This window comes from Macrotis lagotis, chromosome 6, assembly GCF_037893015.1.
Source record: "Macrotis lagotis isolate mMagLag1 chromosome 6, bilby.v1.9.chrom.fasta, whole genome shotgun sequence".
Classification (NCBI taxonomy): Eukaryota; Metazoa; Chordata; class Mammalia; order Peramelemorphia; family Peramelidae; genus Macrotis; species Macrotis lagotis.
In genome coordinates, this window is record NC_133663.1 from 207379699 (window position 1) to 207451787 (window position 72089).

Consider the following 72089-nt stretch of genomic DNA (forward strand, 5'->3'; position numbering starts at 1 on the left):
TTATAGAGCATATGAAGTTGTCAAAAATTGTCCCTCATGCAGGATTGTGGTTCAAGAGAGAGGTTAAGCCTGAATATACATACATATACATATACATATACATATACATATACATATACATATACATATACATATACATATACATATACATATACATATACATATACACATACACATACACATATACATATACATATACATATATATATATATATATATATATATATATGTAGGATCATCTGCATTGAGATAATGATCAAACCCATGAGAATTGATGGCATTATCAAATGGGATAGTGTAGGGAAAGGAGAGAATGGGGCACAACTAGATTATTGTATTTAGTTCTGAGGGCTGTATTAATAAACTGGGGAGTATCTAGAAGAGAACCCCCAAAATAGTGAAGGAACTTGAATCCATGCCATTGGCAACTTTGTTTTTGAAGGTACTGAGGATTTTTAACCAGGAGAAAAGAGGATTTGGAAAGGTTATGATAACTGTCAAGTATATGAAAGGAATGACATGTGGAAGAGAGATTACTTGGACTTATTTAGTGTCTAAGGGCAGTGCCTGGAACAAATTGGCTGAATTTGCAAAGAAGGAACCTTAGTCTTAGTGGAAAGAAAAAAACAATTAAATTACAGTCATCCAAAAATGCCATAGACTACTTTTGGAGGTAAAACCATTAGAAGACCTTAAGAAGTTACTGAACAAGCACTTACTAGATATGCAGAGGAGATTCTTTTCTGAGTATGGATTGGACCAGATAGCTTCTGAGGTTCCTTCTGTCTCTAAAATTCTGAGATTCTATTACCTACCATAACCAAGAGAAAGGGATTTTGACCCATATAAGTGTTTAAATTTCAGTTTTTGTCTAGCAGGATGAATATGATTGCAGTTTCTGCTTTAGGATTTTTGGGGGGTTTCTCATGATATTTAAAAGTTGCCCTATGTTCACAAATTTATATTTTTATTAATGCCATAGCTATTTTTATGTTTTCATTAAAAATCTAGCAATTTCACAGAAGGCATGCAATGTCAATATAAATCTTTCCTTATTAAAATGTACTGTATCTGGAAATTACAAGGGACAGAATGGACATGTGAAAATATGATTAAATTATACATAACTATATTTAATTATATTCAAGCATATAAAAGGATTCACCTTCTGTTTCACTAATGTGACTAACCATATTTAACTGACATATTGTGAGAATCTGTTTCTCTCACTTTTGAAAGTTCATAAGAGAGGAAGGTCAGTATTGAATTTTGTGTTCTATATATATTGCTTAGCACACGTTTTTGAGTAATGATAATTATTATAAGTAATATCTCAGTGACCTATAGTATTCTATAACAGTCATATGAGATAGCTAGTGTAACCATTATTATCCCTATTTTACCTGTGAGGAAACCTTGGCTCAGAGAATTTAAATAACTTATACATGTGTTCTTGATGATCTTTTAATTGACTCGTGCTTCTTATGACTACATTTGGTTAAGTTGTTGAAATGTGAATTCTTTTGTCTTTCAGTAGATGCTATGACCTTGAGATTATTTTCTAGCATTTTCTCTTTCTTGTATTCTGAAAAATGAGAGATAGGGAAATTCCCTTTTCCCCCCATCCTACTATCAGCAATATCATCTCACAGTGGAAGTATGTGACATCTGGAGGCATATTTCAGCCTTGAGACTGAACCTGGATTCTTTTGTTCATTTTTTTTTTATTATTTTTTCTGAACATTGGTCAGCAAATAGCAGTCATGGAAAAAAAAGACTGTTTTCAGTCTTATCAGTGACCTAATGGGTCAATAGTTACTGAGTTCAAGATTTAGTCACCAGCTCACTGAAGGGAAATTTCCAAAAGAGTACATTGAAGAAATAAGACATTGAAAAGGTAATCCTATGTCTAATGGAGCAAAAGAAAACATATGTTAGTGGACCAAGAGATCTTGTTTCCTAAAGAGTGAGCCTCAAGGTGATATGAAATATCTGTTCATAACCTTTTTTACATATAGACTCAGAAAAGGTCTATTGCATAAACATAATAGACTTCTAGAATCTTTTATGCTTCCTCTACTTATTCTGACATATCTATAAGTCCTTTGCATATCAGGCAGTTTCTATGGGAAGAATATAAACCATTGTCCTATTTTTTCTATGCATATGGTATTTATGCATTCATTGATCTTCTTTTGAGATGACTCTAGACAGAACCAATTACAAATGTATATGCTCATGTCAGATCCCAAGTCATTTATAGCAGATTAGAAAGCTTGGTAGGAGAGCTGTTCCTCTGTGTATGAAAATTGGTTGCTCATTCATTTCTTCTCATCCTTCTTTTGTAAAATTATTAGACTTTGTTACATTTTCTTTATCATTCATACCAATCAGGACCTAGTTGTATGTTACTTCTTATCTGTAAGGTCCTTGAAAGTAGGAATAGATTCATTTTTATCCCTATGATCAAATGTATGATAGAAAGAAGAAAATAAATACTGAGTTGAAATCCCATTAGGAAATTCTATAATGTCTATGTTTAGAACCTTCCACAATACTATACTTCATGTTAGAATGCTAAAGGCTAATTTATTGGAAACTCCAACTTTTGCTTATTTGTGCTACTAAAAATTACATTGAAATCCTAAGTATTTAGTCAATGCTTTATTTCACCTTTGACAGCAGATTCCTGAGCTGGAACAGAGCCAAAAAAAGGCAACAGATCCCAAATTGAACTATGACATTGTAGCCATTAATCCAGTATCAGTCCAGTCAAGTCTTTTTTTTTTGTTTGTACACAGATGTATCTATTTTTAGCATTCATTGTCACTTCACTATTTTTCTTTTATATTTGTTCTCTTTGTGTGGCTTTACCTTGATATGAAGATGACATCAGCCTCCCAGTCTAATTTCTAGGAGAACCTGCTAATGAGTGAGCAAGCTCAAATAAGTCTGAAATAGGGTTTATAACAGTCTTGAAACAGGAAGATTTTGCTAGTTTTTAGTTTTATTTTGGGTTCTCAATGGATTTGTCTGCCAAGAGGATTCATTGGAGAATATACTTTGGCATGGTTGCATTATACTCTCCTAGTCAATCTGCTGGGTTTGGCAGATACTTTTCATGTGTGGCAGCTATGTAAAGTATAATGAGAGAAGTGAAGAAACTTAAGCAGATATTTTCATGTGACGCTGGCATATTACCAATGTCAATTTCTAAATGTCTATTATTTATTTAGAGCATTCTGATGTTGTTAATTTTTTTAAAGTTGTGCTTTCATGTGTAGACCATTATATTATTTTTATTCCTGGAAATTTGAAGAGGAAACTACTGAAAAAATAGGACAAATAGCTTTACATTTTTAAAATTATTATTGGTTTTGTGTATGTGTTTGAAAAGCTAGTCAATATAGCTTTGTTTATTTAAAAAGTGTCTTGCGGGGGGGGGGGGGGGGGGGGCTAGGTGGTGTAGTAGATAAAGCACCAGCCTTGGATTCAGGAGTACCTGGGTTCAAATCCGGTCTCAGACACTTAATAATTACCTAGCTGCATGGCCTTGGGCAAGCCACTTAACCCCATTTGCCTTGCAAAACAACCTACAAAAATGTCCTGAGGCAGCTAGGTGGCCCATTGGATAGAGCACCAGCCCTGGAGTCAGCCTCAGACACTTAATAATTACCTAGTTGTATGACATTGGGCAAGTCACTTAACCCCATTGCCTTGCAAAATGGAAAAGGTATCTCTACTTGTGAATAGGCACAGTTGGAGAATGCATAGAACAAAAGCAGCTTAATCCAGCCCCTTTCAAACTTAAGTTCTTAAGCAGATGGGGATAATTACTGAATTAAGAACAGCAGGAATGAAAACTTATGATTTCATTTGGGAAATTACTGTTTAACATGAACTGTGTTAGCCTATATATGTAGATCAAACTTGACAGATAAATAAAATTCATACCTTCTAGAATCCTGGAGCTCATCCCCTAGATCAGTATCTTGTATACAGTATGTGCTTAATAAATGTTGGTTGATTTCAGCATTTAAAAATTAGTTCCAGTAGAAGGTAGAAAATTGTATTAGGGCAAAGATAAAACCTAGTTGGTTTCCATATGAAGCTTCAAAAAAGAAACTCATTGATGTTGCTGGTGAAGCATCTATATTCTCTAGCTAGAGAACCACTTCCATTAAGTATATCTTAACTTTATAGCAAAAGAATAACTCTCCATAAGTCTCTTCTTTTCTAGACTCTTTATACACATTGTTTGATTCTAAATTTGGAAATTAATTATACTGGGAGTATGGAGTCTGAAATGATTTCAGTGTTTTATGTAGGGTAGCGTTTATGTGCTTAATGAGAAACTAGAGTTGCTATTAGGGGTAGATTAAGGATACCAATAAGCATACTAATTAAAGAAACAGATGCACAAAATTTAAGTCCAGATTTTGAAGAATTCCCCCCCCCCCAGCTATGTGGCCCTACAGATTGGAATGCAGCTGGTTGACCCCATCTTTATTATGCTCAATTGTGTTCGCCATGGAATGTGAGTGCAATAAAATTGTATTTCAGCTGTCAGTGATTTTATAGCTCCTGCAGTTTCAACCTGCATGTCTGCCACTGACCTGAAACAGCTGAAATAACAGGTGTAACTTGCTGAAAATTGAGCTCAGAACTTCTATTGGCCCTTTGATAAATGCCAACTTTTCTTGTCTGAAAATTATATAGCTGCAGACCATGTAAGGATTGCTTTTATTTTCTATTCTTCCTGGAATAAATAAGGAAACTCTTCATGCATAATCAAACAGAAAACTGTCTGATTGTTTTTAGTTTTAGAAAAGTGACAGAGATCCAAATGTAAAATCTGGCATTGAGACATCCATCATATTAATAGTTTATATCTAACAGATTTAGTGATTACATTATGAGGCAATGTGAAATCAATGGACCTAGGTTCAAATCCCAACTCTTCACCTTACAACTTACAACCTGTGTGATCTCTGGTAAGTCACAACTTTCCTGGGTCTCATTTTCTCCATCTGTAATATGGTGTATATGTATGTGTATGGATATGGTTTTCTAGCTCTATCTCTTTTAATGTAAAATATGCGTTTACTTTTTTACCTATCAAAATTACTTTTTTAAACTTTATGATTTTGAAAATCTATTAAATGATCCAAATTTGACTTATATATTTTTACAGGAATAAAATACAGAGTACCAGAATCTCAGAGGTGAAAGGGATCTCAAAGCTGACCTAATCCAACCAATAAATGAAAGGATTCCTTACAATAACATACCCAACAAATGGTCATCTAAACTTTGTTTGAACACTCCCAAGAGTACTTAGAGAATACATCAATTTTTTACATCCACTTCACTCATTGTACTTTGGGACAGCTGTTAGGATTGTTTTTTCCTGATAGTATGTTAGATACATGCTTTTTCAACTTCAACCTATCACCTCTGGTTCTCTCTCTGGGGCCAAACAAAACAAATCTAAAACAAATCTAGGGATCATCATTCAGTTCTAAGGCTGTTAGACATGCAGAGTATAGAGTGTTGTGCCTAGAATCAAAAATGACTTCAAATCTAGAACCATACTCTAACTGTATGACCCTGGGTAAGTTATGTAACCTCTTTCTGCTTCAATTATTTCCTATGTAAAATGAGTGTAGCACCTTCCTCCAAGGATTGTTGTGAGAAGCAAATGACATGTTTGTAAAGTATTCATCCTAGTGCCTAGTACATAAATTTTAATTATTAAATTTTAAATTAAATAAATTTAGTTATCATCAATAATTCCATTTTTGAAACGCAAATTTTCAATGATACTTAAGAGTTCTAATTTGCCTACTTAATTCTTCTCTATGGTTCAGAAAAATAATAATAAAAAACAAAAGTCTTCAATAAAATAATTAAACTTCTTGGAGGTGCCTGAGGCACTAGATGGAATGGGCATGGAAATAGTTTTTTTGTGCTCTAAAACACAAGACAGCTTAAAGAAGACAGCTTAACCAATAAGGGTCAGAGGAAAAATAAGATGAACCATTTTGGTTAGTGACTCCCTGACCAAAAGAGATTTTTTATCTTAAACTTAATATAGAGTCAATATAGCATAGTCGAAATGAGTACTGTATTGGGAATTAAAGAATACTGCAGTGTAACTGGAATCAGTGACTATGATATAGTTTTCAAGTAACTCAATCTTCCAGGGCCTCAATTTCTTTATATGTAGAATGAGAAAGTAAAACTAGAAAGTCAGCTCTACATGTATGATACTATGATTACTCAATTGCCTCTAAGGTTCTTTCCAACAATAAATCCATTATATGACAGCAAGATCAATGATTTTAGACAGAAGACTTTGGTTCAAATCATATTACTGACATATACTTGGTTACATAAATTACCCTTTTTAGGTCTTATCTCCAAAATAATGAAGTTAGGTAAGATAGTTCTTTGGTCCCTTCTAGCTCTAGATTTATGATCCTATGTAGTGGAGAGCTTCTTTAGACTTTTTTAATGTTATTCAATACAGCTTACTCTTTGTGATTCTTATTGAAATAAATGATATTCTTAGAATGAACACAGAAAATATTACCAGGAAATTTGAGAAATGAATGGAGGTCTTTAGGACTGATTAATGGTATAAAGTTTTTAAGGAAGGGTAGATTTTCACAATGAACAATTCATTAGAGACATTCTCTGAGAACATTAATTTGTATTTCTAGTCCAGGGTTTGAAATACAGGCTGTTATAAATTTATAGACAAGAATAGAATAGATAAATAAAGTCTAGTGGAAAAAAGCCATTTGGAATTTTGTAAATGTGATTAAGAAGATTTTAAGTTTAAAAAGGTGGGAGAGTAAGAAAAATGACCCATAAGAATTTGCAAAATCAGATATGAATAGTTTAAATAGTCATGAATAGTAGCATGATGAATTGAATGTCAGAAGAAAGATTAAAAGATATCTTCAAAGAGATAAGTGACAAGAAAAAGCTCTAGGAAAAATGTTAAGGGACAGAATCTTTAAATCTCAGAGAATAGAGTGGGACCCTCAAAGAATATCTAGTCATATCTGAACATTAACAAAAATCCTTTCTACAATATAGCTGATCAGAGGACATTCAAGCCTTTCTAAAAACCCTCCAGTGAGGGGAAACCCATTATCTTTTGAAGACAGGTCAGAGAATTTTGCTCCTACCAATAATTCTAACTAGTCATTTAGTAAAAGAAACATATTTACTAAATCTTTACAGGGGTTGCTAGGTAGCACAGTGTGGAACCTGGCATCTTCCTAAGTTCAAAATCTATCATCAGACTCTATTTTTTTAAGTTTTTTTTTTGCAAGGCAAATGGGGTTAAGTGGTTTGCCTAAGGCCACACAGCTAGGTAATTATTAAGTGTCTGAGGCCGGATTTGAACCCAGGTACTCCTGACTCCAGGGCTGGTGCTTTATCCACTTCTCCACCTAAGCCACCCCTATCATCAGACTCTTAATAGCTGTGTGACTCTGGGCAAGTTACTTTTTGCTATTTGCCTCAGATTCCTCATCTGTAAAATGAACTGGAGAAGGAAATGGCAAATCACTGCAATATGTTTGCCAAGAAAATCTCAAATAGGATCATGAAAAATCAAAAACAACTAAAATGACTCAACAGCAACAACAACAAACCCTTACAAAGGCTAGACATCATGAGTTCAAATACAAATTGAAATACAGTCCAAACCTCAAGGAGTTTATATTCCAATGGAAAAAGATCATGCAGGAATGTTGTGGGAAATATAAAAAACATTATACTTAGTGCAGAAGCACCGTAGAGAATGTGTAGGAGAGAGTTAAAAGTGCAGACTGGAGAGAAATGTAAACATGACTTGCTTGAATTAGAGGTTCTGAAAAGCACCATCCAATGAGCTCACTGGAATGAACTTCCAGGCTAAAGAAGTTTCTGGGCCATGGTGGGGAAAGTCTCGGAGAGAATCAGGAGAGAACTGAGTCCTAAAGGTTAACATCAAAACAGCCCCTGTTATTAGTCAATTCTAGGTATATATTTCCCAGTCAATAAAATTTTCATAAGTTCTTCTAATTCTTAACAAATTGCACCATTTGTTCAAATGGTCAATGCAAAGCAGAGTCAGATTTAACCTCAGGATTTCCTTTTTATAACCAACTCATCTAATCCTTTCTCTTTTGCAGCTGAGAGTTCAATAAGCAAGCATTTCACTCTAGAGCTAAAAATAAAAATGAAAGAAACCTCAATTTAAAAAGAAATGCATTATCTTCTAGTTTTTACCCTAACATATCAAATTAATTGGTTCTATTATGTAGTTCATGAGAGCTTGGGCTCTGTAGTGGGATCATCTAGATTAATGTTTTAGCTCTGTCATTGATTTTGACCCTATGACTTTGAGTGAAGTTCTTAAACTCATTTTCCTCACTTATAAAATAAGAATACTGAACTAGATAATTATTAAGGATTTTTTTTTAACCCTAAACATATAATCTGAGGTTTTAAGACTAAGACTTTACATCATCATAGAATATCAAAATGTCTCATCAATTTAGCCAATCTAGATATCAATTTCAGAGAATCAAAGCATTTTAAAGGTTGAAGAAAACTTGGAACTTGTATACTTTAATCCCCTCCTTTTGCAATTGAGAAACTGAATCCAAGAGAAAGAAAATGATTAGCCAAGAATCACTTTCATAGTTACAAAAACTTAGTCATTTGGGCCCTGTATATAGACATAGAGCAAACAAATACATTATTGAATTTCAGGAAAATTTATGTGGAGAATAAAATATTTACAATTTTTTTACAAATGTCTTGGAAAAATAAAAAAGAAGTTTCAGTGATTGTAGTTTCAATGTACCTCAATTAATGAACATCATAGACAAAATTAAATTACCAATTTTAAGAGAATATCATTTCAATTATTTTTAAATAGTAACCTTCAAAACTCAAATCTGAAGCAAAAGAGGTACTTAAATTTCATATTCAGTGTTTTTCAAAATTTTGGTTTAGGAACCTTTTACAAAGTATTCTTAAAAATTACTGAGAAAACCTCTACCAAGAGCTTTTTTTATCTGGATCATATCTATTAACATTTACCATATTAGAAATTAATATATCTTTTTATTATTAATAAAATAGTTTTGACTTTTTAGAACACCTGAAAGAATCTGGACGACCCACAGAGCTCCCTGGATCATAATCTGAAAACTAAAGTGATTTAATAATATTTATTGAAGTCAACACAGGTATTTGTTGTAAGATTCCTATTTTTTTGACTACTCTAAAGCAAACCAACAGCAAAATATCAAATATCAACTTTAATTACAAGTTTCTACTAGAGTATTTTGCTGAGGTCATTTGAATAATTCCCTACACAATAAATTGCCTACAAAATCTAAATTGCATAAAAGCCAAGCTAATTCATCACTCGGATGGCAGATTGATTGATTATGACCTTTAGAAGTTAGGTTAGCACATAATGACTTTCTGAAAGGGTGGCAACTAGTGGTATTTACAAATAAAGAGTACAATTTAGTCTGGTCCAGCCTATCATATTCAAATGCACAAAATATTTAAAAACATAAATTAAAAGGTAGATTTGTTTTCCCCTTTACTTTTATGTAATTTCTTGAATTGAAAAGCCAAGTGGACTTGTGGTTAGAATATTGAAATTGGAGTTTAAAAATGTTATTTTATTGCGACTTCATTATTTCAAGTAGCTGTAGGTCCTTGGGGTATACTTATCACTACGACTTAGCTTTTAAAGCCTTCATTTCCATATCTTCCTATATATCTTTTTGAGATGTTTTCACTTTAATACTTAGGAAGGAATTTTGAAAAAAGGAAAATATATTCAATAGTTACTATATATTAAATTTTAAAAAATCTACCTCTTCTAAGATAAACATTGTTACATGGTTATTTTCCTCAAAAGTCTATCTCGATTTCTTTAACTGCATTTTACCTGGAGAAGACAAGTATTCTGAGGGTAAGTGAAAGACTTGAATAATAGGGAAAACTGGGTTTGAATCCTCTCTTTTCTACCTTTGCAACCTTGGGCAACTCATTATTTTTTAAATATCAGTTTCCTTCATTAGGGAAATGCGAGGTTTGGAATATGTACTTCATAATGTCCCTTCCATCTAGTTCTAAATTTATGACTTCAATATGGTGGTAGCTCAAATCCCCAATTTTAAAAAAAAAGTGTGAAAAAGTAAGTTATGGTTGATAGTTGTCAAGCTAAATTATTTTAAATACTCCCCCTGAAAAACACTGTCATTCTTGAGGTCAGCTCTTGAAAAACTGACACCATGTAATGACTCTCAGACACACATGAGTGAGCCCATCAACTCTTTAATGAGACCTCATCTTAACTTAACTAACTTGTTTCTGCCTTTCATTACCCTTGGAGTGATGACAGGGTAGAAATAAATTATTTACTTTAGTTTAAAATCCAAATATCTTATAGTTACTTGGCAATAATTAATGTGAAATTATTTCATCTTTTTTTATATTCAGCACTATCTTTGAATTTTTTATAATGATATCAAGATTTATTTACTTAATTTTGAGATTCTTTACATTTAAATAATTGTCCACTAATCCAATCTGTACCTATTTGATCTATTGCTGAGACTGCAACTTATCCACATTTGTTCATCCTGTGTAATTTGTGTTTATGTCTCTTATTAATCCTTGAGAAAGAATTTTCTTCTCATTCCATTTTTTTAGGTTTTTTTTTTCAAGGAAATGGGGTTACATGGCTTGCCCAAGGCCACACAGCTAGGTAATTATTAAATGTCTGAGGCCAGATTTGAACTCAGGTACTTCTGACTCCAAGGCCAGTGCTCTATCCACTGCACCACCTAACCACCCTCCTCATTTCTTTTTTAAAAAATATAAATATTTTATTTGTTTTCTAATCATATACATTAGAAGTTTCTATCAATTGTTTTGCAAGCTTTTGAATTTCACATTTCCCCCCCTTTCCTCCTCCTCCCCCAAACAGAAGACAATCTGATATAGATTTTACATTTGTTTCCATGATATTCATAGATCGAAATTAAATGTGTTGGGAGGGAAAAAAAAACATGTCCTTAAGGAAGAAAGAAAATATTAGAGACAGCAAAATTATGTAATACATATGACAAATTTTTTAAAAATTGAAGATAATAATCTTTGTTCTTCATTTAAATTCCATAATTCCTTCTCTGTATACAGATGGTATTCTCTATCACAGATCCCCTAAAAATGTACCTGATTTTTGCATTGATGGAGTTAGCAAATCCATTAAGGTACAATGTTCTTCTGCTTCTGCTCATTTCACTCAGCATCAATTCATGGAAGTCTTTCCAGGCTTTTCTGAAATCCCATCCCTCCTGATTTCTAATAGAACAATAGTCTTCCATGACATACATATACCACACTTAGTTCTGCTATTCCCCATTGATAAACATCCCCACGATTTCCAATTCTTTGCCACTACAAAGAGCTTCTATGAATATTTGTGTACATATGGTGTTTTTACCCTTTTTCATGATCTCTTTAGGGTATAGACCCAGTAGTTATCACTATTGGATCAAAGGGCTTGAATATTTTTATTGTCTTTGGGCATAATTCCATTGCTCTCCAGGAAAGTTGGATCAATTCACAGCTCTACCAATAATGCATTAGTGTACCAGATTTCCCACATCTCCTCCAACGTTGATCATTGTCCTTTCTGGTCATATTGGTCAACCTGAGAGGTGTGAAATGATACCTCAGAGATGTTTTAATCAGCATTTCTCTAATCAGAGCAATTTTTCATATGACTACAGATAAATTTGTTTTCCATGTGTGAAAATTGCCATTGCATATCCTTTGACCATTTGTCAATTGGGTAATGGCTTTTTTTTTTATTAATTTGACTCAGTTCTCTATATATTTTAGAAATGAGTCCTTTGTCAGAAACACTAGTGGAAAAATTTTCATTTCTTTTGATCTTGGTTAGAGTGGTTTTGTTTGTGTAAAAGCTTTTTAATTTAATGTAATTAAAATTATCTAGTTTGTTTTTAAAATGTTCTCTATCTCTTCCTTGGTCATAAACTGCTCCCCTTTCCATAGATCTGATAGGTATACTATTCCTTGTTCTCCTAATTTGCTTATAATATTGTCTTTTATCTCTAAATCCTGCACCCATTTTGATCTTATCTTGGTGTAGGGTCTGAGATGTTGGTCTAATCCCAGTTTCTGCCACATTATCTTCCAGTTTTCCTAGCAGCTTTTATCAAAGAGTGAGTTCTTTTCCTAGAAGCTGAACTCTCTAGGTTTATCAAACAGCAGGTTACTATAATCATTTCCTGCTGTCTCTTTTGCACCTAGTTTATTCCCCTGATCCTCCATTCTATTTCTTAAACAGTACCAGAGAATTCCGATGACTGATACTTTTAATACAATTTTAGATTTGGTAGGTTATGTTGCCTTCTTTTGCATTTTTCCCATTAAATCCCTTGATATTTTTTACTTTTTTCTCCATATGAATTTAGTAACACTTTTTTTCTAGTTTACTAGAGTAATTTTTTGAAAATTTGAATGGTTGTGGCACTAAATAAGTAGTTTAATTTAGGATGAATTGTTATTTTCATTATATTAGCTTGTCCTATCCATGAGCAGTTGATATTTGCCCAGTTATTTAGATCTAATTGTTTTTGTGAGAAAAGTGTTTTATAATTGTTTTCATAGAGTTTCTGAGTCTGTAGACTCCCCATATTTTATGTTTTATTAATATTTTATTAATTATTATTTTATTATTATTTTATTTATAGTATTTTATTTTATTTGTTTTCCAGTTATTTACAATAGTTGTTTCACTTATCATTTTCTGTAAGGTTGTGAATTTTACAAAATTTCCCTCACCCTTCCTTCCCCCAACCCCCACAGAAGGCTGTCTGATAATCTTACATTGTTTCCATGTTATACATTGATAGAAATTAAATGTGTTACGAGAGATATCATATCCTTGAGGAGAAAATAAAATATTAGAGATAGCAAAATTATACATAAGACACTTTTTATTAAATTGAAGATAATAGACTTTGGTCTTTGTTTAAACTCCACAGTTCTTTCTATGGATACAGATGGTATTCTTCATCACAGGTACTCTGAAATTGTCCTTGAATATTGCATTGATGGAATGAACAAGTCCATTAAGGTTGATCATCACTCCCATGTTGCTTTTAGGATGTACAACATTCTTCTGGTTCTGCTCATCTTGTTCAGCATTAGTTCATGCAAGTCTTTCCAGGCTTCTTTGAAATCCCATCCTTCTTGGTTTCTGTGAAAAGCGGAGGACAACAGCACCACCTTTCTCTCACAGGATATAGAAGGTCTACTGGGCTGGAAGCACTTATAAGATGCCTACTGTGTGTCTGGCATCAGCTGTGAGTCAAACACAGAAAGAGGGAGCCTGCCCTCTGGAAAGGGATGCTCTAAATAAGCCCTACCCAGAAATGGAAATAGAAAGGGGCAGGCCTACCACACAATGATGTCACATCTGTCCTCCATCTTCAGACTCCCAGTGACAGGATCAGTTATTGCCTCTTTCCCCAAGAGGATCATGATGTCAAGGAGGTGATGCCATGACACATGAGGGAATGGGTTCTAATAGAGGCAACTAGACAATCCCTAGCCTCAGTTTCATCTCTAGAGCCATCAGGGTAAAAGGCCTGGATGTAGGGGAGACCTAGGAGTCTTAAAAAACTTATTTCATGGATATGAGCACAAAATTTTTACTGTATACCTTTTATCTATCAATCTTTTTATATAACTTGCCCAATACCTTTTCCAATCATACAATTTCTCTTATTCTTTATAACACTTCTCACCTGCAAGTATGCAAAATATACTTCCATATTAAATATGTTGAAAAAAACAAAAGCAAGAAAAATAAAATTTAAAAAGTATGTTTTAATCTGTACTTAAGTGTTCACCTCTTCTCTCTTGAATTGGATAGCACTTTTTATCATGGGTCTTTGGGAATTGATTTAGATCATTGCCTTGATTAGAGTAAGCTAAAACTTTTTCAGTTGATCATCCTTACAGTATTGTTGTTACCATATATGATGTTCTCCTGATTCCTCTACCTATACTTTGCAGTAGATCTTACATGTCTTTTTTGACATATAGGTTTCCTTTGTCAGTTCTTATAGCTCAATTGCATTCTAATACAAACATGTACCACAGGAGATTCATCATTTCCCAAATGATAGGCATCTTTTCAGTTTCTAATAGTTTGTCACCTTAAAAAGAACTTCTAAACATATTTTTGAGCCAATACATTCTTTTCCTTTTTCTTTGATCTCTTTGTGATACAGATCCAGGAGTGGTATTATTGGGTCAATGGGTATGCACAGCTTTATAGCTCTTCCACATTCTTTTCCAGAATGATTGGAATAGTTTACAACTCCACCAATAATGCATTAATATACCTATTTTTCCCACATCTCCTACATTTTATTTCCTCACTATTCCTTATTTAGTCATGTTTTATCATTTTCATTTCCTGTAATATTAGTTAATATTATAGGTATGAGATGATACCTCAGAGTTATTTTAATTTACAATTTTCTATAAACATTTTAGAGCATTTTCATGTGCCTATTGATATTTTTACTTTTTCTTCTGAACATTTTATGTTCATGTTCTTTGAATAATTTATAAATAGAGGAATGACTTATATTTTTAAATTTTAGCTCAGTTCTCTAAATATTTGATAAATGAAGCCTTTACCAGAGAAATCCCCCCCAGTTTCCTGCTTTCCTTCTAAATTTGACTGTATTAGTTTTATTTGTAGAACTTTTTGATTTCATTTAATCAAAATCATTCATTTTATTTCATTTCTGTTCCTTATTTAGTCATAAACTCTTTATCCATAGATCTGAAAGATAACATTTCCATATTCCTCTAATTTACTTATAATATCATCCTTCTATCTAAATCCTACAGTTATTTTGACCTTATTTTGGTAGATGAGATTTTGGTCTTTGCCTAGTTTCTGCCAAATTGATGTCTAGTTTTCCCAATTATTTTTTATCAAATACTGAAGTCTTACCCACAATGCTTGGATCTTTGGATTTATCAAACAGTAGATTACTATGGTCTCAAGTGCATTTTTCATCCATTTTGTTTTGCCAGAGTCAATGCTTATGTTGAGAATACAAAGAAAGTTAGAAACAATCTTTGATTTCAAGAAGCTTACATTCATTTTTTTAACATTTGTATTAGTCATGTTGTGAAAGAAGAATGAGAACTAAAAGAAAAAAAAACATGAAATAAGTTTTAAAAAGTAAAAATAGTATGCTTTTGTAGTGATCCCCTGACCAGCAGAGGATCCATTTGGCTCAGGAGAGAAAAGAAAATACATTACACTCAGGTGAGGGTGTCATCAGGGCAATTGACAGAGCTAGTTTATTGAAAACATTAAACAGTCCTTATAGAAGAAAACCACAAATTTAGCATACAGAATAAAACAATGATGTAACTTTGCTATGGGCAGAAATTATCTCAGCAGGATGTGACCCAGGTCAAGAAGTTTGGAAACAGGGTTTTTTGGAAACAGGGCTTATTGAATAGTGAGGCCAAGAATGAAGCAGTTGTGTTATCAAATCAGAGTTCCGTGGAAGTTTTCAGCTCAAGGGTCAAAAGAGCTTGGGTTATTTTGGACCACAATTGGCCTCTTGACCCAAAACTTGCTTGAGCGGCATCTACATCCTTTGTTCTGCATTCAGACTCTATAGTTTTTTATCCCCCTCTGCGTGCGGATGACATTTTCCATCATAAATCTTTTAGAACACTTTTGGTCACTGAATTGCTGAGAGGAGCTCAATCCATCATACTTGATCATCATACATTGTTGCTATTAATGTGTTGAATGCTCTCCTGGTTCTTCTCACATCATTCAGTAACAATCCATATAAGTCTTTCCAGGCTTTTCTGAAGTTCACCCACTCATGATTTCTTACCAGACACTAGTATTCCATCATATTCATATAATAAAATTTGCTAGCATTCTCCTATTGTTGGGCATCCCTTATTGTCCAATTCTTTGTTGCTACAAAAAGAGTAATATAGAGCTAGTAGAGATATTGCTGTAGCAAAGAGTATGCACAGTTTTATTATCCTTTGGGCTTAGTTTCAAATTGCTCTCCAGAGGAATTGGACCAGTTCACAATTCCACCAAGAGTGCATTAGTGCCCCGGTTTTCCCATTTCTTCAACATTTATCATTTTCCTTTTCTACCATATTAGTTGATCTGATAGGTGTGAGGTGTTATACATCAGAGTTGTTATAATTTGCATTTCTCTAACCAATAATTATTTAGAGTATTTTTCTTTCTTTTAGTCTGAGAGTTGTTTATGGTGTGAAATATTGTATAAGAAATACATGACAATATACATTAGGATCTTTACAATATTAAATATATAATATGCCACTGTACAGATATCATACAGAGGAAAGTGAGTGGTGTGCCATCTGTTCAGATATGGAAGGATGGGGAAGCTATAATATTTTTCATATGACTACAGATAACTTTAATTTCTTCGTCTGAAAACTACCTGTTCATATCTTTTGACAATATTGTAGAATGCCTTTTAGTCTTCTAAATTTGACTCAGATAATCTAAGACACAGAAGGTAGGAAGGAGAAAATTACAGGCATGGATGACAGCCATTGCAAAAGCAGTGAAATGAAAAAAGGGAGTGTCCAGGTAGGTCAGCATGACTGGATTGTAGCCCACATATATGTAATGCTGACAATATAATATATATCTACAATAACTTAAAAAGCACTAAGGGTTTTGAGTGAATTTGTGTGAAGCTTTTCTGCAGGATTTATGAAAACACATGGAGAAGAATTTCATGGATGAAATAGGGTTGTTCTCTGTACCACTGGAGTAAGTATCTACCTGATGAGGACAATAGGTTAACTGAAGCATACCATAAATAACATTGCAAACTGAGTAGAGAGCAAGGAAGATAGTCAGTTATTTAAACCAGGAGCCTTGCTGTTTACTGAACATTGTTTCTCTTAAAATATCCAACTTCTCATGAGAGATAGTATTGTGTGTTTTTTTAACTTCCTCTACTACTTATATTTTGCTCTCTAATTGCCTCCTCTTTAGGTTTTATTTTAAACTATCATTATTTTATAATTTTTTAGGTAGTGGGGTGACTTGAGAACAATCAAATATGACCTGCATTTCATGAACTTATATTGATCTCAGTACTTTAAAGACATTAAGCTGAAAATTTTTATGTAATATACAATTGAAGGTTTTAACTCTGAATTAAGTGGGAAAATTTATATTCTATTACTCAAGTGTTTTTCAAGTTTACTTCATCTTAGTATATTCTTACTAAGCATAATCTTTCTGTTTTCTACATATTCTTTTCTTCATTAGATCACTAGTCCATTTGCATTGTTGATCACGTTTTAGGTAGAGAAATCTGAATAGGAGTCAAATAAAGTAGATGTAAAAATTCTAGCAAAATTTAAGCTCTATATAAATGTTTGTTATTTTATTATCACCACCACTGCCACCACCACTACTACCACTACAACTACTTGTGAAGACATAAAATTTTTTGGCATAACAAGAAACTTGCTTCTCAGATACTTAATGGATTGAGTTTTATCTTGAATTCTAAATTTCTAATAAGTCTTAGTTATGCCATCTTAACCAAGAAACTTTCAGACATTTCTAACTTCCCCAGCAGTTATTTCCATATTATTTTTTAACACTGATGTTGTCACATTGCAATTCATTTGGAGTTTCTTTCTTTTAGTTCTACTCTCCAGAGCAGCTAGGTGGTGCAGTGGATAGAACACTGACCTTGGAGTCAGAAGGATGGTAATTTGAATCCAGCCTTAGGCACTTACCATGTACAAATTGTGTGACCTTGGGCAAGTCACCTAACCTTGTTTACCTTGCATCCAAGTCCATCTCCAGTCATCCTGATTCATATCTGGCCACTGGACCCAGATGGCTCTGTAGAAGAAAGAAAGGCTGGTGACTTAGAACACCACTCCCTCACTCAAATCCAATACACCTACTTGTCATGGCATTACCTCCCTGATGTTGTAGTCTTCTTTGAAAAATGAGGTCAAACATTATTAGTTCTATTTCCCATCCCTGAACCATGCAATATAATATTTTTAGCACAACTGTCTAATAATATATTCCTAGCTGCCAAAGGGGAGAAACATTATTCCTAAACTTTCTATTCAAGCTAATAAACAACAACAGCAATAATAACAACAAGAAATCATAACTAGACTGGAAGCTACAAGGCCAAAGAAAACTTGATGGTAATAAAGTAGGCAGATAAAAGGATCCAAGAAAATTAGAGGTGGAAGAAAATACTTTTAGCTGGAAGATAATCATGTAAGTTTTCTCAGAAGAGGTGGGACTTGAGGTATATCTTTAATAAAGTAGAGGATACTAAAAGATGAAGATGAAAATAAAGAGGATAAGTATTCTAGGACAGCCTGTTAGAATGAATGGAGCTTAAGGTAGTATGTCAAATTAGAGGAATAGCTACTAGGATAGCTAGAATATTGAGGCTTTGAAGGGGAGAAATGTGAAATTAGGTTGGGAAGGTAGATTGGAGGAAAGTGATCAAACCCCAATAAAGCCTGAAGTTCACAATGAATTTTTGAGCTAAATTATAATGCTGAAATAGTCTTATAATTTTCATTTTCTTTGAAAATTTTAGCACTATATTTAATTCTTTAATCTTTTGTTTGGTTCTTACTTCTCAATTTCCTCCCAGCTCCCAAAGTTTCTTGGCCTTATTCCTAAACCCTAACCCCATTCCTTCTGACTAATAATCATGGATATTTTGTTATTTAGTTGTTTTTTCCATATACAATTCTTCATGACCCCATTTGGGATTTTCTTAGTGAAGATATTGAAGTGATTTGCCATTTCCTTCTATAGTTCATTTTATTGATGAGGAAATGGAGGTAAACAGGGTTAAATGACTTACCCAGGTTCACCTAGCTAGTAAGTGTATAAGATCAGATTGAAACTCAGACAAATCAGTCTTTCTAACTTTAGACCAGGCATTCTATCCACAACACCACCTATCTGCCTTATATAGTATATATGCATCTATTATATACAATACAGATAATATAATCAGTATTAAATTTTTTATGTCATTATTTATTTTATTTTAATTAATTTGTTTGTTTATTTGTTTATTTATTTATTTATGGAGGCAATCAGGGTTTAGTGATTTGACCAGAGTGACCCAGCTTTTAAGTGTCTGGGGTCACAGGTCCTTCTGGCTCCAGACTGGTGCTCTTTCCACTGGGTTATATAGCTGCCCCAGCAGTATTAAATCTTACTTCTCAAAAAAGATACTTTTTACTGCCCAACATTCTATGTAGAGGCACAACCATGAGTAATATAAATAAAACAGAACAACCGCTTTAGTAATGAGTCCTCTTGAAACATTTTTGTTGTTGCCATCATTTTTTCTGTTCCCTGACTAATTTTGTAATTTTTTTAGGAAAGTTAACAAAATGATCTAATATAATTTGCTTTTAATAAACCATCCTGCTTATTACAGATAAATTCCTTCTGCTGTTGTTACTTGCAGATGTTACTTCAATATTTACTCTATTTTTATTTTTACTAATTATATAAAACTTTCAGAAAAATAATTAATATAATCATCTACGTTCCAAGTTAAAAAAACTGAATATTTTACATTATTTTGCTATTATGTGCTTTCTGTTTGAAGAGAGCTAGAATTAAACTTCAAGTAATAAATAGAAGACATTTCTAGGGTATATAGAAAGTATTATTCTTTATAACTTTCTTATGACCTTGAAGTATTTTCATGTGGCTATTATCTACTTGACTAAAGCCCCATTTTAGACCTTTTATAAAATTTTTTAATTTTTATTTATTTTTTTTAGGTTTTTGCAAGGCAAATAGGGTTAAGTGGCTTGCCCAAGGCCATACAGCTAGGTAATTATTAAGTGTCTGAGACCGGATTTGAACCCAAGTACTCCTGACTCCAGGGCTGGTGCTTTATCCACTGCGCCACCTAGCCGCCCCATAGACCCTTTATATTTGCAAGTACATACATACATACATACATACATACATATATATGTGTGTATATATACATATCTAGGATTATATGGATATATACTGATATATAATACTCATAATCTGATCATTGTATCTAGCCAAGAGCAATAGAGTTTGCTTTAATTGAATGTGTCAGTTGTACTCTGACATTTCTAGAGTTTTAAATATTCTCTTTAATCACTTTCTGGGAGAGAGGGTTACCTTTTTCTAAAGTTGCATTTGCATTTCCATCCTTTTGGTCTTTAGTGAACTTCAATTTTAGGGGAAAACTAAAATTTGATTTAAAAGCCCTCTAGTTTATGCTATGTTTTATTTCTCTTATAAACCAGTTGGAGGATGGTGTATATTCAATTTAATTCTTCAAAGAAATTGCAGAAAGCATCATGAAAATTGCAGGATCAAAAAGCTTTTTTTTTAGAAAGATTTTTATTTATTTTGAGTTTTACAATATTTCCCCCATTCTTGCTTCCCTCCCCCCACCCCCACAGAAGGCATTCTGTTAGTCTTTACATTGTTTCCATGGTATACATTGATCTCAGTTAAATGTGATGAGATAGAACTCATATCCTGAAGGAAGAAAAATTAAGTATAAGAGATAGCAAAATTACACAATAAGAGGATTTTTTTTTCTAAATTGAAGGTAATAGTCTTTGGTCATTACCTTCGGTCTTTGTTCAAAGTCTACAATTGTTTCTCTGGATACAGATGGTATTCTCTATCACAAGTAGTCCAAAATTGTCTCTGGTTGTTGCACTGATGGAATGAGCAAGTCCATCAAGGGTGATCTTCGTCCCCATGTTGCTGTTAGAGTGTACAATGTTTTTCTGCTTCTGCTCATCTCACTCAGCATCAGTTCATGCAAATACTTCCAAGGTTCCCTGAAATCCCATCCCTCCTGGTTTCTGATGGAACAATAGTGTTCCATGACATGCATATACCACAGTCAAAAAAGCTTTTATCTCAATTAGTAATAATCTAGCTAAGTAGAAAGATGCTCATCATTAGCAATTTGGTCACTGGGCGATGACCTGGATAGTCATGTTCACTCATGAAGTAAAGGAAAAAAAAAAATGAAACAGTTTTACATTCTGCTTTCACAATGACAAAGGTGATGATAGAGAACAAGACAGAGCACACTAAGAATAATACATTATTTACCAAAGATATTAAACACAAGCAAAGTAATTGCTGGGAACAACCACCCAGAACTAGATTAAAATGTCCTTGTGAAATATGTAGCAAAATACAGAAAAATGTAATAGAACAGGAACCTTTATGTATGGTTTGGTGACTCTCTCTCTCTCTGGGTTTAACACCACAGGTTTAAACTACTAGAACGATGAAAGGAACTATTAATACTCAAAATGTGAGATCCTTATTTAAGAAATGGGTTATATTAATGACAATATTCTTATAATTAATGTAACCAGAAGGCAAACAGATGCACTTAAGTGGAAGAATGACTCACAGGGAATTTTACCTTCTTTCTCTTTCTTTCTATATTTTGTCTTTTAAATTGGACATGGAAAATTATTTTATTTGCATACAACTTTTGTTGTAAAACATATGTTGTATATTTCTATGTGCTTACTATACATTTTTATCAAGAGTTTATTATTTTTATTTTTATGTAGTAAATATTCTAAATATTACATTATCCCTTCACTCATTCTCATTGAAAATGTTATAAAACATGAAAAACAAATCTCTAAATACATTTTTATATAGTCTACAAAGCAAATTTGCATTCTAGATATATGCAAAAATGCATGCCATTTTTGGAATTTTAAGTTGATCATCTCTCTCCAAAGGTGAATAAAGTGTTTTATTTGAGTTCATGGTTTATTTTTCTCTTCAATGTCAGTTATTCTCCTGCTCATTTTGCTCTGCAATAGTTCCTGGAGTTCTTTCCTGTTTCTTTCGAAATTGTCCTATTCTTTTTTTTTTCTATCCCAGTTCTAATTCCTTCAACGTATTTTCTTCTCTTATTGCTGAAGCTAACATTTCTAATACAATATTGAATAGTTGTGGTGATAATGGGCATCCTTGCTTAACACCTAATCTTACTGGGAATACCTCTAGCTTATCCTCATTACATATAATGCTTGTTGATGGATCAGAGAAATACTGCTTATTATTCTAAGGAACCATCCATTTGTTCCTATGTTCTCTAGAGTTTTTAGTAGAAATGGGTGCTATATTTTGTCAAAGGCTTTTTCAGCCTCTATTGATATAATCATATGATTTTTGATACGTTTGTTATTGAAATAATTAATTATACTCTTTTCCTAATATTGAACCAACCCTACATTCCTGGGATTAATCCTATTTGGTCATTATCCTAGTGATAACTTGCTGTAATCATTTTGCTAAGATTTTATTCAAAACTTTTGCATCTATATTCATCAGGTAGATAGGTCTAGACCGTTCTTTCTCTGTTTTGACTCTTCCTGGTTTAGGTATTAGCATGATATTGATGTCATAGAAAGAATTAGGCAGCGTTCTATTTTCTGTTTTTCCAAAGAGTTTGTATGGAATTGGAAACAATTGTTCTTTAAATGTTTGATAGAATTCACTTGTGAACCCATCTGACCCTGGAGATTTTTTCTTAGGGATTTCAATAATTTCTTGTTGAATTTCTTTTTCTAAGATAGGGTTATTTAAGTATTTAATTTCTTCTTCATTTAACCTGTGTAACTTATATTTCTGCAATTATTCATCCATTTCCCATAGATTATCAGGTTTATTGACATACAGTTGGGCAAAATAATTCCAAAATATTACTTTAATTTTCTCCTCATTGGTTGTGAGTTCAACTTTTTTTCATTTATGATACTAGGAATTTGGTTTTTTATTTTTTTAAATCAAATGAACCAGAGTTTTATCAACTTTATTGTTTTTTTTCATAAAACCAACTCTTGCTTTTATTTATTAGTTCAATAGTTTTCATGTTTTCTATTTTATTAATTTCTCCTTTAATTTTTAGAATTTTTAATTTGGTATTTAATTGGGGGGTTCAATTTGTTCTTTCTATAATTTTTAGTTGCATATTTAGTTCATTAATTTCCTTTTTCTCTCATTTATTCATGAAAGCATTTAAAGCTATAATATATACCCTGATAACTGCCTTGGCTATATCCCATTGTCTCAATATTCCTTGGTGTTTTCATTTTAGGATCTCTTTCCAGAGGGGATTCTTTTAATAACTATTTTTCCCTCTGATTCCATGATGTCAGGGCAATGTTCCATCACTAAATCCTGTAATATTAAGTCCAAGATTTTTTTTTCTTCCATATTTTCAAGGAGCCCAGTGATTTTTAAGTTGTCTCTTCTGGAGACAACTTCAAGGTCAGTGGTTTTGCCTATGAGGTAATTTACATTTTTTTTCTATTTTTTTTTTTACTTTTTTGGTTTTGTTTAACAAATTCTTGTTGTCTCATTAAGTCATTACTTCCACAGACTCCATTCTTTTTTTTTAGAGAAAAATTTTCTTCATTTACCTTTTGCAGCTCCTTTTCCAAATGGTCAATTTTATTTTTGAAGGAGTTTTCCATTTGTCCAATTGAGGTTTTGAGAAAAGTTTTTTTTTTTTATTTGTCCAACTGTATTTTCTAAGAATTTATTTTCTCATTGCAAGGTGTTAATTTTTTCTTGGGTTTTTTTCCCAAATTTTCCCTTTGATTTTTAAATTATTTCCTGATTTCTTCAAGGAAGTCTTTCTGGGCTGGAGACCAAATCATATTCTCCTCAGAAGTTCTAGACCTCTTGGAGTTAGGTTCTTTGCCTTCTAGGTAGTTTTATATGGATCCCCTTTTCTGATGGCTTTCTTCATTTTCCTATGATCTTATGTTTGGAGAGGGGCTGGTTCACAGAGGTTTGGTGTTTAGATCTCTTGAGGCTTTGCTCACTTAGCTTAGTAAATCCAAGTGGGCTGGCCAGCAGGGGGTGTTCCTTTCTCTGGAGTGTCTGTGACCTTGATTTGAGGCCCTCTCTCTAGGCCTGGAGGGGGTGGGTGTCTCTGCTGGATACTTTTATCCTTGAACAATGTAGGCCAGCCCTGGGGCAATAATATGAATCTCCCTATTCATCTGAGGGAGCTTTGCTGCCCATGTCTGAGCCTGGAAGGGAGGGGGGACTATTACTGTGTTTGTTCTCGGAAGAGGACTCCACTGAAGTGAAAGTATGGAGTCCAGTGTGTTCCAGACCAGCTCAGTCCAGCAGATCAATGTCTAGCCACACTCTGCAGCTCTCTATGCCGGAACTTGCCCTCCAACCCTGCTGAGACTCCCCCCCCCATCTCTGATCCCCTGGCCACAGACTCTGCAACCTGGATCCTGGGTCCCACAGTCAAAGCCTCCATGGCTGATCTTAAGTTAGCCCAGGTCTCACCTCATCCCTGCTGGCTCTCTACTCTCTTCCCCCATCACCCACACTCCCCCAAGACAGAACTTGAGGTAGATATTCTTCTAGTTTCTTTTTCTAGGTATTTTTTGATCAAACTTCTGTTAAGAGGTTTGTTTCCTATTATATATGAGGGAAGACCAGGAGACCTTAGCACAGTTCCTATCTTCTCAATGCCGTCTTCCTATTCATCATTTCTTATGGCACAATAATAATTAATTCAAATAGCCTAATGTTTAGCCATATCCCAAAACAGCACAACATCTTAATTTCTAATTTGGGACTACTATTAAAAGAGTTGAAAAATATTTTTATTCATAAAATTTTCCTCTTTCTTTGATTTCCTTGAGATAAAGGCCTAATAGAGATATAAGTACATCAAAAGGTATGCACATTTTTAGTGACTTTGGGGGCATAATTCAAATTACTTTCCAGAATAGTTATATTCTTAGGACTCTACAACAATGCATTAATAGAATATTTTCCCCTAGACCCTCCAACAGTTATTGAACATTTTCCTTTCTTGTCATCTTTGCCATTCTGATGGGTATGAGTTGAAATCTCAATATTTCCTAAATATTTGTTTCTCTTACTATTAGTTACTTAGATCATGCCTCCCCATGTTATTGTTGAAAATTTGAATTTCTTCATTTAAAAAACAGCCTATAAAATCATTTGACTATTATCTTTTGGAGTAGAGATCTTCATAAATATTAGTTTTTAATATATCTCATAAATGAGAACTTTACCAGAGGAAATTTATTAAAGATATTTTTCTCCAATTACCAGTTTATTTTCTCACTTTTACTATATTAGGTCTGTGCAAAAATCTTTATTTTACATAATCAAAATTGTCTATTTTATTTATGAGATCTGCTCAAACACTTGTTTAATCCTACCTTATTCATAGGACCAAAAGGTAATTTTTTCTTTGCTCCTCTAATTTATTTGTAAATTCATCTTTTTTATTACATGATTATATGACCTTTTGGAGCTTATCTTGCTGCATGGTAAGGTGCTGGTCTAAACCCAATTTCTGCTAGATTGCTGTCCAGTTTTATCACTAGTTTTCTGTCATGTAGTATGTCTTTTCTTTAGTAGCTATCATCATTGGGTTTTATCACCTACTATAATAATGGGTATTTTTTTCACATTTTTACATTAAGTACCTAATGCCTTCCACTAATCATCCTCTTTTTTATTCATTACCAAAATGTTTTAATAATTGCTTGGTAGTACAGAGTAAAATCTGGTATTAATGTATCTCTTTCCAACCTGCTTGAAATTTCTAATCTTTTATTCTTCCACAAGAATTTCATTATTAGTTTTTTAATACTATAAAATATTCTTTTAAGAGTTTCCTTAAGGGGTGGCTAGGTGGTGGCTAGGTGGCATAGTGGATAAAGCACTGGCCTTGGAGTCAGGAGTACCTGGGTTCAAATCCGGTCTCAGACACTTAATAATTACCTAGCTGTGTGGCCTTGGGCAAGCCACTTAACCCCATTTGCCTTGCAAAAACATAAAAAAACAAAAACAAAACAAAAAAAGAGTATCTTTAATACAACAGTGTTCAAGTAATTAATTTAGGTAGTCTTGTAATTTTTATTGCACTAGCTCAACTAACCACAAATGAATGTTTCTCCAAATTTTTAGGTCTGCATTTCTTTAAGGATGTTTTTATAATTAAATTCATATAGCACCTCCATAGATCTTAGAAGATGCATTCAAGTATTTCCTAGCTTCAAAATTATTTTGCATTAAAGTTTTTTCTAACTCTTCTTGATAGATTTTGCTTTGTATTTCCAAGAATGCTGAAGACATATAAATTTATATTCTAAAACTCTGAAAAAATATTTTTAATTGATTCTAGAGGTATATTATTATATCATCTGGAAAAAATTGATAATTTTATTTTTTCTTGACCTATAACCTCAACTTTTTTCTTGTTTTTTTTCTATTTCCAGCATTATGTTAAGTATCACTTATGATAATGGGTATCCTAATTTTAATTTTGATTTTATTGGAAAAGAAACTTTATTTTAAATTTATTTTATTTATTATTAATTTATATAAAATATTTGCTTTTGTGGAATTAAATGACTATGTCCAAAGTTTAATGAAATTGTTTAAAAATTTTTGAAAAATATCTCTAGAGATTTTCATTTAATTTCATGATTATCAGTGATTTGGATAAAATCAGTAAATGAAATGCTTATAGACTGAGAATTGACACAAAGTCAGGGAGAGAAAGCTAGCATATTAGTTGCGTCAGGATCTAAAAAGACCTTGCCATGTTGGAAGACTGAGTTTGATCTACTATGAAAATTAACAAAAATATAGATACTTTTACTTGAATAAAAACAAATCAGTGCCCTAAGGTTAAGAAGGAAAACCATGAAGCAGTTAATCTAAAGGTTACTAACATTTTAGTGAGATTTTAATTCAAAATGAGCCAACAGGATGATAATAGCTGACAAGACTTTAAGCCATTAAGATGTGGTCCAGGACTAGAGAGATCAGTGATAATCCTAGTTTATTTTAGCATTACAATTGGACTACATACATATGATTACTCTCAGATCCTGCTTCCACTTTTTGGGAATGTAAACAATAAAAAAGTTAAGTTTCCACATCTGCACAACTAATCATGAACAGACAAGGACAAGGATGTATAACTTATCATAACTACTCATAGAGTTTAACTATGATCAGACAAGGTCAAATGAAGGAATTAATTTGAAATAAGGAAAGAACAAAGACAGCAAAAACACAGACAGCAAATAAGAGGGAAAATGAAGGGAGGTGGTGGGTCAACCTAGTATTACTTCACATACCCTTCATAAAATTAAGCTTCATTTATATAATATGGGATTTATAAGGAGGGAAAGGTATATCAGTTAGATTATAACCTGAAGAGTTGGACCACTCCTGAAGGGGGGTAGGGCTGAAAGAATTGTATCAAATTAATCCCACAAAAGCCTTTTTGCTTCTCTACTCAGGGCTCTCACCCCATTGAGGAGTGGAGCCTGCTTCTGGTCATTATCTTAAGATTTATTTAAGGTCTTGCTATAATAAATCGCTGATGCTTAACTGTGTCAAGCATATTTCTAAGAGGAATGATAAGCTGCATTGTATCTAGGGATAGGGAACAAATATGGAAAAATCTCAGGACAACTATTTTTATTACAGCTTTCTGACTTATCTTGCCAGCAGTTTCTCCCTTCTCTATCCATCCTTCATATGACAACGAAAAAAAAATTCACAAAGAGTGTTTCTGATCAAGCCAATTACTCACTAAAAATACAAGTTCTCTCATTTCTCTAGGACAAAATGAAACCTCTTTTACTCCAAAGCTTTTCTTTATAGGATGGCAGAGATATGGGCTTTCCAGTATACTCTTTGCTTTCTATATGTGAGTTTACTTGGCTTGAATTCTACCAAACAGGTTACCCATCTCAGAATAAACTGATCAGCTGAAATCTCATCTTGTTATTTACCACATTGGTGGATACTCTACACCTTCCCAACTCTCAGGCTTTTCTCACCTCTGATTTGAGGGCTGGAGGGTAGAACACTAAATTCCTTCCATTTTCTGTCTTCAATTCTACTTGGTTTGAACTCTAGGGAACAACTGGGAACCTTTGATTACCCCATTCCTCTCTACCCCAAACCCCATCTCTCCCCATTTGTAGCTTTCTTTTCATGTTGTTTTGTCCTGTTACATTGTAAGTTCCTTGAGGGCAAGGAATGATTTTCTTCTTATTTGTATCTCCAGTGACTATGCACATAGGATACTCCTTGAATGTAGTTTCAATTTATTTTATTTTCTTATTATCTTTCTTTTTCTATTTTGTGTTCTAGGACAACTGTACACCCCAATCTTGATAAAAGTATGACAATAGTCTCCTTGCATTTGTGTAAACTATCTGAAATACTTAATACTTAAATACTTAAAAAATTCTTGTTTTCTTTCAAAGCCCAGTTCAAGTGTTATTCCTTCTACATAGCTTTCCCCATGATAACTGACCTTTCTCATACTTGTCTATGTGCATATTGTATTTATGCATGGTAATATCTCAGTTTCATCTTTGTACACTTAATGCCTAGAAATTTAGAAGAGAAGAAAGTGATTAATAGACATTTTTAAATCAAATAATAAACTATCATGATATATTTCAATTTTCATGTCCATAAAATGTGATTAATTTTAATACTTTACTCAGGTTAAGTTCTTACTAATATGCACAGACTTAGCAATGACTGAAAAAGTGTACAGTATTTGTTTCATCTTCTTCTATCTTGGGTTTTCTATCACTGAAGTTCCCATGGAGGTAGTTATAGTAGAAAGAAGAGTCTGGACCATTTGGTTTCATTGGAATATGTTTCTCTCTTAATAAGGAGGATAAAGAAATCTCTGTAAATATTCTCTGAACTTACTTTTCTATGAAGAGATAGAATTTTGTAATTAGAAAATGAAAATTTTCTGAAGCACAGATTGGCAGAAAATATCAATATTTTTAACTTGGATGTAAAATAACCTAACAAAGGCCATTTAACTTTTTTTAGCTGACAATGTTGTAGAGCTTCCTCAGATTTTTGTATTTAATGACAATATTTACTAGGAGGAACAAACACTGAATCTCATGGTTCAATCTAGCATGGTCTCATAGTTCTATGCTTTTGTAGGTATGAAAGAATACTGAACTGAGTCAGACAAATATTTGCCGAGCATCTTCTTTCACAAGAAATTGTAGCAATTAAGTGTGGGAAGAAACAAATTAGCATGATATTGGATGGTGGTATTTTCATGAATGTGTATGTGTATGTATGAAGGTGTGTGGGTGAGTGTGAAATCATGGCAATCCAGCTATATAATCATATCAGTAGTGAGTCCCAAATTCAAGATTGATTTTTTTTTCAATTCAGTCTTTTCATTAATTTAGTGGTTTCAGAGATTCAGAAGGTCAAGTTTCTTAACTTCTGATATGACATACTTCATATAAAGTGATCCTTCAAGCATGGAAGTCTGCTGCATATTTATTATATCATACCAGGCAAGTCACTTAACCTATCAGGGTTCTTGGAGAGTTGTTTGGGTTTTTTTTAGTTTTTTCCAAGGCATTGGGGTTAAGTGGCTTGCCCAAGGCCATAGAGCTAGGTAAATTATTAAGTGTCTGAGGCCGGATTTGAACTCAGGTACTCCTGACTCCAGACCCAGTGCTCTAACCACTGTACCACCTAGCCACTCCTCTTGGATAGTTTTAAAGACTCTAAGTTGCAGGGAAAGTAACCATAAGCATTGGTAGAGAGAATTTCCTCATCTGAAAGGTCCTTATACCAAAAAATTATAGATCTACTTCTAATTCTTAATTCAGGTATTCTCTCTCAGAATATTATGATCTTAAAGTTTGTCTTCTCATTAAACAGCATTTTTGTTTTATTCTTTAGTTTCTTTGCCACAGGGAATTGATGAAGCCTATAGGGGTTCTAATAATGCATTTTAACACTGTCCAAACTCCTTATTTCCAGATGTCCCAAACAAAGATTGATTAATAGGAGTAAGACTAGTGAATATCTAGCTTTAGATAGAACCATCAAAAGATAATTGACGCAGTCTAGTGTTGAATTGGAAGATGAATGGGCTCACTAGCTATTAGGACAGCTCATTGCCACCTTGCATTCTTTCACAGATGAATTTCAGTTCACTGAAATGTTGCATTCTTGGTGATAAAAGAAACGATTCTAATTGTATGGAATTTTATGAGATTCTTCTTTTACAGGTCTTCTTTGTCATATACACACATATATACTGACATATAATTTTCTATTTCTGAGGACAAAAATCACATGCTATCATACTTCACTTTTCCTTTTCTTCTTTCCTTTATAGTTAATACCTCAGGCAGAGTTATGTACACTTCAAAAATTGTACTTGTTAATCATGGATGTAAAATCATCCAACATAGGCCATTTAGCTTGTTTTGCTGACATTTTTGTAGAACTTCAGATTTTTGTATTTAACGACAATATTTACTAAGAGGAACAAACACTGAACCTCATGGTTCAATCTAGCATGTTCTCATAGTCCTATGCATTTGGAGGTATCAAAGAATACTGAACTGAGTCAGTCAAATATTTGTTGAACATCTTTCAAAAAAAATTGTGGAAACTAGTGTGGGAGGAAACAAATTATCATGATACATGGTATCTACTCTTGGTCACAGGAAAATGTAGCAATAAAAGGCAGTGTAAAAGTATTAAGTAATTTAAATACTATATTTTTTCTTGAATGACTTAGAGTAGATGAGGAAAATGAGAATATATATGTATGTGTGTGTATGTGTCTGTGTATGTGTGTAGATTTGGCAGTAGTGTGTTATAGATTTCCTGTTATCTTTGTAATCTGTGACCTTTGTCAAGTTATCTATTCTAGTTTATACCTCCCCCATATACATGGTCATTGTCATCTCATCTACTGATATAGCTAAGGCTCCCTGGTCTCACTATTTCCTTCATGGTTGTACTCTGGTTGTTTCCCAAATTAGCATGTGGGTTCCTTGAAAGCAGTATCCATCCACATTTTTCTCAACCTCAATATAATACATTACAAGTACTTAATAGATGAATTTTATTACTTTATTAATTTGTTGTTTCCTTATTCCTATAGAATTAGTGGACTGAACTAAAACTAAGGTGTCCCCAAATAATGGTTCAGTTTTAAGCTGAAAATGTTTTAAAATTTGTAATATACTTTATATAAATGATTTCATTTGTGCTCCATAACAAATTCTTATTGGAATTACAACCAGTATTATTATTATTATCACTATTTGTAGATGAGGAAATTGAGTCTCAAAGAAGTTTATTGACTTGAGTTCTTTACTATCTAAAATCCCATGATTCCTTTTGCTTAGCTCTTCAATATGCAGGCAGTTTTTTTTTCAATTTTTGCAAATAACAACATCTCACAATTTAATCAATCACAAAAAAAAGCCTGCAGTGTTCTTGTTATTACTCCAGGAAACAAAGTAATGAACATCTGGATGCCTGTGATACAGAGAGTTATGCTACCATTACCAGTATCTTCTCTATCCTCATAATTGTTCATGATGTCATACAGTTAAATTCATGGAGAGTATGAAACAAGATCTATGAAAAATTCTATCATATCAGCACCAGAAATCTTTAAACACTTCTAAGGAAAAATGTCAGTTTCAATGTGCTAAAATTTAAAATTCAAGTCAGGGCTTTAGCATACCATTTGTCATATGCTAATCCATTGGCACCATTAAGTCCTTAAAAATAATTTCTATTAAATATAATTATCTGATCACAGGAGTCCTAGATCAAAGCAGATTATAACCTTTTAATGTTGTAAGGGAAAATACTTGATAACTATTTTTAATCTTTCTATTGTTAGCTTTGGACCATGGCTCATTCTTTTTAGGTGACATATTGCTTGATATAATTTGAACAAAACTGCATTCAGACATGACATGTTAGACATCCTTTGCACAACATTTTCCAGTAAAATTCCAAATATATAAACAGTCTCATTATTTGTCCTTCACAATAATAGTTTTGTAACACAGGGCAATACAATGGGCATTAAATTTTTTATTATCACAATGTAAAAATCTCTTTGATAAAACCCTAAGATATATTCCTGTTATTCATGCTCCACAATTATCCATCATATATTGCATGAGATAAATTGATTACAAATAAAAAGCAACTTAACCATTTTGTTCAATGTCATTCATACAATAATAATAATAATAATAATAATAATCTCGTTTTATGTATTTTACATTATTCAAAAAGAAGACTAATAGTGTATCTTTTTCTCTCTTAACAAACAAATAAGCATGTCATGTTTTCATGAGTTTATTGTTCTAGCATTACGGCTGATGAGCTGACTTTTGTTGATTTGCTTGGAAATCAGTCATTTAAATTGTTTTAATCAATCAAGTCAGCAAACAGTCATTGTATTTGATCTAGCTGTTTTAAGTACAGAACTGGACTGAGAGTGCACTAATGAAAACAGTCACTCAAGGGGACATTAAAGCATACCTTTAGGACAATCCAGTTGAGGACAATTCAACTAGGTAGCTAGGGGACACATCAGATGGAATGCTGGGGCTTGAGGCATTCCCAGTAAAATCAGGGGTGAAACAAGGATGCCCATTATCACCACTACTATTCAACATCATTTTAGAAATGTTAGCCTCAGCAATAAGAGAAGAAAAAATTGAAGGAATTAGAATAGGGAAGGAGGGCACAAAACTCTCACTCTTTGCAGATGACATGATGTTATACCTACAGAATCCCAAAAAGTCATCTAAAAAACTACTAGAAATAATTAGCAACTTTAGCAAAGTTGCAGGATATAAAATAAACCCTCATAAATCCTCAACATTTTTATATATGACTATCAAGATACATCAGAAAGAGCTAGAAAGAGAAATTCCATTCAAAGGAACCTCAGACAAAATAAAATATCTGGGAATCTACCTGCCAAGACAGACTCAAAAACTTTTTGAAAACAATTACAAAACTCTTCTCATGCAAATAAAATCATATTTAAATACCTGGGCAATCATCAACTGTTCATGGCTAGATTGAGCTAATATAATAAAAATGACAATTCTACCAAAATTAAACTACTTGTTTAGTGCACTACCAATCAAAATTCCACAAAATCACTTTAATGAGTAAGAAAAAGTTGTAAATAAATTTATATGGAGAAATAAAAAGTCAAGAATTTCCAGGGATTCAATGAAAAAAGTGCAAAGGAAGGCAGCTTAGACCTACCTGATCTAAAATCATATTATAAGGAATCAATCCTCAAAACTGGTATTGGCTAAGAAATACAGTGGAATAGACTAGATGCAATAGCAGGAAATGATTATAGTAATGTGTGTTTGATAAACCCAGAGTCCAGCTATTGGGATAAATACTCTCTCTTTGATAAAAACTGTTGGGAAAACTGGAAGTTAGTATGGAAGAAACTTAGATTAGACTAACACCTCACACCCTATACCAAGATAAGATCCAAATTGGTACAGGATTTAGACATAAAAAACAATATTATAACCAAACTAGAAGATCAAGGAGTAGTTTAACCTGTCAGATCTATGGAAAGGGAAACAGTTCATGACCAAGGAAGAGATAAAGAGCATCATTCAAAACAAACTAGATAATTTTGACTACATTAAATTAAAAAGCTTTTACACAGACAAAACCACTATTACCAAGATCAAAAGAAATGTAGTAAATTGGAAAACAATTTTTGCAACTAGTATTTCTGTCAAAGGACTCATTTCTAAATTATACAGAGAACTGAGTCAATTTTTCAAGAAGAATCCATTCCCCAGTTGACAAATGGCCAAAGGACATGCAAAGGCAATTTACAGCTGAGGAAATTAAAGCAATCCATAGTCTTATGCAAAATTGCTCCACATCATTACTTATTAGAGAAATGCAAATTAAATCATCTCTGAGATACCACCTCACACCTCTCAGACTGGCCAATATGACCAGAAAATACAATGATCAATGTTGGAAGGGATGTGGGAAATCTGGGACACTAATACATTGTTGGTAGAGCTGTGAACTCATCTAGCCACCCCCCAGCATAGCCACTTCATTTTCTTAGAAACTGAGCATGAACTCTTTTGTTGGATGATCTTTCTTAGAAACTGAGCATTAACTCTTTTTGTTGGATGATCTTTCTGCTTTCTTTTTGTCTCCAGTAGGGTAGAGTAGAAGTCAGAAGATAATGACTTGCCTCAAAGCATTGGTATTAATTAGTTATGTGACCATATCATTATGTTTCAGCTTTATCACTAGTCCCATGTTCTTCTGTAAACATATTGCCCTGTATTACTCCCCAAATATTTTACTTCTTTTAAGGAAGTAATAGGCTAAAGAAGGTATAGGGAAAGGAAAGAATTCCATGGAATATTAATTTAACTATTAGTTGATGTTAGAAAATGCACATTAAAGGTCAGTCAAAAATCTCCTTCTGTCACTTGGTACCCACTATGAATACATATTTTAGTCTCATTGAGCATTATTGATCTTTTTAAAACATTATTTTTAAACATAATTTATTTTGAATACCAAATTCTTTCTTTTCTTTCCTACTTGAGAAGACAAGTACTGTGATATCAAATATACATATGAAGTCATGTAATATTTATAATAATATATATTGTCCAGGATAACAGAAAAGAAAATAGAATAATTCAATTACCCAATCTTAGAAAAAGAAAATGAGACATGGAACCAACAGTCAAGGACAGGCACTCTCCTGAACTCTCTAAAATTCCTCTCCAAATAACTTTAAAATAACACCTTGACAAATTCTAGATCAGCAAAACCAACTGAAGGGACAGAAGTGAAATAATTTTTCCACCTAAGGATACTTATGTGCTTTGACAGGAGAAGTCTAGCTCACCAAGGCAGTGATTGAACCAGACTGCAGTTCATGCCCCAGAAAGCCAGTAGGAAATCTGTGGAGTAAAGGAATAAGCAGTGGTGACTTCCAGACCTGTCATCTCACAGACAGTAAGGGAGTCAAACAACTATTCAGAAGGAAATTAGAAAAGATCTTTATTTAGTATTGGTTGGAGGACTCTGTTGCAATGACTATATGTGGTTCTAAGTCACAGTGCTAGAGTGAGGAAGAGCACTAGCAGTGATGTGAATCTTGGTCACAGATTCAGCATGAAAAAGAGTGCTTGTTGTCACTCATAGATCAGAGGAGCACAGACTGGGAAAGCATACCTTTCTTTAGATTATTCCACCTTGAAAGATCTAAAAACTTATAAATACTTGGAGCTAGCTTTGAAAATAGTAGTATGAAAAATATGAAACTTGGGACAATGCCCCCTTTCCAATCTAGGAACAGAGTCCAACATAAACATAAAGTTTATCAAGAAATCAAGAAATAGGCTGGAAAAAATGAGGAAACAAAATAAGAACCTGACTACAGAAGATAAGTTACTATGGAGACAGGGAAGATCATAACACAAACTCAGAAGTAGACAATACAGCTAAAAACATTATAAGTAAAGATCCAAAGAAAAAATGTTAATTGATCACAGCTCCCCCCTCCCCTCCCCCCAAAAAAAATTCCTGAGAGAATTCACAAAGCACTTTAAAAACTGAAAAACAGAGGTAGATAAAAAATTACAAAACAGTAATGAAGGTGATGGAAGAAAATTATGAAATGATAGTAAATAGTTTGGTTAATAAGGCACAAAAATACTAAAGAAAATAAAACCTTAAAAACAAAATTGACCTAATGGTAAAAGAGATACAAAAACTCACCCAAGACAGAGCTAATGATATCAGAACACAGTCTGAAATACATTTTTTTTCAATTTCTTATACTTTATTTTTCATGAGGTTCTATATTCTTGGAGGGAGGGGTATTATGTTTACTCTTAAACAAGAATATTTTAGTAATGTATAAAAAAACCCATCACTTGTACAAAAATATTCATAGCAGCTCTGTTCATGGTGGCAAAGAATTGGAAATCAAATAAATGTCCTTCAGTTGGGGAATGGCTTAACAAAATGTGGTATATGTATGTAATGGAACACTATTGTTCTATTAGAAGCCAGGAGGGATGGGAATTCAGGGAAGTCCAGAAAGATTTGCATGGAGTGATGCTGAGCAAGATTAGCAGAACCAGAGGAATATCGTGTACCCTAGCAGCAACCTGGGGGTGATGACCAACCTTGATGGACTTGCTCATTCCATTAGTGCATCAACCAGGCACAATACTTTATTTTTCTTTCTTAAGGATATGATTTGTCTCTCATCACATTCAGCTTAGATCAATGTATTACCATGGAAACAATGTAAAGACTAACAGTCTGCCTTCTGTGGGAGAGTGGGGGAAGGGAAGCAAGATTAAGAGGAAAAAATTGTAAAAAAATAAAATTTAAAAAATGTTTTCTGAATTAAAAAAACTCACTGAAGTAAAGAACTCTTTAAGAAGCAAAATTGGCCAAATGGAAAAGAACATGCAAAAACTCACTGAAGAAAATAATTCCTTAAAAAGTAGAATAGGACAAATGGAAGCTAATGACATTATGAGATGACAAAAAATAATAAGACAATGTCATAAATAAGAAAATAACTAAGAAAATATAAAATATTCATTAAAAAATAAGTGACCTAGAAAATAATTTAAGGAAAATATTTAAGAATTATTGACTTAGTCTTAATCAAAGAGAAAGTTTAAATGTCATATTTCTAGAAATTATAAAAGAAAATTGTCCTTATGTCCTAAAACTAGAGGGCAAAATCGAAATCTAAAGGAATTCAATGATCACCTCCTGAAGGAGATCTCAAAATGAAAACTCCCAGGAATATTATAGCCAAATTCCAGAACTCCCAAATCAAGGAAACATATTGCAAAAATACAGAAAGGAACAATTCAAATATGATTGAACCACAATCAGATTAACACAAGATTTAGGCAGAAAGGGAAGAAATGTTTACTATGGAGAGGAAATTGACAAGTAATACTTGAATTTTACTCTCATTGGGTTGGATAAAAGAAAAAAGAACAATCCCACTCAGCTGGGTATAGCAATTTATCCTACTCTACAAGAAATTAGGAAGAGAAAGGAATAAGAAAAGGTGGGGATGATAGAAGGGAGGACAGTTTAGGGGATTGAGTGGCCAAAAGCAAAACAGACTTTTGAGCCGGGATAGGACAAAATAAGAAAGAAGGAAAATTGAAGGGGAAATTGGGTAGATGGAAATGCACAGTGTTCATAATTATGAATATCAGTGGGGTGAATTTACTCATAAAATGGAGGCAAATAGCAGAATAGACTGACAATATGTTGCTTACAGGAAACACATTTGAAGGAGAGAGACACACAAGGCACCGATTAAAGTTAAGGTGCTGAAGCATAATATGCTATATTTCAGATGCTTTGGTTGATGTAAAAAAGGGTACAGCGATCATGATCTCAGGAAAAGTTAAGACTAAAATTAATATGAATAAAAGAGAAAATCAGGGAAACTACATTTTACTTAAAAGAAAAGGTACTGTAGATGCATTATCAAGCCTAGAGAATCAACTAAAACATTAGTCAACATCATTAACACCTTCAGCAAAGTTTGCAAAATATAAAAAAATTCCACATAAATATCAATATATCTATATACTACCAACAAGACCAGCAGCAAGAGAAAAGAAAGAGAAATTCTATTTAAAATAACAACAGAAAATATAAAATATTTGCTAATTCACTTACCAAGACAAACCCAGGGATTAAATGAACAAAAGTATAAAACCATTTTCACAAAAATATAGATGTAAATAATCAGAAAAATTTTGATTCCTCATGGGTAGACAGTAATAAAAATGATAAATTCCAACTAAATCAATTTACTGATTCAGTATCATACCAATAAATCTACCAAAAAATTTTGAAGGTGTAAAAATTAACAAATTACATCTGAAAGAAAAAATTGTCATGAATATCAAGGGAATGTTTGAAAAAAACAAAAGATTTGTGTATAAATATATATGTATACATAATTATATACATATATATTTATATATACCTACATCAATTTGTTTACTTCCTCAACTTGGTTAAGGGGAGGGAAAAAAGAGAGAAATTTAAAAAAAGAATGGTAATATTTGTTTTATGTGTGATTAGAAAAATAAAATATTAAAATCTTTCAAATCATATTATTCTTTCTTTAAGAGAAAACAATGTTTAATTTCCAAACAATTTATTGGAATTTTTTGTTTTTGATAAGTTTTAATTCCTCAGATTGTTCATTTAACCAATTTAAACCATGATCAAAAATCTATATTTTAAAAATGCAATTATTTGCAGAATCAATATAAAATCAGAAACCATGCTATTTTATGTTCACATTTCTCTGGAATCCCATTCTTCAAATACTCAAAGAAATTCTGGATTTTGTGTTCATTCTTAGTAATATGACCACCTGAAAAATCCACAGGCATGCCATTTGGCAACATATTTAATCATTCATTTTTAAGGACTCTGCTCTGGGCAATAGGGGCTATGCTGTCAGTTTTCATGACTATTTTATTGTGAAGACCAACCCTGAATTCTCATTCAGAACTTCTGGAACCCCTGAATTGACAATAGGTGTTTCAGATCTCTTAAAGGTTCAGTGCTTGACTGAATCCCAGCACCTTGCAAAGGTTCAATTAAGTTAGTTAACATTAGTTGGACCTCCAGCTACAGAAAGTGATGAAGACTTTAATGTACTTCTCTTCCTTCTCATGTGTAGGCATCCTGGCAGGGAGAGCATCATGAGTCTTTAGAAAGCATTCACTATAATTGTCTAAGTCTGTTTTAGATCCTTTAATCCTTTTTTTAACATTTATTCTGCTGACTTGGTATTCATGATTTTTCCCACATCACTCTCATTTCCCTTCCCAATTTTTCCCTATATCCCCTTACTTGGCTTTTCAAAGTATTTTTTGAGCTCTTTCTGAGCTCTTCCTGAGACCTATTCACATTTTTCTTGGAGGCTTTGGATACAGAAGTTTTAACTTTGTGATCTTCTGAGTGTGATCCTCCATAGGACCAAAGGAATTGTCTGTGGTTATATGTTTTCCATTCTGCATTTGAAGGAATTACTTTCTTCAGAGGGCTTTTGTATCACCTTTTTCATCTGGTCATTTCTGCTTTTTGAAGAATTCTTCTCCTCATTGGCCTTTTGGACTGATTTTTCCATATGACCTACACTAGCTTTTAAGTTATTATTTCTTCAGTATTTTTTTGTAATTCATTCCCCAAGCTGCAGACTTGGATTCATGATTTTTCCCACATCACTCTCATTTCTCTTACTAATTTTTCCTCTATATCCCTTTATTTGATTTTCAAAATCTTTTTTGAGATTATCCTGAGATCTTCCTGAGACCAATTCATCTTTTTCTTGGAGGCTTTGGAGACAGAAGTTTTAACTTTGTGATCTTCTGAGTGTGTATTTTGATCCTCCATAGGACCAAAGTGATTGTCTATGGTTATATGGTTTTTCTTCTGTTTGCTCACTTCCCCAGCCTATTACTTGATTTTAATTCTTTATTAACATGGGCCTGTGCCATAATCTCCCACATTCCCTGTGTGGAAGATTCACTGTCCCAAGCTTTTGAGGTTTTTTGCAGCTGTTTTCAAGGATGCCCCCCAAGGACCTTAATTTCTCCAAAGACTTATGAGAGACTCTGACTGTTCTCCTAGACTGTGCACTGGTCTGTGGGTGATCTCAATCATTCCTTTCTGCCCTGCATTGGGACCCCAGACTGCAGCCTGGATCTGAATATGGGTGAAGCAACAAAGTCCTGGCTCAGTCCTGCCAAAGAGACCTCTTCTATCTCCCCTGACCCTCTTACTGTTTGTGGGCTAATAAGCATTCTGGAAGCAGTTGCCTGGTGGATCCCCAGGTCTACTCATGGTTCCCAGGGCAAGGTCTGCACTGAGACCTGTTTTGGACTGGACTCCACTCTCACTCTGGTGCAGCAGATTTTTCCTGCTGAGTTTCCCAATTGTCCTTGACAATCCCTGGACTGAGAGGTCTGGAAACTGTCACTATTTCCAGGGACCAAAATGCCCCCAGGGACCCTGTGGACTATTTCTGGATGGTTGGAGCCAGTTGCTCCATCATGGTCAGGCTGTACTGAAGGCCCTTTGTAAGTGTGGTGTAACAGATCTTTTCTGCAGATCTTCCAATTTGTCTTGGACTGGAAAATTGTTTCACTCAGTCTTTGTATGGGTTGTCACTCTAAAATTTGGTTATTGTCATTATTTAAAGGTATTTGGAGTAGTTTGGGGGAGAACTTTGTGGGAGTTCCTGCTTCAAATCTGCCATCTGCCTCTTGAATTACAATTTATTATATGATCTAGATCATTGCCCTGGGCATAACTCGAAGCTTAGATAGTTTTCTTCTACAAAGTGAAGAAATTGTATTAGATGATCACTAAATAATCCTGCCATATATTTATGATATTTTGTTATGAATTAGAGGGAGGGGAAGAATTGTAGTCTACTAGAAAGTGCACTGGACTTGAAATCAGATTGCTTGAGCTCTAGTCTCTGGTCAACCTCTTTTTGACTGACATTCTTGATTAGATAAACCATCAGATGATAGGACTGAGATGTGAGGATGCAATGGGGGTTGAAGAATGCTATTGAGATAAAAAAAAAGATGAAGGTGTTTTTTACCCTTTGATCATTTTTCCTTTGTTAACAAGTAGTAATGATGACAATAATAGATCCTTCAAAAATCTCAAAAGCTCTTTACTTTGTTATTGTTTGTCCCAACGTTGCTTAGCAAAGGTTAGAAATCCTGGTGAGAAACAAGGGTGGTACCTCTGAATGTATGTGAAACCCAGGAAGTTTAAGCTTCATAAAGAACGACTATACCAAAAATATTTTTCTATGATAGTGTGTGGAAGAGGTGTTTCACATTGAAAACTACAGGGCTCTGTCCATGTAGTATTATCTTCAGTAGTTTTAAAAGTTAGTTGTATGAAAGAAAGCAGGGCATGCTTATCAAAATTATATATGATCTGAAATTGTCAGGAATTGCTAATATATCAGAAACAAAAATCTATTGACAAGTACTTATTTGGTACTTACTATAAGCACTATGTTAGTACTGAGGTTTCAAAGAAAAAGATAAAACCAGCACTATCCTCAAAGAATTTACTTTGTATAAGGAGATACAAAATGTATAACAATCACAAAATATGAATATATACAAAATAAATATATAAAATAACGCAAGGTAATTTTTTGCCTGAGATGCTCTTTTAATTAAGTTGAACAGGGTTGATCATACTGGCAATTATGCTTAAAATGATCTGTGAGGGAAGTTAGACATTCTTGGAAGTAGAGGTGATGAGAGTGTATATTTTAGACATGCGGAAGACTGTCTATGCAAAGGAAAGGAGGTAAGAGATGGACTTGTTGAAATCCAGTAGATTGTGAGCTCCTTAAAGAAAGGGATTGCATTTTCTTTGTATCTCCAGCAATTAGCATAATAGGGGGCACTTAATAAATGTTTGGTAACTCACTTGCTATGGTGTGTGAGAAATATTAAGAAGGTAAGAAAGTTTTAAAATAGTGTGTATGAAGAAAAGTAATGTTGGATAAGTCTGGAAAGGTAGGTTGCTGTAGGTTGACCAGATCATAAAATACCTCTTCTCTACTATATTTGATTGTAGAGACAATAGGGTGCCACTGGGGTTTATTGGTCAGTGGAGTGTTTAGAGAGGAGAGGAGAAAGAATCAGGTTTCTAATAAAAAAGTTGTCTTAGGTGCAGCACTAAGGGAAGAAGGAGAGGTAGTAAGATTGGAAGATACTGGTTACCATGTTGAGCTGTCATCGGGTCTACTTGTCAAGTTAGAGACAGAGATCCCACCTTACCTGCAATGATCAAGGAATAGCTTGATAATCAATTGGATGTATGTATGTCAAAAGATGCAGATATGGATGTGTATTAGCAAAGTTCAGATACACCTTGAAATCAATGACTGAAGTCAGGATCCTGTTAGAAATTATTCATGAAGTGTATAAAATCAATACTTAGACTGAACTAACAAATGGAAAGACCTGACAGTTTCTGGAAAGACTTATAATAGGTAATGGATTTTATTCAACTACTATTTCATGCATTTGATATTTTTCTTTTATTTTTGATACTGTATGTTAGATGAAATTAACTTTTCTTCTCAACTGATTTTACATTAAAACTAAATAAATATATTTGCATATAATAGTCATAGTCTGCAGATATAGGTAACCTAAATTACTGTGGATTTTGCTATTTATCCTGCAGCTGGACTCTTAGAATTTTGAGTCTTTCTTTCTATTCTCAAAATGACCTTTCTTTTATGGATTTTCTCCTTTAAATACTATGTGAGCTGCTTCTTCTTTTTTTTCCTTTTTGAGTCTTCAGTTCTTAATATAAGGCTTGATATCCAGTCAAGTTAAAGAAATGCTTTTTTTTTATTCATTCAGTCCCCTTCTTATCCTGAACATTTAATCATTGAATAACAATACATTTGTTAAAGCCCCAGTATGTATATCAAGTAGGACAACTTTGTGGTATAAGCATTAGAGCACAGGTATAGTGCCTCAATTCAAGTGTGACCTCAGACTTCAAGCTGTGTGGTCCTCAGTTTCCTCATCTGTAAAATGAGCTGGAGAAGGAAATGGTAAATCACTCCAATATTTTTACCAAGAAAATCTCAAATTGGGTCATGAAGAGGCAGACACAACTGAAATGGTTGAACATGCACATCAAATACTGAAATACATGCTTTTAAAAAGTATTTGATAATTTTTTAGGAAATAGGAAATTTTGAAATTGCATACCTTATACATTTTTGTACTAAATAGTAGAAGGAAGTCATAATCCAATGTTTGATCTGAAGGGGAAAAGAATAAGCATTTATAAAGTACCTATTGTACTAAGTGATTCTTTTTTTTTTTTAACAAATGTTAGCTTATTTGATCCTCACAATAAGTCTGATAGATAAGAACTATTATTCCCATTTTCCAGTTGAAGAAATTAAGATAAACAGAGGCTGGGTGATTTGCCTGGGGTCATACAGCTAGTAAATTACTGAGGAGGGATTTGAACTCAGATTCCATTCTCCAGGTCCAGTAGTCTTTTCTATGAAAAATGGTCATTTGATGAAGTAGAAGAATTTCAGGCTTTTACAAGAAAAAGACAATAACTGAACAAAAAACAATATCCAATATCAAGATCCATTAAAAGCATAAAGAGGTCAAAAGGGAAAACGTAAAGTATTCTATCTCCATACAGGAAGATGATATTTGTAATTACTAAAAGTTTTATCATTAAAGGGAATTGTAAAACTACATATACAGACAGAGAGTAAAAGAATATGGGGAATTTAAGAGAATGACATTAAAAAATTAAGAGATGAGAAAGAGGAGTTTAATGGATGTGGAAAGAAAGAGCTAGAATGAAGTATATTATATCAAATGAAGATGTGCAAAAGACCTAATTCAGTAAAGGGAAAGATGGGAGGGTAACTGATGAGCATCACTTAAAACTTACTGTCATCATTATTGACTCTAAGAAGTAATAATATACAAAATCAGTTGAATATAAAAATCCATCTTACTGGGGAAGTAGAGGGGGAAAGAGTGGAGATATGTTAAAGGGAGGTAATAGACAGAAGTTAAACACTGGTGAAGTTGGAAAGGGTGAAAAAAGAAAGAGGACAAACAGGAGAAGGAATATTATGGGTGGAAAATCACAGGTAGTAATCATAAAGGTGAATGAGAATAGGATAAACTATTCTACAAAATGGAGATAGGTAGCAGAGTTGATAAAAATAAAAAACCAGAATCTTGAGCCAGAATCCTCAACCAGAATATGTTGTTTAAAAGAAACTCAATTGCCGCAGAGAGACAAATACGATGCATACATAAGAAGCTGGAGGAGAATCTATTATGCTTCAGTTGAAGTTAAAAAAAATAGAAGTAGAAATCCTGATCTCAGATAAATTAAAAGCAAAAATCAATCTAATTAAGAGATAAGAAAAGGAAACTATATCTTACTAAAACCTGTGACAGACAATGAAGCAATAGTCATACTAAACATAAATACATCTAGTGTTATAGAAAGTTCTTAAAATAACTTTTGTAGAAACAGAACCAATGCAAGCAAGATTGGAAGAAAAGCATTACTAAACCGGGAAAAATATTTCCAGCAAATGTCTCTGATAAAGGACCTTATTTCTCAGTTATATGGACAACTTAGTCAAATTTATAAGAATACAAGGCAACCCTCAAATTGATAACTGGTCAAAGCATATGAATAGGCAGCTTTCAGATGGAGAAATAAAAGTTAACTATGGGTTTATGAAGAAGTATCCTAAAGTTCTTTTGATTAGAGAAATTTAACTTAAAATAGCTTTATGAGATAGCACCACACACAAAAACAAAAACAAAAATAAAAAAGATAAATGTTGGAGAGGATGTGCAAAAATTGGTACACTAAGACACTGTTGAAGGAGTTGTGAGCTGATGTAATCATTCTTTTTTTTTAGGTTTTTTTTCCAAGGCAATGGGGTTAAGTGGCTTGCCCAAGGTCACACAGCTAGGTAATTATTAAATGTCTGAGGCCAGATTTGAACTCAGGTACTCTTGACTCCAAGGCCAGTTCTCCATCCACTGTGCCACCTAGCCACCCCAATGTAATCATTCTTGAGAGCAATTTGGAATTATGTCTAAAGGGCAACCAAACTGTGAATACCCTTTGATCCAGCAATAACATTACTGATCTGTATCCTAAAAAGTTCATAAAAAAGTAAAAAGGACCTACATGTGCAAAAATATTTATAGCGGTCCTTTTCTTAGTGATAAAATATTAGAAACTGAGGGGATGTCCATCAATTGTAGAATGTATGGATAAACTGTGATATATGAATGTAAAGGAACACTGCTGTTCAATAAGAAATGATGAACAGGCAGATTTCAGAAAATCCTGAAAAGACTTGTATGAACTAATGCAAAGCTAAATGAGCAGAAACACTGTGAGATGATCAGCTTTACATAATTCAATTCAGTAGCACAATGATGCAAGTACAAAGGATTCAGAAAAAAAACATGTATATATATATATATATATACATATATATCAGATAAAAAACTGATGAATTCTAAATGCATATTGAAGCTTATTTTCTGCAATTATTTTATTTTTATTCCTTTGCTATCTCTTCCTCCACAATTGATAATAATATGGAAATGTTTCACATATTTAAAACTGCCTACCATTTTCAGAAGAGAGAAAGGGAGGGAAAAATGTTGGAATACAAAATCTTGTAAATATGAATGCTAAAAATTTTCTTCATTAGGGAAAACCAAAATACTTTTAAATGTCATTAAAAAAATGAGAAAATATGGGTTACTTTAGCTATATAATTATGAGAAAATTTCTTCCTTCAATCTTTGGATCTAACCAGGTTTCTGGTTAACACTGCCCAGAGCTTTAATTAGTTAAGGGTCTCTAAACAGCAGGCATTGGTGGAAATTCAAACACTTAATAAAGTTTTCTTTCAGATGAGCAAATTGAATAAAGTTTTCTCACAAGACACCCTCCCACAATAGAGTCATGGATCAGTGGAACAGATTACACAGTAATGAATGATCACAATAATCAAGTGATTGATAAAAACAAGGATCCTTAGCTTTGGGGATAAGAACTCAGCAGAACAAAACAGAAAATTAGAAGATTTGCATGAATTCATGCAAAGAAAAGTGATAGAGGAAAATTAAAATTTTATACACCAATAGCAATATTGTAAAAATGATCTCAATGATCAATGATCAATGTGAAAACTTAGTGACTTTGATCTAAGACAAGGATATAAGACAAGGCAGCTAGGTGGCACAGTGGACAGAGCACCAGCTCTGTAGCCAAGAGGACCTGAGTTCAAATATGACCTCAGACACTTTATAATTGCCTAGCTATGTGAATTTGGGCAAGTTACTTAACCCCAGTTCCATAAATAACATTTTTAAAAAAATTCAACTGAGTGCTCAGTTCACCGATGTTAAGGGAGTGAAGGGAGATTTCTGAGTTTGTCCTCTGTCCCTGGAACAGGACTCTGGGGCTCTGACCACATTCAGATCCTGATCACAGTCTAGATCCCCATAGAGCAGGGACACTCCCCCTCAGCCCCATGGCAGAGGGGTGTGCTTGTGGTCATTCACAGACCAAAAGAGCAGTCATAGCCTCACACATTGAGGTCCTTCCGGGAATGTCACAATAAAACTCAAAAGCTCAGGAAGCATCCCAGAACCAGTTACGGGCTGGGGAAATAAGTAAACAGGATAAAATGGAACTGGATCATTGACAATTACTTTGTCTATGATGTCACGGAGGATCAAAATGCTCAATCTGAAGATGAGAAAGTCCAAGCTTCTGTATCAAAGGACACAAAGAAATATAGAAGCTGGACTCAGGCTATGACAGAGCTGAGAAAAGATTATGAAAATCAACTAAGGTAGAAAGAAGAAAATTGGGAAAAGAAATGAAAGAGACACAGGAAAAACATGAAAATGAAGTCAGCAGCTTAGTCAAGGAGATCCAAAAAAATGCTTAAGAAAATAACATGTTAAAATCCAGCTTAGATCAAATGGATAAAACAATTCAAAAAGTTATTGAGGAGAAGAATGCTTTAAAAAGCAGAACTACAGATGGAAAAGGAGATAAGAAAGCTCTCCGAGTAAAACAAATCCTTCAGATGGAGAATGGAGCTAAAGGAAGTTGATGACTATGAGAAATCAAGACACAATAGATCAACACTAAAAGAATGAAAAATTAGAAGAAAATGTGAAATATCTCAATAAAAAAAAACAACAACTGAGCGGTGGCTAGGTAGTGCAGTGGATAGAGCACCAGTCCTGGATTCAGGAGTACCTGAGTTCAAATCTGACCTCAGACACTTAATAATTACCTACCTATGTAGCCTTGGACAAGCCACTTATCCCCATTTGACAGATTCAGGAAAGATAATTTTAAAATTATTGGGATACCTGAAAGTCATGATCAGGAAAAGAGCCTTGATCTCATTTGTAAAGAATTTCCACAAGAAAATTGCCCTGATATCTTAGAAGCCATGGGTAAAATCGAAATTTGAGAAAATCCACTGATCTCCCCCAGAAAGATATCCAAAAAACACACCCAAAATATTATAGTTAAGTTCCAGAACTCCCAGGTCAAAGACAAAACATTACAAGCAGCCAGAAGGACACAATTCAAATATCGTGGAGCTGCAGTCAGGATCACAGGGGACTTAACAATATTCACATTAAGTACTCATAGGGCTTGGAATATAATATTCCAGAAGGCAAAAGAGCTTGGAATGCAACTGAGAATCAACTACCCAGAAAAAATGAACATCCTCTTCCAGGGGAAAAGATGGACTTGCAATGAAACGGAAATTTCAAATGTTTCTGTTGAAATGGCCAGAGCTGAACAGAAAGTTTGACCTTCAAGTACAGGACTCAGGTGGAACACGGAGAGTGGAGAAGGGTAAATTATGAGGGACTTAATGATGATGAACTGTATGTATTTCTGAATGGATAAATGATACTGATAATATTCATATGAGCATTCTCATTTAATAGAGCAGGTAGAAGGAGCTTTTATAGATGAAGCACAAGAGACAGCTGAATTTGAAGATATAATATATCATAAAAATGGAGTCAGTGGTTGAAAGGGAAATGTACTGGGAGTAAGAGAAAGGAGAGATGGAATAGGCTAAGATATTTCATAAAATATTTTTTGCAATAAGCTTTTGCAATGATATAGAAAGGAGGGAAGGCAAAGGTGAATGAGGGAACCTTCATTCTCATCAGAAATGGCTCAGAGAGGAAACAGCATAAATACTCAATAGGGTATAGATATCTAGAAGTAAAAGGAGAGAAGGGTTACAGGAGAAAGGGGGATGTGGATAATAGAGGAGAGGGTAGACCATAGGAGAAGATAGTCAGATATATGCATTTTCTTTTATACTTTTTGCAAGGTACTGGGACTGGGTGGCCTGTCCAGGACCACAGGGCCAGGTGGTGGCTGGGTCTCTGGTGTGGTATGTGGACTTGGGGCCTCTTAGCCCTAGGGCCAGTGCTCTATCTGCTGTGTCACTCAACTACCCTACAGCACATTTAAGAAGAGGGGACAGAGTGAAAGGAGAGAGAAAATGCAATAGATGGTAGTGGGAATGATGGAGGGAATTACAGTCAGCAACAACAACTGTGGAAAATACGGAAGTAACTTCTGTGATGCACTTATGATAAAGAATGTGATCCACCTGAGACAGAGCTGGTGGTATCAGAATACAGACTGAAACACATTTCTTTCTCTTTCTTTTACTTTATTTCACATGAGATTTTATATTTTAGTGGGGAAGGGGGTAATATGTTTACTCTTAAACAAGAAAATTTTAGTAACGTGTAAATAACAGAAATGATGACAAAGATTTCTTAAAAAAAAACACTGAAGAGAATTTACCAAGGAACCATGATCAAAAAATTTTATCGACTTTCTGGAGAGTACTGCTAAAATCTGTATATAAATCAAATCATAATTTTTAAAATGTTTCTTACTTTCTTATATATATATATGTGTGTGTGTGTGTGTGTATAGTATATGTACAAGTATATATATATATATATAAGTATATGTATACACACACACATATATATGTATTATATATAGAAGATCTTTTGCAACATAGCTTATATGAAATTATGTTTGGTATTGACCTCTCTTGTGCAATCAAAAAGTGTTTGCCTTGGGAGTGGGTAGGATGGGAGGAACGGAAAGAATTTGCAATTTGCAATTTAAAAAATGATTAATTGTTTTAATTGCAGTTGGGAAATAAATTAAAAAAATGAAACATCTCTTCATTACATTGACAAACACCTACAATATATTATTCCTTTCCTTGAAAAGGTGATCATGAAATGTGAAAAACTGCTTTCCTGCTCCATACATATATCGACAAACCAGGGAGAATGTTGAGATTTATAGCAGTCAAAAATTTAGAGCATTTGTTGATTTGTTTGTTTTTCTCTATATAAATTCCCTTGAATTAACAAGATGTTACAGTGAATAGAGCAGTGTCCTGAAGTCAAATTCAGTCTCAGACACTTCTTAGCTGTGTAACCCTAAGCAAGTCACTTAATCTCAGTCTTTCTCAGTTTCTTCAATTATAAAATGAAATAATGATAGCATCCACTCCACGGGGTAATTGCAAGGATTAAATAAGAATACATTTTTAAAGAATTTTTAGTGCTTTAGCAGTTTTATTTCTTCCTTTTTTGATTGAATTCTAAGTTTTTATGTTCATTTAGTTGGCAGTACTATTTCTCATGGGAAGAAATCAAGACTTTATGGAAGTATATATATATATATATATATATATATATATATATATATATATACATATATAGTAACTAATATTTATATGATTTTTCACTTATTTCTATGCTCTCCACCTTTCATAATTGACTCCACATGGGGCTGTTTTTCCTGTGACGAGAGCAGAAGGATAGCCTTTTGGCCCTCCAGAATTCTTAAGTGAGTAAATCTAAATGCTGCATTTAGATAAGTTTAGCAGGATGGAAAATAATAGAACTACATTGCAACAATTCAATCAATAAACTATAAAATCTTCCTTTAATAGTTTTGATGTTTAACAAGGCAGAGAATAATTTTTAATTATGAAAAGGTCTATAAATGCCAGTCAATCAAAAATGGGATAGATCTGGAGAAAAACAAAATTTACTCTCAGTATTTACTAGTCATGATGTTATAGAGTTACTTTAAAAATGATGGAAAATATGTTTGCTTGCTTTTGTTGTCATATGAAATTGTTTTCAGAGAATCCATGATGTTTTTCATTTTTGATGAATGCCATTCTTGGGAAAGAAATAATATTTTATTAGGTGTTTGGAATATGACAAAATATGCTGTAGCATATTTTTCTGAAAGCAAAATCTTAAAACCAGTGATCAATTTGCAGTTGAGGTTTTAGGTTAGAGCATTTGCAAAGAAGAACTTGAGATCTTAGATCATATTGTTTATAAGGTTCCTATTGAGTTTAAATCTAAACTGAGAAACTGTTATTCTGAGCAAGTCATTTAAACTCTGTCTCTGTTTCCTCGTCTGTAAAAGAATAATAATACTTGCACTTACCACTCAGGGTTGCTGTAAAGATGAAATGATATCATATTTCTAAAGCATTTTTTAAAATTTCAGTGGATTATGTAGATTTTCATAACTATTATTGATTGATGTTACTGAAAGAGCATTTGATTTACACTCAAATTATATGAAGTTTGAATGCTGACTTGGTGATACTAGTACATTCCCTGTGCATCCCTAGGTCTCAGTTTTTTTAAGAAAATAAAGGGTTAACACTGTATAATTTTTGCAGTTTCCTTCTAGGTCTGAATTCTGTGTTCCATTTTTTCCATACAGACTGTCTGTGAAAAAACCCTTTAGGAAATTTCCTATCTGGTTTGTTTATAGTAGCAAAGCAATTCTGGCAAAAGTGATAATTTATTTTTAATATTTCTCCAGCCTCCCTTTTTGTCTTGCATTTTATTCTTTTGTGTATGTAGTTTACAAGCTATACTCTTGTTTATTGTTTTGATGTTACTGAGAGAGAATGGAGGAGAGATATCTGGAGTAGTAGATAGATATTTGGCTTTGAAGTCCAAAGACTTGACTGCCAATTTAGACTTAAGGTCCAACCTGACTACATACTGACATTTTGACTTTAACTTCTTACTATCACAGAGATTTAAAACTCAGATCTGCCTTGGTCCTCACCAGAGTTATTTACACTGAGGAAATCATAGACCAGCTTTTTTATTTTTTTATTAAAAATTTTATTTGAGTTTTACAATATTTCTCCCAATTTTACTTCCCTCCCCCCAACCCACACAGAAAGCAATCTACCAGTCTTTATTTTTTTTTCCATTTTGTACATTGATCCAAATTGAGTATGATGAGAGAGAAATCACATCCTTAAGGAAGAAACAAAAATTATAAGAGACAACAAGATTAGACAATAAGCTATCTGTTTTTTTGCTAAATTGAAGGGAATAGTCCTTGAATTTTGTTCAAACTCCATGGCTGTTTATCTGGATACAGATGATATTCTCCATTCCAGAGAGCCCAAAATTATCCCTGGTTGTTGCATTGATGGAATGAGCAAGTCCATCAAGTTTGAACATCACCCCTATCTTAGGGTGTACAGTGTTTTTCTGGTTCTGCTCATCTCACTCATCATCAGTTCATGCAAATTCCTCCAGGCTTCCCTGAATTCCCATCCCTCCTGGTTTCTAAAAGAACAACAGTGTTCCATGACATACATACACCACAGTTTGCTAAGCCATTCCCTAACTGAAGGACATTTACTTGATTTCCAATTCTTTGCCACCACAAACAGGGCTGCTATGAATATTTTTGTACAAGCACTGTTTTTACCCTTTTTCATCATTCCTTCAAGGTATAGACCCAAGTAGTGGTATTGCTGGATCAAAGGGTATGCTCATTTTTGTTGCCCTTTGGGTGTAGTTCCAAATTTTTCTCCAGAAAGGATGGATGAGTTCACAGCTCCACCATCAGTGGAATAGTGTCCTAGATTTCCCACAACCCTTCCAACAATGATCATTATCCTTTCTGGTCATATTGGCCAATCTGAGAGGTGTGAGGTGGTACCTCAGAGAAGCTTTAATTTGCATTTGTCTAATAATTAATGATTTAGAGCAATTTTTCATATGGCTATGGATTGCTTTGATCTCCTCATCTGTAAATGGCCTTTGCATATCCTTTGACCATTTGTCAATTGAGGAATGGCTATTATTTTTAAAAATATGACTCAGTTCTCTGTATATTTATAGAAATTAGTCCTTTGTCAGAATCATCAATTATAAAGATTGTTTCCCAATTTACCACATTTCTTTTGATCTTGGTTGCAGTGGCTTTATTTGTGCAAAAGCTTTTTAATGTAATATATTCGAAATCATCTAGTTTGTTTTTGGTGATGTTCTCCATCTCTTCCTTAGTCATAAACTGCTCCCCTTTCCATAGATCTGACAGGTAAACTAGTCCTTGATCTTCTAATTTACTTATAGTATTGTCTTTTTATGTCAAAATCCTGTAACCATTTGGATGTTATGTTCTAATGTTCTAATCTAAGTTTCTTCCATACTAACTTCCAATTTTCCCAGAAGTTTTTATCAAAGAAAGAGTTTTTCTCCCAAGTCACTGGACTCTGGGTTTATCAAACAGCAGATTATTATAATCATTTCCTGCTGTTGCTCCTAGTGTATTCCACTGGTCCACCACTCTATTTCTTAGCTAATACCAAACAGTTTTGGTGACTTATGCTTTATAATATAATTTTAGATTGGTTGGGCTAAGCCCCCTTCTTTTACACTTTTTTCATTAAATTCCTGGAAATTTGTGACTTTTTATTTCTCTATATGAATTTACTTACAACTTTTTCTAACTCATTAAAGCAATTTTTTGGAATTTTGATTGGTAGGGCACTAAACAGGTAGTTCAGTTGGGGTAGAATTGTCATTTTTATTATATTAGCTCTACCTATACATGAGCAGTTGATATTTGCCCAGTTATTTAAATCTGATTTAATTTGTGTGAGAAGTGTTTTATAATTGTTTTCGAAAAGATTCTGGGTCTGTCTTGGCAAATAGATTCCCAAATATTTTACACTGTCTGAGGTTACTTTGAATGGAATTTCTTTTTCTAACTCTTCCTGCTGTATCTTGCTAGACATATATAGAAAAGTTGAGGATTCATGAGGGTTTATTTTTATAACCTGCAAATTTGCTAAAATTGCTAATTGTGTCCAGTAGTTTTTTTGTATGATCTTTTGGGATTCTCTAGGTAGACCACCATGTTATCTGCAAAGAGAAAGACTTTTGTCTCTTCCTTCCCAATTCTAATTCCTACAATTTCTTTTTCTTCTCTAATTGCTGAAGCTAACATTCCTAATTCGATATTGAATAGTAGTGGTGATAATGGGCACCCTTGTTTCACCCCTGATCTTATTGGGAATGCCTCTAGCCTCTCCCCATTGAGTATGATGCTTATTGATGGTTTCAGATAGATACTGCTAATTATTTTAAGGAACAGTCCATTTATTCCTACACTCTCTAGTGTTTTTAATAGGAATGGTTGCTGCATTTTGTCAAAAGCTTTTTCAGCTTCTATTGATATGGTCATATAATTTCTGATAGGTTTGTTGTTGGCATAATTGAGTATACTAACAGTTTTCCTAATATTGAACAAACCCTGCATTCCTGGGTTAAATGCTATGTGGTCATAATGTATTATCCAAGTGATAACTTGTTGTAATTGTTTTGCTAAGATTTTTATTTTTGATTTTTGCCTCTATATTCATCAGGGAGATAGGTCTACAGTTTTCTTTCTCTGTTTTAACTCTTCCTGGTTTAGGTATCAGCACCATATTGGTGTCATAGAAGGAGTTAGGCAGAGGTCTATCTGTCCCTATTTTTCCAAAAAGTTTATATAGATTTAAACCAATTGTTCCTTAAATGTTTGGTAGAATGAACTTGTGAATCCATTAGGCCCTGGAGATTTTTGCTTAGGGAGATCAATGATGGCTTTTTGAATTTCTTTTCCTGAGATACAGTTGTTTAGGTATTTAATCTCCTCTTCATTTAACTTGGGCAACTTAAATTTTTGTAAATATTCATCCATTTCACTTAGATTATCAAATTTATTGGCATAGAGTTGGGCAAAATAATTTCAAATTATTACTTTAATTTCCTCCTCATTGGTGGTGAGTTCATCTTTTTCATTGATGATACTAGCAATTTGGTTTTCTTCTTTCTTTTTTTTACTCAAATTGACCAGAGGTTTATCAGTTTTATTGGTTTTATTTATTAATTCAATAGTTTTGTGATTTCGATTTTATTAATTTCTCCTTTAATTTTTAAAATTTCTAATTTGGTATTTAATTGTGGATTTTTAATTTCTTCTTTCTCTGATTTTTTAGATGCCTGTTTAGTTCATTGATTTCTTCTTTCTCTAATTTATTCATGTAAGCATTTAAAGGTACGTAATATATCCCCTGAGAGCCACTTTGAGTGAATCCCATAGATTTTGGAATGTTGTTTCATTATTGTCATTATCTAGGATAAAAAGATTAATTCTTTCTGTAATTTTTTTTGGTCCACTCATCTTTTAAAATGAGGTTATTCAGTTTCCAATTGGTTCTGGGTCTATAACTTCTTGCTGATGAGGTATTTTACATTTTCTTCTATTTTTTTCTATTTTTTGATTTCACTTGAGAGGCTCTTGCTGTCTCATGGAATCATTAGTTTCTGCACACTCCTTTCTTTTTTTTTAGAGAGGAGTTTTCTTCATTAACCTTTTACAACTCCTTTTCCAGTTGGTCAGTTCTACTTTTGAAAGAGCTTTCCATTTGACCAATTGAGGTTTTGAGAGAATTATTTTCCTTTTGCATTTGCCCAATTGAGGATCTGAGAGATTTATTTTCATTTTGTATTTGTCCAATTGTAATTTCTAAGGATTTGTTTTTCTTGTTGCAAGGTATTAATTGTTTCTCCCCAATTTTCCAGTTGATTTTTAAACTCCTTCCTTATTTCTTCAAGGAAGTCTTTCTGTGCTGGAGACTAGATCATATTCTCCTCAGAGTTTCAGGTCTTTCTGAATTAGGGTCTTTTCCTTCCAAGAATTTTGCTATGGATCCACCTTTCTGCTAACCCTTCTTCATTTTGCTAAGAGCTTGAGTTGGTGAGGGGCTGGTTCACAAGGGTTTGGTGTTGGGATTGTTAGAGGCTTTACTCCCTGAGTACAATTTCTCTGCATGACCAGTAGGAGGTGTTGATTGCTGTCTCTGGAGTGTTGTGACCTTGATTGAGGCCTTCTCCCTTAGCTTGAAGGGAGGGGTTGAAGATATTGAACCTTTTTTGTTTTAATCAATGATGGGTGCTAGCCTGTGTTGAAGTCATCCCTTTCCCTATTGTCAGCTGGACTGGTGCTTCTGCTCACACACCTATGCCTGAGGCAGAAGTAGTCTGTAATTGTTTGTTCTAGGAAGAGGCCTCAGTGGCAATGGAGGCATGGACTCAGAGTTTCTCAGACCAGAGGAGCCCTGGGATGGTGTCCACAGCTCTCCTGCACTGGAATTCTCCCCCCCAACCCTGTCAGCAAGCTCCAGAGGGTCATTGCCAACACCAGTGCCTCTGCTCCCTAGTTGACTCAAGCCCCCGTGGTCTAACCCCATTGCTGATCGAGCAGGTGTGTGTGTCTCTCAGGCCCTCTGACTCCCCACTTTCAATTCAGCCATTAATCTGGCTGATCTGGGTTGATCCACCCTCTGTGCCCAGAGTCACCTGCCTGGACTCACCCAAGGCTGCTGCTGAAGACAAATCCTGAGGCAGATGTTCTTTCTCCTGACTGTTCTTTATGGTTTTTGTGGGTCAGATTTCTGTTAAGAGGTTTTGTTTAATATGATAGAAGGGGAAAGACCAGGAGACTTTAGAACTGTGCCTGTCTTCTCTCTGCCATCTTGGCCAGAAGCTTAGCCCAGCTTTTTTTAAAAAAAAGAAATAAAATTTATAATGTCATTCTAATACTTTAGTGGATTTCAGCAGGTTTGGATTTAAATAGAACTGATAGATTTATTATCAAACTCATTTTTGACTTTGAACGTGTTACTTTGGTGAAAACCTGATTTTGGAGAACAAAATGTTGCGATTTTTTTTTGAATGAGCACATATTCAATCACCAGAGGCTATATGATAACTTCTGCCTGAAATGGTGGTTTTCTAAAACAACACAGTCATTCAGGTGTCTGTTCAAATAACTTCAATATCATTTACCCTGTGTTTTGTCTAGGAAATTTGTCTTTAATGGTCAATAAAATTTACCAATGAACTGAAATACAAAAATGCCTAGTTTCCAAAGAAATAGAGAAAAGTTTCTAGAAAGAAACAAGAAGATGGACAAGTTATGTAGAGAACTCTTTCATTAGGAGATTTAGCTTTGTGTCTTTTTGTCCATACATCTACTAAATGAATAATTCTCATCTCCTTTGTGGGATCTGAGAGTCTACTGTTCTGAAAGCAAAGGCTCTAGTTGTGGGTGGGCTGTGGAGGAAAGATGATCAGAACTGACCTGTGGTTATCTTCTTCCCTTGCATCAGGAACAAGAGGAAAAGTCATGTGTTTGCATGGCTTCAGGAAGATTCAGGCACCATTAGAGGCAGCTATCCTTTCATTGGCACAGGGAATAGTATTATCACATAGGATATTATTCATTCCCCATTATGACAGACTGTCAGTTAACACTGGCAGAGCAAAAAGATTCCAGTAGCAGAGGGAGCATCAATGGTAGCCATAGAAATAAATAGCAGGTAGTCGACAGGGCCCAGTTGTAGTTGAGGTGGTAGGGCAGAAGGCAGTGAAGGGGGCTACATGGTAAGTGGAAGTGGGTGGTTTAGTTAAAGCCAACATAATAGACCCTGGAATAGGCAGTTATAAAGGAAAATCAAATATAGTCCTTTACTTACTGTAATCTAGAACTGGTTGATTCCTCCAATTTGTTCCTAGGATAATATTCATTGTCTTTGGACAAATCTTCAGGGAAGGTCTGGAGGATCAAGGACTTGACATTATTAAAAGGTGTAAGATTTCACTAATGAGTCAAAGAATTCATATTCTTTGCTCTCTCAAACATCTACCCTCCATGGAGAGGAAAATGCTGCTTAGTTGGCCAGAGAACTCAGTAGAGCCCTAATAATTTACTTGGATAAAGATTGAGGATTAAGCAGGACATATGATCATCTTTTCTGATGCTCATGATGTTGATAATACATTTACCTCTTCATCAATAATACATCAAACAGTTCATTTAGATATGGGCCTCAGTGCTTCCAAAGAGGACAAAGCATTATATTTTTGATCTTGGTCTCCAATAGTTAGTTATTCCTTCACAGAGCTGTTACATTGCTTATTTACTCTGTTTTATTCATGTTATCTTTATATTTAGTTCTTATATTCTTCCTTCAGGATTTGATTTTTTCTTATATACATTTTCTTATATTCATAAGAGCAGGGAAGGACTAGCATGCTTGGAGCCCTTTATAAGAATATAAAGAAATTGATGTCAAAGAGTATGGTGTAGTGGAAGCAATATAACAATATTTTTATTGTTATTTATATAGGTATACACATGTATTTTGGTGAGCAAATTATATCAATTTTTAGTTTTTTATGTTTTTCTTAATTAAAACTTATGCTTCTGCTATCTCCTTTAAAGTAAAGTTTATCTTGTTGAACCAGAGTTGTTGTTCCTATTTCCTGTTCTGGGAAGAATAGGATCAAACTTAAAAGGGTTGTCTCAAAGCTTTTGCCCCAACAAGACTGTTTCTATATGAGGCTATTGGATGACAACTTTCTTGCTTGCAGTGCATGATGTCTCATCTACCAGGAAAATTCAGTAATGTGGAGGGAAGCAGATTGCTCATCAGGCTGACTCCTTCCTGGATTTGCCTGATAGATCTTTGGTGTGAATTCTAGTTACCAGACTTCTGGTGGCTTTTCTTAACCTTTCAAAGTTATAAAGGAATGAGGTACCAAATTTAATATCATATTTCTGCTACACTCTTGCCAACTGTGTGTTGGCTCAGTTTTCCCTCCAAGTTAGCAACAAACTGCTCCTGCTCAGAGAGACACTCTTCTAATCCCTTGACATTAATTCTTCTAGTAGTCATTTTGCTTGGAGGTCACTGATTTGCTCGAATGTGAATATTTAACTCGAAGAGGATGAGTGTGTCAGTGGTCCAGCACTCTGTACCACAAATTGCCTTTGTCACTCTCACATCCTTACATTTTCTTTTTTTACTTTTTGCCAGGTGCTGGGATTGGGTGGTCTGTCAAGACCACAGAGCCAGGCAGCTGCCAATCTCTGGGGTGGGATGTGGGCTTGGAGCCTCCTGGCCCCATGGGTGTTGCTCTGTCTGCTGTGTCACTTGGATGCTCCACAGCACATTTTTGAAGAGGGACAGAGTGAAAGGAGAGAGAAAATATAATAGATAGTCGTGGGGAGGAATGGTTGGAGGGAATTACAATCAGCAACAGCAATTGTGGAAAAATATGGAAATAACTACTATGAAGGACTTATGATAAAGAAAGTAATCCACCTGAGACAGAGCTGATGTTATCAGAACACAGACTGAGATGTATTTTTTTCTCTTTCTTTTACTTTATTTCTCATGAGGTTTTATATTTTTGTATTATGGGGTGTATTATGTTTATTCTTAAACAAGAATATTTTAGTAATGTGTAAATAAATTAAAGAAAAATTTTAAAAATAATTTTAAAAAAGAGTGGCTTGCCCAAGGTTACATAACTAGCCATTTATTAAATATCTGAGGCCATATTTGAGTCTGGTCCTGCTGACATCAGGGCCAGTGCTCTATCCACAATGCCATTGAGCTGCCCCTGAACTGCTTCCATTTAAATTGTTTTAGAAAGATTCTGAAGATCACCTGGCAGGAGAAGATACTAGATACTGAGATCCTTTCTTGAATCTAACATTCCAACATTACTACTATGATGGGTTGGGCACATTGTTAGAATGCCAGAAATTCGTTTGTCAAAAAGTCTATTTTATAGAGAACTCATACAGGGCAAGTGCTCACAAGGGGGTCAGAAGAAAAGATACTATGACAACTTGAATATCTCTCTTAAGAATTTTAGAATTGATTGTATAGCATGGCCGGCACTGACACAGGACCACCCAAGTAGTGCCATCATGAGAAAGGTGATGCACTCTAGGAGGAAGGCAGAATTGAAATAGTTCAAAGAAAATATGATATACTTAAGTTTAGAGAAAGCACCCCAGGTGTTCAAATTGACTATTTGTGTTCAACCTGTGGTGGAACATTCCAAGGTCATATTGGTCCAATCAGTCATAGTTGAGCACGATTTGTCTCAAACATAGTGATGTTATTTTGGTGTTCTTCAATAACAAAGGACAAGAACCAACCAACCAACCAACCAATCAATCATCTATAAGCATATGAAGAAATACTCCACATCACTTGATTAGAGAAATGCAAATGAGAGGAGCAAAGCCAAGATAGCAGTGTGAATGCAGGAATTTCCAGATCTTCCCTTCCCCTAAAACTCTAAAAACTGTAAAATTAAGACTGCAACCAAAATCTAGAGGGACAGAACCCAGGGAATGACTAAGTGAAGTAATCTTCCATTTCAAGGCAATTTAGCTGTTCCATGGCAAAGGTCTGTTCCATCAGAGGGACAGGGTGAAAAATGAGAGAGATGCAGGAAAATCATGAAAACTAAGTCAGCAAGTTGGTGAAAGAGATACAAAGAAATATGAGAGAAAATAACTTGCTACAAACCAATTTAGGTCCAATAGAAAAAGGAGTTGGAAAAAGTCACAGCACAGTCTGGCTGTAGCAGCACTGTGCTGGACCAAACCAGTTCCAACCTTCCAGGAACAACCCTTGGCAGCACCTGGGTCCCTGGGCATGCCTGGGTCCATGGTAACAGAGCGGGTTCCAGAACTCTTGACCCAGGCATCACCCTGGGGATGACTAGGAGGGTCAATAGGAGGACTCTACCACACCACATTGAGCACAGAGCCCAGGTCAGTACTGATCTCAGGACAGCTACAGGAACTTACTGGAACCACCCATCCACTGCTTCCAGAATGTTCAGCCCACAAATGGTAAAAGGGTATGGAGAGACTGCAAAGTTCTGTCTGCTATCCCTAGTGAAGGACTTTGTTGTTGGATTACTGTACTGCCCAATCCAGGGCCCAGTCTGGGTCCCCAATCCTACCATAGAGGAGCAGGATCCTTCTCATAATTCCAGGGCAGAGGGGAGTGCTTGAAAATCAAGCACAGACCATAACGCAGGCCAGGAGAGCAGTCAGAGACCTTCAGAAGACCTTCAAGGAATTAAGGTAACTGGAAGAGTGGAGTGTCACAAAAAAACCCCAAAAGTTTTGGAACTGTGGTAAATCAGGCATACACTGAGGAAATGAGCAGAAAAAGAAGAAGTTGACCATAGAATATTACTTTGGTTCCATGAAGGATCAAAATACACACTCAGAAGATGATAACATCAAAGTTTCTGGATCTAAAGCCATCAAGAAAAATGGAAATTGGTCTCAGGTTATGAAAGAGCTTTAAAAAAAGACTTTGAAAAGCAATAAGGGAGTGAGAGGAAAAACTGGAAAGAAAAATGAGAGCAATACAGGAAAATCATGAAAACTAAGGCAGCAAGTTGGTGAAGGAGATACAAAGAAACATGAAAGAAAATAAGATGCTGAAAACCAATTTAGGTCTAATGGGAAAAAGCTGTTCAAAAGACAATTCTGCTGTAAAAAGCAGAATTGGCCAGTTGACAAAGGAGATAAATAAGTTCTCTGAAGAAAATAATTCCTTCAAATGTAAAATGGAACTAAAGGAGGCTGATGACTTTGTGAGAAATCAAGAAACAATAAAACAAAAACCAGAAGAATGAAAAACTAGGAGAATGAAATATCTCATTGGAAAAGCAATGGACCTGGAAAACAGATACAAGAGAGTTAATTTAAAAATTATTGGGCTAGGGGGTGGCTAGGTGTCATAGTGGATAGAGCACCAGCCCTGGAGTCAGAAGTATCTGAGTTCAAATCCGGCCTCAGACACTTAATAATTACTTAGCTGTGTGGCCTTGGGCTAGTCACTTAACTCCATTGCCTTGCCTAAACCTACAAACAAAAAAATTTATTGGGCTACCTGAAAGTCATGATCAGTAAAAGAGCCCAGCTTTCATTTTTCAAGAAATAATCTAGTAAAAATTGCCATGGGATCCTAGAAGCAAAGGGTAAAAATGGAAATTGAGTGAATCCACTGATCACTTCCTGAAAGATCTCCCCTTTCCAAAAAAAACCAAAACTCCTAGGAGTATTATAGCCAAATATCAAAACTCCCAAGTTAAAAATTCCTACAAGCAGGTATAAAGAAACAATGAAGATTACACAGAATTGAGCAGGGCTCATAGGGGCTGGAATATGATATTGTGGAAGGCAAAACCGTGGGTTACAACTGAGAATTAACTATCCAACACATCCTTTTTCAGGGGAAAAGATGAACTTTCAATGAAACAGGGGGCTTTCAAACTTTCCTATTGAAACAACCAGATCTGAAAAGAAAGTTTGATCTTCAATAACAGGACTCAGGTGAAGCATAGAGAGGATAGACAGGAAGGGCTAATTATGAGGGATTTAATGATGCAGAACTGCATGTATTCCTGCATGGAAAGAAGATGCTAATAACTCAAACAAGCCTTCTAATTTTCAAGATCAGTATATATATATATATATATATATATATATATATACATATATATATATATATGTATATACGAGGCATGGGAGGAATTGAATATAATGGTATAGTGTAAAGTTGGAGTCAATGGGTGAAAAAGGAATGTATTTGGAGAAAGGGAAAGGAGAGGTAGAATGGGCTAAGTTATTTCTGATAAAAGAGTAAAGGAAAAAGCTTTTGCAATGGAGTGGAAAGGTAGAAATAAGGGGGGAAATGAGTCTTCATTCTAATCAGAAAATGGCTCAGAGAGGAAATAACATACACATTCAATAGGGTATAGAAATAAATCTTATGTTAGAGAATAAATGAGAAAAAAGGAATAGATGAAGGGGATGGGGGATGGGAAAGGGAGTATGGGTAACAGAAGAGAGGGATGATCATGGGAGAGAGCAGTCAGATAAAACACACTTCTGAGAAGGGACAGGGTGAAAGGTGAGAGGGAGTGGGGCAGCTATGTGGCACAGTGGATAGAGCACTTTCCCTGGAGTCAGAAGGACCTGAGTTCAAATCCTGCCTCAGATATTTAATAATTATCAACTATGTGATCTTGAGCAAGTCACTTAACCCCACTGTCTTGCAAAAAAAACAAAAAAAAATGTATACTGATAGGAGAGAGAGAATAAAAAAAAGAGTGGGGAGGAATAGAATGGAAGGAAATAAAGTTAACAATATCTATCACAGGAAAAATATTGGAGCAACTTTTCTGATGGGCTATTAATAAAGAATCCAATTCAACCCAGAGAAACACAAATTAAAGAAAATCTGAGGTACCATCTCATATCTATCAGATTGAGAAACAAAAAGGAAAGTGATAAATGTTGGAGAAGATATGGATAAATTGGGACATCAATACATTGTTGATCTGTGAACTGATCCAACCAACCTGGAAAGCAATTGGAACTATGTCCATAAGGCAATCAAATTCTGTATACCCTTTGATCCTGCAAGGTCTGTATCAAAGATATCATAAAAAGGGAAAACAATCTACATATGGAAAATATTCATAGCAGTCCTCCTCACAGTGGCAAAGAATTCAAAATAGAGGGGATGACACCCAATTGGGGAATGAATGAACAAGATGTAGATATGAACATAATGGAATAAGAATGATGGCAGATTTTAGAAAATCCTGGAAAGATTTGTTTGAACTGGTGCAAAATGAAATGAGCAAGACCAGTAAACCAATGTGCACAGACTAAGCAGCATTGTGTGGTGATTAACTGTGAATGACCCAGCATGTTTTCTTTCTATTCTTTCCACAGCTAGTAAGTGTCTAAGACCTGAATTGAATTCAAGTCCTACTGACTCCAAGAGTGATACACTATTCACTGTACCACCTAGTTGTCCTATGTTGTTTCTTCCTTCATCCTAACAAATTTCAATGAGATACATTACATCAAATTTGTCTTCCATATCAAAATCTCTACTTCATCTGAGGTTACTAGGTGACACAGTGAATAGAGTGCTGGACTCGAAGTCAGGAAGACATGAATTCAAATCCTGACATGGATATGATGTTAATGTTTTGTGATTGTCTTACAAACTTCATTAATATGGTATTTTAACCTAATATAGACATTTTTAATGTGTTCTCATGTGGAAGATCCTCTTCTCCTGGCTTTGCTGTTGCTCCTCAAATTCTTCATCTCCCTTTTTATATGTTGTTTTACCCACTTAGAATGTAAGCCTTAAGAACAACGACTATCTATCATCGATCGATCTATCTATCTATCTATCTATCTATCTATCTATCTATCTATCTATCTATCTACCTATCTATCTATCTATCTATTGCTTTTTTTTAACTCCCATGACTTAGAATAGTACCTGGTTCATAATAAACACTGTATAAATATTTTCTCTATGTAGCAAAAAAGGTTTTGGCCACTACTGTGGTAGGATATCACAAATCTAATAATCAGGGACAAATTTTGATCAATACCATTAAACAGACCATGAATTTGTAAACATTTTTAAAATCCTTGAATAAAATAATAGAAATATGATGACTTTCCTGGGATCTATGACCTAATGTACAATTCATTATCTACCAGTGTACTCAGTTTCCTGTTTTGAGTTTTTTCTCATCCTGTGATCTAGACTTTGGGAAGGGGTAAGTGGAGTTGTTTCAAAGGTTGAAACCATTTATATCATGATACTATCATGTTATGTATGTAAACCACCCACTTCCCTCTCACTTCCCAAAAAGCTTCTAAAGTTTATCTTTATTGTATTTATTTATTTTTTAGTATTTGCAAGGCAGTGGTGAGAGGAGGGGTTAAGTGACTTGCCCAAGATCAGACATCTCAGTAAGTATTAAGTGTCTGAGACTGGATTTGAGCTCAGGTCCTCCTGACTCCAAGTGCTGGTTCTTATTTCTTTATTTTTTTTTAAATCAATTACTCTTTCATGTCTGACCTTCATGTCCCCACTTTCAATAAAATCCTCAAACATAAATGAGAAAAGTCAAGTGAAATAATCAATAAATTGATTATGTCTACAAATTTATTTCTCATTTTATACCTATAATCCTGAATACCTTGCTTCCAAGTGGTGGGAGGTTTGCTTTACACATCAGTCGATTGGTGATTGCATATGATTGGACACTGCACTTATATGACCTTTCAGTGTGGATTTATCTTAAATTTTCATGGTCATTGTATACATTGTTTCATTTTATTTTACTTCATGCTACATTAGTTCATAAAATTATATTCTTGCATAAAGATTCTCTGAATTCTTCAAATTCAAGAATCATATAATTTCATTGTTTTATTATAAATATTGTATATTTTGTTTATAAGTTTCCTAGTGCTGAATACTCTCTGCATTCCTGATTAACTCTTGGCATTAATCCAAAGTAAGATGTGTCAATAATCTTTTGAATATATTACTTTGGCCTCTTTCAAATAAATTTTTGGATTTTTGTTTCTTTTCTAATTCAGATATGAGCAAAGTGGTGGCCATTGGGGGAAGGACTAAGTTCAAAAAAGTGCTCATACTTTGCTTCTTTCACAGCTTAGGATTCTTGCCAATATTTAATTCTACTTTTAGTGGTATCTGGGTTAAAGATTTTTTTTGACAGACTTGTAAAGTATTTTATATTATAATATTTCTTTTCTTTAATTAATTGATCCATCAATAAACATTTACTAAGAACCTACTAAGTGCTAGGCACTGTGCTAAATGATGGGGATACAAAAAGAGACAAAACACAGTCATTGTCTTCAAGAGCTTATAGGCCAATGAGGAAGATGATATGTAAGCAAATATACCACAAGACAAGCTCTCCCTCTTTGTTCTCTGTGTGTGTTTGTGTGTCTCACATAAGGAATATACATACACAAACACATACACACACAAACACACACACACACACACACACACACATATATATATATGTATATATATATATACATATATATATATATGAAATAATTTAAAACTGGAAAGCACTGGAAGTAAGAGGCATTAGGCAAGGCTCTATAGAAGGTTGGATTTTGCATGGGACTTCAAGGGAGCCAGGGAAGTTATTAATTGAAATGGAAAAGGGAGAACACTCTCTACATAGAATCCATCTAGAAAGGTAAATTTATCCTCTGTTCATTTCTTGATATGTATCTGTAAGTTTTAATTAATATACTTCAGAACAAATTAAGAGTTCTGGTGATCAACAATTTTATCATATTTGATAATTTAAGAAACAAGAATATTTCAAACAAAGGTTGATGCTTCCAAAACTCAGAGAGAAGTAGAGAGAAGTGAATAAATATTCTACAATACATTCTGGTCACCCCATGGAGGAGAAAGGAAAGTCACTCATATCTCACTCTGCCTCAAGCTTGTTTTGTCATGTAGGATTCAAGTAGTTCCCACACAAATAGCATCTATACCCTGGCTTTTCATATTGCTGCTACAAACAACCTCTTGTCCTTTCTCCATGCCTCCTTATTAGAATCTCTGAATTCTGATGGTGTCTGCTTTCTCCTTTTACTATTTGCTTTGCTCTCCTATCCTCATATCTATAAACTCCTTTCCCAAGATCAAGATAATTAGTACTCTGGCAACCCTGCCCAAAGATCAAAGTCAAATGTTTCTCAGTTAGGTTACACTAGGAAAAAAAGATTGCCTATAGAAAAGATTTCTGTCACCCCTTAATCTCTGTCTTCTAGGCATTTTGTGGTATTCAAAAGATGGATTACATCAGAAAGGCAATAAGAATTGAAGATGTGAAACCCATACTTGACAAAGCTATATTCAATTAGTTTAAAAAATTGATATTGATAATATTAGTGAGCATCCTTTTGGAAAATTATTTATCTTCTCTTCCCTGTTTGCAGAGGTTGAAGTTGACTGAGTATGTAATCTTAAATAAATTGTCTGTTACAATGTATTGGCTTTTTTTTCCTTTGAAAAAATCTGACATCCCTGGATTTTGGATTCTTCTCATGCCCTTTACCTCCTTTGCTAGGTGTAAATCTTGAAAAAAGGCAAAGTAATTCATACTGAAGTGTTAATAAATGCCAATTGTTTAATAAACTACCCTTTGAAATTATTTCCATTTTAATTGGATATTCTTAACATAAAAATAACATATCTCTAATTGTGAAAATCCTGGCTCTATGACAGAATTTTCTTGCATAGGCAAAATATCTTTTTGTTGTGTTTTAAAGCATATTCTGTAGGTGGCTGCCCACTCCATTTGGGCATATGTCTGGTTATGAACGTGGGACATGCTGTTCTACAAAATCATAACTATCCACTCAGAAAATATTGAATAATTTCAAATTTCAAAGTCAACAAATACTTATTAAGTATCTACTAAACAAGTGATGCTTGGTTGTGGAAGTATGTTTATTGGAAACTTAGTTTTGTTTTGAGGAAACAGATAAAAATAAAAGAATTATGAACCAGAAAAATATCAAAGTATTATTTTACTTGTCTAATTAGTTAAAAGGTGATTTTATATAGATAATAGAACACTGTAGAGCAGAGTTCACTGAAAAATGCAAAATCCCCAAACTGTGAGAGTGAGCCATTGGGAGTTATGAGACTATGATTAGCCCTAAAAATAGATAATCTCTTTCCTCATTCCTTCCTCCCAGTTTCAGGGGAAAGAAGGTGCTAAAATCTTGGGAAAATTGAGAAGTATGAGAATATAGGCTATTATAAAAAGGGGTGATAGAGCAAAAAACAATTTACAGAAGTAGACAGAAAGACAGAGACAGAGAGAATCAGAGAAACAGAAACAGATACAGTGAAGCTACATCCCAAGGATATAAGTTAATAAATATGAGCTTTTGCAAAAAAAGACTGTATCTGCACTCCTGTTCTGGAAACTGCAAATGGTAGAGTTACCTTTCTCATTCCCAGAGAGAATATGGATTAATTCCAAAGCTTATCACTATTTTTAATTACATTTTATGTTGTTGTTTGTCTTCCTCAAATAATCAATATGGAAGCTAATTGTTTTTTGACATTGATACTAGGGAGCATTTAAAAATAGCAAGTTCTTATACTAAATCACTTTCAATATTCAGACACTCTGATTGAGTGTATTGTAAAGGCTTAAGATGAGAAGTAAAGATTTCATGGGGGTTGCTTTTAGAACTAGGAAAACAAAACAAGGAATAGAGGAAAGTGAAAGAAGAAAGTGAAAGAAGTTATTCATGTCCTGACATATGTATTAAGACCACATTTGTGTCAAAGGGGAGGAGTAAAGATGGCAGAGTGGAGGCAAGAATTCCCATAAATTCTCCCCTCAGACTACTCCAAATACTTTAAATAATGACTTAACCAAAGTTTAGAATGGCAGAACCCATAGAAAGACTGAGAGAAACAATTTTCCAGCCCAAAGCAACTTGGAAGATCTGTGGGAAAGACCTATCACAACAAAATTAGAAAGACTCATAGCAGCAGCCCAGAACAAACCAACTCTTCTCATCCAGGAATAGGCAGTGGGGCATCTAGATCCCTGGAGACATGGGAGGTGGGGGTGGAGGGGAGGGGCAGTTTCCAGACTTCTCAGACCAAAGATTGCCAAGGACAATTTGGAAAGGCAGCATGAAAACTGTCACACCAGAGGTAGTATGGAACCCAGTCCAGTGCGGTTTTCCATGTAGACTCAGCCCTGGGGCCAGAATTAGGCCTGGGGAGACACCTGATGAAGAGTCATCCAGCAGCTGCTTACAGAGTGCTCATACCACTGCTGATAAGAGAGTCTAGGGAGATTGTAGAGGGCTCTCTACTCTCTGTCCCTGAGACATTGTGACTTGGCCTATGCTCAGATACAGGCTGCAGTCTGGGTCTAAGTCTCAAGAAAAGGGTTTTTTTTACTGCCATAGTAGAATGAGGACCCTCCTCACAGTTCCGGGGCAGAAAGAAGTGCTTGTGTTCATCCACAGATCTGAGCACAGGCCAGGAGAGAAGTCAGAGCCCTCAGAAGATTTTGAAGGAATTGAGGTTCCTGGGGGATTGTCCCTAAAGAAAGCTTCAAAAATCCTCAAAAGTTTGATACAGTACATCCTCCACCCTAGGAGTAGAACCTCACCTTAACAAAGTTTTAAAATGAAGTCGTAGGCAGAGAAAATGGGCAAACAACAAAAGTAAAAAAAAATCCAACCATAGATAATTTCTTTGGACCTTTGGAAGATCAAAATACACACTCATTAGATAGCAAATTCAAAGCTTCTGTATCACAAGCTACCCAGAAAACATGAATTACTCTCAGGCTACAGAAGGTCTCAAAAAGGTTTTGAAAATTTAGAAGGAAGATAGAGGAAAAAATGAAAAGAGAAATAAGAGTGGTATGTGAAAATCATGAAAACCAAGTCAGCAGTTTGGTGAAGAAGATATAAAAAAATACTGAAGAAAATATCATCTTAAAAATCAACTTGGGTCAAATGGAAAACGCAGTCCAAAAGGTCAATGATAAGAATGCCTTAAAAAGCATAACTGACCAGTTGGAAAAGGAGATACCAAAACTCTCAGGAGAAAATAATGCCTTTAAATGTAGAATGGAGCTAATGGAAGCTGATGATTTTTATGAGAAATTAAGAAATAATAAATCAAAATCAAAAAATTAAAAACTAGAAGAAAATGTGAAATATCTCATTGAAAAACAACTGATCTGGAAAACAGATTCAAGAGAGAGAATTTAAAAATTATTGAACTACTTAAAGTCATGATCAGAAAAAAGAACCTACACTTCATTTTTCAGGAAATAATTTAGCAAAATTGCGCTGATAAACTAGAAGCAGAAGGTAAAATAGAAATTGAGGGAATTCATCAATCACCTCCTGAAAGAGATCCCAAAATGAAAATTCTCAGGAAAATTATAGTCAAATTCCAGAACACCCAAGACAGCAATAAAATATTACAAGCAACCAGAAAGAAACAATTCAAATATCATGGCGCTATAGTCAGGATAGCACAAGATTTAGCAGCTTCTACATTAAGGGCTTATAGGTCTTGGAATATGATATTCCTGAAGGCAAAAGGGCTTAGATTACAACCAAGAATCTACTACCCAGCAAAACTGAACATTCTCTTTCAGGGGAAAAGATGAACATTCAATGAAATAGGGGACTTTCAAAGTTCCTTGTTGAAAACACCAGAGTTGAACAGCAAGTTTGATCTTCAAGTACAGTAGTCAGGTGAAGCATAGAGAGGGTGGACAGAAAGGGCAAATTATGAGGATTATTTGTATTTCTCACTGGAAAGATGATACTGTTAACTCATGAATCTTCTCATTTATTAGAGCAGTTAGAAGGAATATATGAGTTTCAAAGACTTGTTTTCATTTAGCTCAAAGAGAGGTAGAATAGATTTCTACCTCTTCTCCTTCCACCTTTCTCCATGGAAAATTTTCATTCCTGCCAGTCGGGGAAGTAGGAGATTGGAGTCAGAGGCCATCACCCTACTCTCTACAGAGGGAGAGAGGATAATGGTCTGGAAGTATATTTATCTATCCCCTTAAATGGTATGTCTAGGGAATATGATTGAGTTCCATCTATTTTTTTTATCACTGTCATTTGGAAGTAAATGGAAACCCTTTTCTCTCTCTCTCTCTCTCTCTCTCCCTCTCCCTCTCCCTCTGTCTCTCTCTGTCTCTCTCTCTTTTTCTTTCCTTCTATCAAGGCTGTCTGCTCATCTCATGTCTTCTCAGAGTCATTTCCTTCAGTCACCTGAAGTGAGATTATAACTTGGAGAGTCCCCAAAAGGGGAACTGACAGATAAGTGAAACTCTTATTTATCACCAAATTCATTCCTTTGTTCATCTTTACTAATAAGAACAGAGACCCATAAAATGGGCATTGGTATGTTTATGAGACACAGAAAATTCTAGTCTCTGTTTAAATATCTCCAACAAAAGGGAATCAATTATATAATGAGACAGACCCATTACACTTGTCAATAGCTCTAAGTCAGGAAATTTTTTTCTGATATCATATAACTTTTCCTCTTTGAAATTTCTACCTACAAATTTACTTTTTGGAAAACAATATGCATCCACCTGAAAATCTTTTAGGTCCATGAAGGGAACTATCATTTATATTCCTAGTTTTCTCCTCTTTAAGTTAAAGTATTATTTATACTTAAATAAGATGAATTCAAGAACCTTTATTATCTTCCTTGTCCTTCTTGAACTTTCTCCAATTTATAAATATTCTTCCTAAACTACGAGACTCAGAAATAAGCAGACACTATGTCCCTAACACTGGGGACTGAAAGAAAACCAGAAAGTGAAGAAAGATAGCACAGGAGAATGTTTGGGAATTAATCTTTAAGGAGAAAAAAGCAAAAATATTAATATAAACACTTTTTTTCAGTGGCAAACAACTTGAACCCAAGAGGGAGCTCAATGATTATGGGATAACCAGAAAAAGTACAGCATATGAGTGTAACAGAATAATATTATGAAGAAATAATAAAATAACGGATTAAGTGAAACATGAAATTTATATGAACTGATGCAGTAAAAAGAAGTAAAATGAATCAGGAAAACAATTTCCTCAATAATTATTAACAATTAACCAAAAGAATAATAAATAAATAAATAAATAGAAAAACATTTAATAAGCATTAATATGGATTGACTAAAGATTGTGTAAAGTGTTGGAAGAAAATAACATCAACATTTTTTTAAGAAAGAGAGACAGACATAAAGGTACATACATGTGGAGACATGCATACTGAAGTAAAATTACTTCAATTGTTAGGTAAATGGAAAGGTCTGGAAGTACTAAGAATGCCACATGAGAGCCAATGGCAAAGTTTTAGCATCCTTAGGTTATAGTTACAGGTCAGATAGTCAGGCTGGGAGTCTCTACTTCATAGTGACAAGGCAGATAGTACATTTTCTGGTCCTTCATATCACTGGAAAAAATGTAGCTGGTGACTCCCATCTCATCAAGCTGTGTCAGTAATCACAAAGCCTGGATGAGCTAGGAGAAGGAGAAAGGGATAATGTAAGGTACATAATATTCAGTGGCATTGGGTCTTCCCAATATTCAGTCATCCTAGTTGGGTATTGGGGTGACTGGGAAACAGGGGAGAGAGAGTGAGGGAAGAAGACAGGAGAAGTCCTCCCTAGGGTATTTAAATGAAATTAAATGATGATTAGTGATTGACCTTGGTCAAATAGATTAGATGAAGAAATGTACAATCCTCATTGTGTTGGAGAGGTGAGGTATTAGTGTGAAATGTTGTAAACATTACAGATTTTTGTGATTTAATTTATTTCCTTAACTGATTTATATTTTGTTGTTGTTGTTGTTGTCATTACAAATTCCAGATATATATGACCAACCACCTAGATAAATAAAGCACAGAGAACTAACACTTGGCATATCCTAAAATAAGGTTATTGTCTTTTCCCCTAAATGTGCTCTTCGGCCTGCTATAACATTTATTCACTACATATCTATTCATCATCTCCTATGATAGAAACTTTTTAATATTTGATTATTTCTACTCTTACACTTCTAATATTCATTTTAATCTCAAGTTCTGTCCATTATATATTGGTAGCACGTTTTTATTGTATTGTTGTTATAAAACTCACATAGAGGTGGGAGGTATGAGGAAAGGAGAAGAGTGAAAATGTGGAAATTACTGTGATATATAAAATAAGACAAAATGACTGATTTAAAAAAAAGACATATAGAATCAATAAAACATTTTTAAAGAAAGAGCAGGAGAGAGGAAGGGAGGATAGGAGAGAGGAAGGCAGAAAGACAGACTGAGAGAGAGATGGAGACAAAGAGACAGGAAGATAGAGACAGAGACAGAAAGAGGGACAAGAGAGATGGAGACAGACATATATACACATAGAGACATATATACAAAAATAGAGAGAAAATAAGCATCATTAAAGAGAGATCTTTTTCTTACTGACCATATGTAGTTGTAAGGATAAATTAAGTGTACAAATGTTTTTAATTCTTAAATATGCTCTAATGTATGCTGCACCATATATTTGACAGAAGGAAATTTCTAACAGATGTAAAGATAATTGAAGTGCCCTAT